Consider the following 72,089-nt stretch of genomic DNA (forward strand, 5'->3'; position numbering starts at 1 on the left):
TAGCAGTTTGGTTTTGAGGCTTCTTCAGCTGCTTGGCTCCTGCAGAACCCAAGGCAGGTACCCAAAGGGCCTCAGATGAAATTTGGCATAAGCACCTGCCACTGAAGGGCACCACTCAGACAACCACAGGTGCTCATTTTCTGGCTGAATAGTCCTGTTAGTCAAGGCATCCCCATCCTGGCTCGGGTGAGAGTTAGACTGCAGATAGGCTTCTAAGGCTTCTGTTACCTTGCAGCTGTTTGGAGGGGAAAGCAATGCAGACCACTCATAAGCCTGCTGAGGACGAGCTTGTCTTTTATCTCTTTGGGAAAGATGGGAATCACTTTTAAAGAAGAGAAGTGTACATAATTTATGCAGGCAAGTGTAATACCAATGTCATTGGTTTTGTGAGATATATATATATATGTATATGTATATGCTTTTACATATATATGTATATTTTCAAGCATATATATGGTATATATATATACCATATATATGCTTGAAAATAAAGATATAAGACTTTAGTGTTGTTTTTTTAAGTGGGGGGTTTGAGAAGGAAGGAATGTATATTATGGACTTAACTTAGGCTTTAAGTTTTAGGTTGGCAAAGGAAATGTTTCTCATTGGTTTGGAGGTTCAGTTTACTACAAACTTGAGCATTACACCAGGATGGTGTACGCGTTGTTCACCTGGAGCTCCTGAACACGACAGCTTCTGAACTAGGTCTGACAGAAAAGATAAACATTGCTCTTGAAAATGTTATACAGTTTATGTAATTCCTTTGGTAACTTTTTTTGTATTTGAATCTGTGCTTCTGTTTTTGGTTGTTGTTACCTAAATACTGTTAAAGTTAGTAATTTTGTAAGAGCAAAGAAATGAATTTGATGAGGAAATTCAAGCACCTGGTGGAGGATTGGTCTTGAAGACCTTAAATGTCCTTTTCAACTCACTTCTGTGAAATGTGATACTTTTTTCTTCCAAAAGCAACTGAGTGAGAGCTTGGAAAGTCTCTGTATGCAACACAATTGTATTTTGTCTCCTCACCTTGACTTTCTTAGACTTACAGTTTGATAGGGTGATTAATAACTGTTTAAACCCAAAGGAAATTTTTAAGAAAATTACTGCATTACTACATTACTCGTTTAAAATAAGACTTGTTGGAAATCTTAGTCCATCAAGTAATTTGAAAATACTGTTTTTGATGTCAGTTGGTAGCCACAGCTGTCACACCTCATCCCCAAAAGAAGAACTGATCAACAAGATGAATTGAAATATTGATTCCAAATGTAATTTAATGACAACATATCATAATTTCATAAAACAATGGCCTGTTTAGATGGAATTTTATGTGTGTATAGGGGGGTATGTGTGTATGGCATGTGTTTTTGAAATGATGTTTCTTTGAATATCCAAAAATACTGTACATAAAAGTAGAAATGCTCTTTGAAACGTCTTCAACTGACCTTGATCAATCTAGCATGTGTGTGTTCAGTGGGCTGGCCTTGGTCCTCAGGGACAGTGTGTGACTCCAGTGTCTACCTAACTAGTCTCTTGCTTGGGACCTCTACTAAAAACTCAAACGGTGTGTTTTAGGGGCAATGTTAAGTCGAGGTTATATTTCCTTTGTTACTTGATTTTCCTACTAAACGTAGCATTTCAATTAGAGCCAACCTCTTGCGTTTTGAGAAAATTGTAAAAAGAATGAAATTATGCAGAAATGGCCAATATCTTTTATTAATCTGTTCTTTTGGAAACTGTCATGCACTATAAATTGTGTACAGTTAAATATATATATATATATTCTTACATGAGTAAAAAGCAACCTCTCCAGCAATCGTATGTCATTGGTATTTGAAGAGAATTCTTAAATAACCCACTGCTGCTGCTGCTGCTGCTGCTGTTTTTTGGTTTGTATGGGTTTTTTGTTTTGTTTTTGTGTGGTAAATTGCTATTTAAAAAAGGAAAGGAGAAAAACACGACTACTGTTTACAGACTGAAAAATTACTGCTTTTTATACTACTGAGAATCCTAAGTTAAAACTCTCCAAAGCAAACATTTGGTTTAAATCATTTATCTGATGTGGATTAAAGGTAGATAAATTTTTAGTGTTCTCCAAACAATGAAAAATGTACAAATGCCTAGCTGTGTTGCCCATCAATTTTGTATATTTTCATAATTTTAATTGTTCAAATTGCATTATATTTTGCAATCACAATGTTCAATCTGGATTTGTCTTTCATTTTAACTTTTAATATAAAAAGGGGTTTCAATGTATCTATGGCCTTGTTATTGAAACTTCCTACTTATTTGATGTGATTTATTAAAATGGGAAGTATATTCTTCCTTTTTCAGAATTAAGCATAGGAAAACTACTTTAAACTGGATGGGTTAATTTATATAAACAACTTTAAGTTGGCATTTCTGCCTCGTTCATTTTTGTTCAGATTCCTAGAAGCTACCTTTTATTATTTTTGTCTACCTTTTAAATGGTATTAATTCACCTCAATTTTGTACTTAGTGTTACGTTCCTCAGCAACATTGTAATACTTGTGAATTTAAAATTTATTTTCCAAGGCCATTAGTCTTTTTCTTTAAAAGTAGTGCGTTGCATGCTAGCATTCAATAATTCAATATATGTATATTGAGCACTTATTTTACTACATGCTACATTCCATTTTAGGCTCTGCTGATATAATAGTGAGACCGTATATCAGTGATGGCGAACCTATAACATGCGTGTCAAAGGTGACACGCGGACTCATCTTTTTGGTTGATTTTTCTTTGTTAAATGGCATTTAAATATTTAAATAAATATCAAAAATATAAATCTTTGTTTTACTATGGTTGCAAATATCAAAAAATGTCTATATGTGACATGGCACCAGAGTTAAGTTAGGGTTTTTCAAAATGCTGACACGCCGAGCTCAAAAGGTTCGCCATCACTGCCGTATATCCTAGTTAGTGGCCAAAGTGGGAAAAATAACAAGAAATATTAGCTTATAATTAAGTTCTGTTTAATAAAATAAATCAGGGTATGTGATAAACTGGGTCTGAGAGGATGTTTTGAGTGCCACCATCTGATTTGAATGAGGAAGAGTCAGCCATGGAAAAAGGAATGCAAGTGCAAAGGCCCCAAGGCAGCAAACAGCTAAGCATGTTCCAGTGACTGGAAAAAAAAAAGGGCTCAAGTAGCTGGGACTTAATGGAAAGAGAGAGGTAGGGTTTGAGTAGAGTGGGGATCAGAGCAATAAGGACTTTGAGGCCAGGGGAAGGAATGTGATTCCAAATTTGGTGGGAAGTTAACTGGAGGCTTGCAGACACGTTGATGACATGACATCCAAGAGGACGTGAATCCACAGGTGAAGACCTTGTTTATTCTGCCGCACTGACACAGTGGAAATGAGCTGTTTGTTTTTCCTCAAGTTTCCTTTTTGTCTGTTCTGTGATTATTAAGTGCTCTTATTTGAGCACTGAGAAGTCAGGTTTTGTTTTTTTTTTAATATATTTTATTGATTTTTTTACAGAGAAGAAGGGAGAGGGATAGAGAGCCAGAAACATCAATGAGAGAGATCCATCAGCTGCCTCCTGCACGCCCCCCAGTGGGGATGTGCCCGCAACCAAGGTACATGCCCCTTACCGGAATCGAACCTGGGACCCGAGTCCGCAGGCCAGCACTCTATCCACTGAGCCAAACCGGTTCGGCATGAGAAGTCAGTTTTTGCCTGCTTCCATCCCACTGTTATTTTCCTTTAGCAAAAGGTGAGGACTTGGATATACTTTAATGCCATTTTTAACTTTTCCCAAAAGGTGGGCTCAGGGTTATTTTTTTCATGTTCCCTGTTTTTTAGATGCTATCACTGTTTAATGCAGACATGTACCAGTATGTCATACAAGTGGAGGTAAGCAACTGTGAGCCAAATACTTATAAAAATTATTTGTGGGATGTCTAACGTACTTTAGGAGTTTATGCTTCAGGAACACAGCTTTTTTGTAACTTCCAGCTTCCACATATCCTAGTTAAAGTGGGTCCCAGGTAAGGTATAATGAGAGAAGTAGTTATTGCATATAAGATTACTACTTAAGACCACCCAGTGGGGTAAGGGTTGAATAAGATTCAAAATCTGAAGCTTGGATGAAATTAGCTAAAATCAAGACACACACACTCTCTCTCTCTCTCTCTCAACACACACACACACCATCTCACATTCTTAGTCTTGATGGCCATGTTCAAATTCCCATTCTTAGTTCTCTACTGAATAACCAATCTTTCCTAATATGATTCTAATGCAGTGTTTTGTGGCATCAAATGCCAAGTACTATTTGTAAATTTAAAATATTCTTAGCAATAATTGAGATAACTTGCAAGTTCCCTAGGATGGGATTGTTCGTGTTGGGTTCAAGGACTCATTTGCTTCAGGTAATCTGGGAATTCCCTAAAAGTTATATATACTTGTTTGATTCTGGGAAACCAGTCCATAGCCTTCATTACAGATGAGCAGCATTTGAGCCACATATTATTTAATGAGATGCTAAGAAGTAAAAGGAAGGAATCCATATTATTTAATTAAATGCTAAGTAGAAGGAAGTACCAGGGAAGATTGGATTTTATGTGGCATATGCAAATCAGTTCAAATTCTAAGCTAGAAACAGCCCATCTTTAGTGAAAAAGATTTGATACAAAGAGCCTCTGATATATGATAGTCTAGTCCTGTCCAACAGTCCATGTTGCTTCAACTCATGGCTTATAATGATATCCATTGGACCCATCCAATGAAGTACCCTGGATGTGTTGCCACCTTTATTCCTCACACATTGAGATGAAACCACATTCAGGGATGTTGGAAAACTTTAGTTTTAGAGTTCTTTCCCTACCAGTCATTTGTCATACTCTTATTTCCATAAGACAGTGAGTACTTAGTTCTTTGGGAACGACTGTTTTAGGTAGATTAAAAAAGAAATTAGAATAAGCTAAAGTAAGTTTACCAGTGAGAAGCATCCAAAAACATCTCCCAAAGTTTTCATTTAGAATTGAAGGAAGGGAAATAACTGAAAATTCTTTTGTCAATGTTGAGAGTATCTATGCTGGCTATGGGCAGGCATTTAGGTTGAGCATCTTTTACTTAATGGAGTTGTTAGCCTAAGCTACCACAACTGTTTTTGTTCCATCAACTTCAACACACAGGTTTTCCTGCATTTTTTGTTTCCAGTGAGTTTAAATACCAATGTGGCTAAAATGAAGGAACAATTTTATTTGCCTACTTTGGTTCAGCTTAAATTTATTTGGGTGCAATTTCAGGAGCTGTATTCTGCTAATTTTCAAACAGTAAATATAAAAATGAGGAGGTTATGAAGTTTACCATTGCAGATACTAATCCAGAGAACAAATTTCAAAGTTAGAATAATGCTCCTCCGTGTTTTAAAAAAATTTTTTGATTTGAAAGAGAGATACATAGATTTGTTGTTCCACTTATTTATGCATTCTTTGGTAGATTCTTGTATGTGCCCTGACCAGGGATCAAATCCACAACCTTGGCATATTGGGACACTCTAACCAGCTGAGTGACTGGCCAGGGCTCCCTCTGCTTTTTAAAAAGAGTTGGTATATACTGAGTAACTGAGAGTGAGAAAGTAACTTAGGTGGCAAACAACCCCTTTTCCTTTTAAACTCCCACATTGGACTGAATCGTATTATTTAGCTGTCTAAAATCGAACCAGGAAAAAAACCTCTATCAGATTATATCAGCAAAACTAAGAATTTCCTACACATATCTTATGAAGTATGGGAAATAATTACACTGAGGTTTATTAATGTTGCCATTCAGTTTTAGAGACAAGAAAATGTGGACAACACAATTTACCACCCAGAACCAGTCCCCTTGAGTCTGAAAACTAGAGGAAAGTAATCTAGACAGGCTTTGAACTGGGACAAACCAGCTTCTACAGTGTTACCAGGATAGTCTGTTACCCTGGTAGTGGAATCCATACTAACTTGGATTAAAAAATAAAGTCAAAGGGGAAAGCAGGTCATAGTCCAAAGTATCATTTGTGAAAGAAACTGAATGGCTTAAGGTCCACTTAACCAAAACATGGAAACTTTAATTGGATTAGAATTACACCATTCAAGAATGTGGGCAGTACATTCTTTATAGCACCAGTTCCTTCTGAGGAAATTCATAAGCCATTTGAGTAAGTGTTCTAGCTGTACCTTCACTAACTATAGAGATGTCCCAAGCATAGTCATATCAGCATCAATGTCTGGGCATGCTCAGATTTCTTACATCTCAGAAAGGTCTCACAGCCAGCAGGAAACTCTCCCCACCCACACCAAACTCTGGAAAACTCTGGAGTCCCTTTTTACAGCTCTTCCTTCTCGGCCTCCTTCTTCTGGAAGGCAGTCAAGATGTTTAAGCTCTTCTGGAGTTCCTCCTTCTTCCCGTCGCTCATCTTGTTCTTCTCAATCAGCTTGGTGATCCGCGTCATCTCTGATGCTGGGAAGTCCTCACCTTGGTCTAAGACCTTCCCCATGATCTTCAGGTACTGCTCGGCCCACTTCTTCTCAGTCTCCTTCACATTTGCCAGGTTGTCCTGCCCTCGTTTCAAGAGGGCCTGGCGGGCCTCCATGCCAGAGGCCCTGATGAACTCTCCAGCAAGAGCATCGTATGTAGGTAGGCAACCAGGCATACCTAGGTAGATCCCTTGCCCCTTTAGCCAGCGCTGGATGGCTCCAACCTTAACCGCCCCATTGTATAGGATGGGGTTCTCAAAGTCCCCGTCCCGGAAGAGGTAGAAGACTGGGTAGTTATCTTTGTCCAGCTTGTATTTCTCACTTAGCTCCATATTCAGCTTGTCACCATAATCTGTGAACAGAAACCAGACATCAGGAGCAAGACCATGAGGAATGCGGGGCAGAAGATTGTTAGGAGGCCTATCCGAGCTGAGAGGAAGAAGCATGTTGTTGATTGTGTCTGAATTCCTCCTTGCTACTTCCTAGCCATGTGGCATTAGTCAAGCCACATTTAACTTCTCTGGACTGCATTTTCCTCATCTGAAAATGCTACTTGTGAGTATTTGAGATGCCCACTATGTGCCAGGTACTGTTCTAAATGCTGGATATCTAGTTGTGATTAAGAGTATAAAGCTCTTTGACCTCAAGGAGCTCATATTTTTCTAAGAGTGAGAAGAAAGATGTTAAACAAGTGTACATAAAATGATTAGTGCCATGATGAAAATAAAACGGAGGTGTGAGCTTAGTGGGGGCTGAGGCATTCCAGCTGGGAGGAAACAGAGAGGGAAGAACCCACTGCATTTGGGAATAAATACTTAGGTTGAGTTCTGGATGAGCCACTTCCTCCCCCACAGCCTGGAGCTTCAGTATAACAGGTAGAAAATATGTCTTGCTTTTCAAGTTGGGATTCAACAGAAGCTTTAAAATGCAATGTCTATATATCTTTACAGACTATAAACTGCTAATTGGTGGCCACTATTATTATCAAAGCTGTCACTGTGGTTGACAGCTGCCCTTGGTTTAGTGGCAACTCTGGTGGATTTGAGCTGAAGCCAAAACTCAATAGTTTTGGTACAAAAGAGCTGAAATGAGGATGGAAGAATGGACTATGCTGTCCCTTAGGAGGCATGGTACCCCCTCTGACCACAGTCCCCTGCAAGAGCTCCAAGTTCTCATAGTAAATTTAATGTCAGTGGAGGTTGGAGGGTGAAGAATGGTGGATTCCCTTCCCTCAGGCACCCATGAGGCTGAGCAGAGGTTTTGTGGTCACAGAATCTGCTCAAGAGAAGCTTGCCATGATTTCTTGAGAGGTCATGACCCCATTTTTACTTAGTGTGTGACTCAGACAGAGGTGCTGGGTATTCCCTCTACAAGTAGGGAAATAATTCTTAGCTTCCTCCCCCTTTGCCCTTCCCAGTCGCCTGGACTTGTTCGTACCTGAAATTCCCACCTCTGCCACCAAGAGATCATCACTGGAGGCTGAATTTTCAGCCAGACGCTTGAACTCATCCTGCTTCTCACCGTAGGGGTACTGGGTGTCGAACTTCACCAAGACGAACTTGCTTTTGGGAATGACCTGAAGGTATATAGAATTGAGTGGGTAGGGGGTTCCAGGAATTGTTGGGGCTAATTGCCTTTCCCAATGGACCCCTGGTTAAGAAACAGAGTGGAAACCAAGCCCACAAAGGGGACAAGATCTCAATTACTAATATTCATTCATTCACCTATTGATTCATTTAATAATTTATATGCTGGGTACCCCATTAGATGCTTATTCACACAAATCGAAGACAAATACAACCCTGTCTAGAAAAAGCAAAGCTATAGAGGTACTAAGACCTTCTCCAGTGGCCCTTTGGTAAGGCCAAGGATACCCTTAGCACACAATACTTTAGCCCCTGTCATGTCTGTCATCCCAGGGAGGTGGATTTCTCAGGAAACATTCAACCAAAAAATCTGACCAAAAAAAAAAAAAAGCCAACTAACCATCTATAAAGGAGTTGGCACCATGGGGGGCACTTAGGCTAGGGCACCCACAGTTTGAACTCTGCAATTTCAGGGCTCAAGAGAAGTTGCTGAGAGTCCAGGGTGGGGACAATATCCCTTCCCTAGACCACAGTTCCCTCTGATTGGATCTCTAGGTACTAAACTGGCAGGGCTAAGATTTTTAATTGTAAAATTCGCTTTACTGGGATATTGTAAAATTCAGTGGGATTTTTAGTACATTAACACCATTGTGCAATCCTGCCGACTACGCAAACACAAACAAAAACAACAAAACAATCCCACAACAATGTGCGATCATCACTAATATCTAGTTCCAGAACATTTTCAACCTGAAAAGGAACCGTGTACCCATTAAGCAGCCATTCCCCAGTCCTCCTTTCCCCCAATCCCTATCATCCACTAATCTACTTTGTCTCTATGGATTTGTCTACTCTGATGGAATTATACAAAATGTGGCCTTTTGTGACTTCCCTCTTTCACTTAGCATGTTTTCAAAGTCCATCCATGCTGTAGCATGCATTAATATTTCATTTATTTTTGTGGCCAAATAAATATTCTATTGTATAAATAGACCAATTTGCTTAGCCATTCATCAGTTGATGGACATTTGGGATGTTTCAACCTTTTTGGGTATTTGTGAATATCTGTTAGGAACATTCATGTACAAATTTTTGTTTTTATACTTGTCTTCATTTCTTTGGGGTATATACCTAGGAGTGGAACTGAGGGGTCATGTGTTAATTCTACATTTGACGTATGGAGGGATCCCAAGGACTTTTTTTTTTTTTTTAAATATATTTATTTTTATTGATTTCTTACAGAGAGGAAGAGAGAGGGATAGAGAGTTAGAAACATCGATGCGAGAGAAACATCGATCAGCTGCCTCCTGCACACCTCCTAGTGGGGATGTGCCCGCAACCAAGGTACATGCCCTTGACCGGAATCGAACCTGGGACCCTTCAGTCCACAGGCTGACGCTCTATCCACTGAGCCAAACCGGTCAGAGCCCAAGGACTTTTTTTGATGGTTTCTTCCAATGCATAGATTTGATCTAACAAATTGTCTTTGATCAGTAATAGTGCCTTTTCTTTCTCCAACAAATTTTTTTTTCTAATCAAAGTGATCATTTCCAGTCAGTATTTCATCACAGGCAATTACTGTCCTAGTTAGGTCAAGCTGACATCATTCCAGTTTTTGTTAGTCCTTGTTCTTTATTGTGTGTTGGTGTCTGTTTTAGGGTTTTAAAAAAATTTCACACTGCCTAGGGGTACAAGGGAAGAGGGAGAAGCCACCAGAACAGGTCATCTTTAAGTGGTCACTGACCCCCAAAATTCTGAGCTCTGGAGGCCTAAAAGCAAGGAAGACTTAAAATGTAAATCAGATCACATCCCTCTGGCCCAGCTAGCCTTATTTCAATTCAATACACCAAACTCATTCCCACTTAGGGCCTTTTCATTTTCTGTCTCTGGCTGGATTGCCCTTTCCCTAGTTCTTTCCATGGCTATCTATCATTCAAAGTTCAGTTCATATATCCCCTCCTAATGGAGGCCTCCTCCACTCATACCACACTCTCTTACCCTGCTCTACTTTCTTTGCTGCATTTAATCACTCTGAAATCCTTATTTGCTTGTCTATCTGTCCTCTTCACTAGAATATACACTTATGAGAATAAGGACCTTGTCTGACCTGTTTTCTGCTGTATCCCTATTGCCCAACAGTACCTGTATGTAGCAGATGATCTGAAAATATGTGCTAAATGAACAAAACTAGGACAGACTTTGGTAGCAGATGCTACATGTTCAGTGGGAAAACAATTTAAAAAGCACAACACATGATCTCTATCTGAAAGGGGCCTACATTTGTATTATGGAATAACAATAACAATATTATTAATATGGAATAAATTAACACAGTGCTCTAATGTTTAAAGAGAATTGAGAGGCCTCCATCTACTTTCACCTTCTGATAGAATGGTTTTGAATGGCAAGCATTTGCACAGTAAATTTTTTCTTATTTTTTTGACCCAGTCTGTACCTCTTAATTGCTTTAGGTATCTCTCTCTTTTCTTTATCCTTGAGGAATTGGCTCCACCATAACTTAGATTTAGGCAACTTCTTCAGTGTATACATGAATTCATTCATTCATTCATTCATTGAATAAAACGGTACTGAGAGTCTATCACAGGGGTGGGCAAACTTTTTGACTTGAGGGCCACAATGGGTTCTTAAACTGGACCGGAGGGCCGGAACAAAAGCATGGATGGAGTGTTTGTGTGAACTAATATAAATTCAAAGTAAACATCATTACATAAAAGGGTATGGTCTTTTTTTTTTTTAGTTTTATTCATTTCAAACGGGCCGGATCCGGCCCGCAGGCCGTAGTTTGCCCACGGCTGGTCTATCATGTGTCAGGCACTGTTTTAAGTAAACAAGAAAATGGACAGTAGAGAAAAAGGACAGGCATCTGGCCAGCATGGCTCAGGGGTTGAACACTGACCTATGAACCAAGAGGTCACGGTTCAGTTCCTGGCCAGGCACATGCCCAGGTTGCAGGCTCCATCCCCATTGTGGGGCATGCAGGAGGCAGCCGATCCATGATTCTCTCTCACCATTGCTGTTTCTATTGCTCCCTCTCCCTCTCTGAGATCAATAAAAATATATTTAAAAACAATTAAAAAAAGAAGAAAAAAAAAGGACGGTCTCATCACTCTTGATGGCAAAGGGCAAGAAACAAAGACACTGGAAATCACTTAAAGGCAGAGTATGGGCCAAGGCCCTGGACATAACATTAGGAAGCCCCCCTTTTGTTCAAGAATAATGAAAAGAGTGAGATTTAGAAAGGGACCAGACAAAACATTTATTCATTCAATAGATTATTGCTGAACATCTTCTACGTGACATGTAACCTGCTAGGTTGTGCAGGTGATCAATGAACAAATAGGCAAGGTAGTTCTTCCCAAGCATACAATATTCTAGTGAGGGAAATGATAAAATAGACAATTAAAGAAATCGGTGATGAGTGAGCTCTACACAGAAATCAAACCGGGTAATATGACTGGCACTTCAGGCTAGGGGATGGGGAAATCAAGGAAGGACTTTAAGAACGTAATATTTGCCCTAGCCGGTTTAGTTCAGTAGAGCATCGGCTTGCGGACTGAAGGGTTCCCGGTTCAATTCCAGCCAAGGACTCAGGCCCGGGTTGAGGGCTCGATCCCCAGTTGGGGGCGTGCAAGAGGCAACCTGTCAATGATTCTCTCACATCATTGATGTTTCTATCTCCTCTCTTCCTCTCTGAAATCAATAAAAAAATAAAGAAGATAATATTTAACCTAAGCCTAATGAGAAGCAACCAGCCTTCAAAGAATGTTGTAGTCACAAGTGCAAAGGCCCTAATGCAGTAATGAGCTAGGAATATTTAAACAGCAAAAAATGTGTGGCTGGAGCAGAGGGGACAAAAAGAATGGTTAGGAGATTAAAGGAGAGAGAAGCAGCTTGGACTGAGAGGTGGCTCTTGTAATAATAGCATTGACCAGGGTGGTGGCAGTAAAGATGGTGAGGCATCAACTGATTAGGAAATGCTGTTAACTTTACAGTGCAAAGCCTCCCTCTAAGTCACACTTGGTCTGTGATGTTATCCCAGTCCCATGTTTGGGGGTAGAGGTGTCACTTTGCCAATAAATGCCCCCAAAGCATAGGGTGTTGTGGGGTGACCACCCATCAGCCATACCTACACTTTTAAATTCTTGAAACTGCCTTGAATGGGCCACACGTGCCAAACCCACGATAAGAAACCCTTCTGAAAATAGGAAGGGTTCAGGCACTTGAGATGGACTCTGAACTCCACTTGTAGGTTTCACTTCCCCAGCAATGGGTACAAATTAAGAAAACAACGGGCTCTCTTTCTCTCAAACCCTTAGTTTGCCCATCTTGTAAGCAAATTTGAAGGTTGCCAGTGGGTGAAGACCGGTGAAAGAGGAGGGGTTGAGGCTGCATTCAGCCTTCAACGTTTCCAACGGCCATTTATCCAGGCCAGAACCCCAAATTCTGAAAACTTGGGTGTGGGGGTAGTGGCAATCCTTCTATGCCTTGATCCTTGTCCCCAGGCCCAATATTTCCTGTAGGGTGGTAGAACCGAAGCTTATTCTTAACGCTTGCACTTTCTAAGGAGACGCAGGCTCTCTGGACATTATTTGCATATTGCAAAGCTGGCTGCAATCCACGCCAAGGGAAGAGGGGCGCAGAAATGCAAGCTAACATGACCGGTTTCTACCTCGCCGCCCAACCACAGCCTGAGCTGTGGCGTCCGCCTGGCACCGCCCGGGTCTCCCACTTGGGACTCCAGGATTGGATCTCGCCTGACACCGCCCCCTCCCGATAGGTGAAGGAAAGCGGCACCCAGTTCCCTGAGCTGCATCTTCCACAAAAGGGGAAGCAAGTAAAAATACTGCTAAGGCGAGGGTGCGCAGGGGCCCTGGAGCTTGCAGACCCCATGGTCATGCTAAGGCGTCGGCCCAGAGTCCACCAGCCCGATAGGATGGTGGGGAGCCCCGAGACCGTAGTTGCAGACCACCTCTAGCCAGCCCTCTGTCCCTTGCGCGCTCCCCTGGGCGCGATGTCCTCCACCCCCGTTACCTTGTAGAAAGTGACTGTATCCAGGGGAAGGGCTCCCTTGGTGTGCAGGCCGCTGCTGCCCTGCGGAGCGGAGAGAAGCTGGAGGAACAAGAAAAAGGGAAACAGCGGGGAGAGGGAAGAGGCGCGGGATACAGCGGCAGCCATCACGCCGGGTTCTGGCAGTGGGAGCTAGTAAGGCTGTAGCGGAGAAAGCGCAGAGCGGGAGCACGTGACCAGGAGGCCCCGCCCCGGAGGCTCACGCCCGCCTAGGACGAGAGGGAGGGGCCACGTGAGGGGCGGGGAAAGAGGGCTGCCGTGTGCGCGCGCACTCAGCGAGGCTCACGCCCTCCTAGGATGAGAGGGAGGAGCGACGTGTGGGGTGGAGCAAGGAAGAGAGGGAGGGAGGGGCTGAGGGGCACGCGCACGCGGACGCGCACGCGCTGAGGCGCGCAACTGGCCATGCCTTTTCCCGTCCTCCTCCGCGTGAGGAAAGGCTGAGGCGCGTGTTTCGGCGTCTTTGCAGCCCTTGGTTCGCTGTCTTTCCTTGTCTCTGAAGAGGACGACGCCACAGCCCTATTTTTTCCTGCCTTCGACCCAACAGGCGGGCGGCTGGGATTGACTCCTACCCTCGGTTAGTCTGTCAGTCACTCCGACTTGAGTTACTACCCTTAGTCGGCGCAGTGTTCCCCTCAGTCAGTCACCCTCGGCCGCCTCCCTTAGCCCGCCCGACTTGGTCGCCGGACTTGGCTCTTCATCCGGGCCACGCCTGCCCTCCGCCCAGTCAGGCTGTCGGGCCTACTCTGAGGCGCCAGGCCTTATTGGAAGCCGAGTACCCCACCCATCGAGGCCCCAAACAGTTCTATAGGGCAGCTGTGTGTTCAGGGTGTGGTGGGTTTACACCGGGTCCTGTTTGCCTGTGGGAATACAGAGACGGCCGAGACAGCGCTGTCCCGAAGGAAGTCCGTGTGCGGGGAGGAGACAGCGGCATAATGTGACACGTACGATGTCATTGGTAGATAATACGACTGTGACACAGTCTTGTGAAAATACGTATGCAGATTCAGTCAGTCCTGTTCTGGGATGTCAGGGAAAGTTAAAGGCAGGAAATGACTTTTAAGATGGATCTTGAAAGGAGGCATGTACAAGCCAAACACCAAAGGATATTTCTAGCAAGGGGAAAAGCCTGATAGTGAAAGGGCACGTTGTAGAGCAGGGGTCCTCAAACTTTTTAAACAGGGGGCCAGTTCACTGTCCCTCAGACCGTTGGAGGGCTGGACTGTAGTTTTTAAAAAAACTATGAACAAATTCGTATGCACACTGCACATATCTTATTTTGAAGTAAAAAAACAAAACGGGAAAAAATACAATATTTGTATTTGCATGTGGCCTGCGGGTCCTAGTTTGAGGACCCCTGTTGTAGAGGGTCTTATTAAGCTAAAAGATTTGGAGCCATCAACGTTTGTGTGTGTGTTTGTGTGTGTGTGTGTGTGTGTTTAATATATATATCCTATACTAGTGGCCTGGTGCACAAATTTGTGCACATTGAAAGAAAATTAGAAGAAATATTTTAATATCACTATTCAACTTTTCTCTATAATACAAGTGTCAACCAAATTCACAATCAACAATGACAGATCAAAACACACATGTGTGATTGGCGCCAGTGAGAGCTTTATATGTATCGTGCATGTGTGAGTCAACTTAGCCTTTTATATATAGACTAGGGGCCCGGTGCATGAAATTCGTGCACTGGGTGTGGGGGGTGGGGGGAGAGTGTCCCTCAGCCCAGCCTGCCCCCTCTCACATACTTGGAGCCCTCAGGCGTTGACCCCCATCACCCTCCGATCGCCTGATCGGCCCCTTGCCCAGGCCTGACGCCTCCGCCAGAGGTGTCAGGCTTTGACAGGGGACCCTCATCTCCCCCCGATCACTGGCTCCGGCCCCCGCCCAGGCCTGAGGCCTCTGGCCCAGGCTTCAGGCCTGGGCAAGGGGACCATCATATCCCCACAATCCCCGGCTCCGCCCCCCACCCAGGCCTGATGCCTCAGCCAGAGGAGTTGACCCTCATCACCCTCCGATCACCAATCACCGGATCGGCCCCTTGACCAGGCCTGAGGCCTCCGGCAGAGGTGTCAGGCCTGGGTAGGGGACCCCCAGCTCCCCACGGTTGCAGGCTCCACCCCTGCCCAGGCCTAACGCCTCTGGCCTAGGCGTCCGGCCCAGGCAGCGGGGACCTGCAGTGGCAGCGGGGGGCGCCGCGATCGTGGGCTTCGCTTTAGGCCGAGGCAAGGGACCCCTAGCTCCCGGGACTGCCAGCTTCGACCGTGCCCAGCTCCCATCGCTGGCTCCACCCCTACTTCCTGCTATCACTGGCCAGGGCGGCAAAGGCGCCTGATTCTCTGATCATGGCTGGGGGGCAGGGCAAAGGCGGCCCCAGGGCCGCCTTTGCCCTGCCCCCCAGCGCTTAGCTCCCCCCTGGGTTTCAGATCACTGTCAGTGGCAGGGGGCTTCTTCCTGCTTTCCCTTTCACCTCCCTGCATTGTGCCTACATATGCAAATTAGCCGCCATCTTGTTGGCAGTTAACTGCCAATCTTAGTTGGCAGTTAACTGCCAATCTTAGTTGGCAGTTAATTTGCATATAGCCCTGATTAGCCAATGAAAAAGGTATCGCCGTACGCCAATTACCATTTTTCTCTTTTATTAGTGTAGATAATAAAAGGCTAATATGCAAATTGTCCTCTCCAGAGTTCGACTGGGAGACCAGGAGTTCGATCGCTTGCTATGATGTGCTCTGACCACCAGGGGGCGGCAGCGGGGAGCTGAGGGAGCAAGGGAAGGAGGAGGTGGGGAGGCCGGGACCCTGATTGGCCCTGATTGCTGGCCAGGCTTAGGGACCCTACCTCTGCACAAATTTCATGCACCAGGCCTCTATTATCGTTTATTGATGTCAGAGAGGAAGGGATAGAATGTGCATGAGAGAGATGGAAACATCAATGATGAAGAATCATGGATCGGCTGTCTCCTCCACACCCCACACTGGGGATTGAGCCCGAAACCCAGGCATTTGCCCTTGATCAGACTCAAACCCGGGATCCTTCAGCCTGCAGGACAATGCTCTATCCACTGAGCCAAACCAGCTAGCGCTCTGTTATTTTTAATATTGTTTTATTCAAGAGTAATATTTTCAAACTCATATTTTAACATCCAGGCATCAAGTAATTTCAGCAGAAATTTTTTTTCTCCTTTTGTCCCACTTTATGTACTTTTCTAAGCCTCACAAACAAATAAACCAGAATTCTTGGAATTTCATAAATGTTCATCTGTGAGGTGTTGGGGTCCAGTCCCAGCAGGTCCAGGGGTTCCCAAAGGTGTGGACGGAGTCGGCAAAGAAGGAAGGCAGCGTTCAGATGATCAGTATAGTTGGGTTCTCCATCCAGGTTCTCTCTTTATTCTCCTATTACATCTGTATTTATACCATTTGATTTTAATCCTATCCGTTCTATTCCAAAGGTTAGGGCGTGCGTTATCTCCATTCCAAGGTCTCTACTCTACTGTTCTGTCAAGCTTCAAGGAAGTAACTGAAGGAGATTATCCTAAGTAAAGATTATGTAGCTTAGGCATGATTGTGCATAGTTAAGGTGATTAACTACCCGACTGGCACTTAGTTAAGGGGTTTTACTGATTTATTCCCTTCCTTAGTCCTGTTAATCCCTGACTCCAGGGAAAAATCCCCACCTGGGGAAACAACCTTTCTTGAGGAAGGGGAAGTGGTCCTGGTTAAAACACATAGCGCTAAGAAGGGGAGCAAGCATATTAAGAACAGTATGCCATATACACCAGGTCCCTTGAAACATATGCTGTGCAGATGTTTCTTCCCTGCAGCGACTGTGTCAAGCAGCAAGGATGGACCGGCTTCTGGCAGTGAGGTGGTGATATTTGAGCTGATAATAGAAGGATGAGGAGCCGAAACTGGTTTGGCTCAGTGGATAGAGCATCGGCCTGCAGACTGAGATGTCCCAGGTTCGATTCCGGTCAAGGGCATGTACCTGGGTTGCGGGCATATCCCCAGTGGGAGATGTGCAGGAGGCAGCTGATCGATGATTCTCTCTCATCAATGTTTCTAACTATCTCTCTCCCTTCCTCTCTGTAAAAAATCAATAAAATATATTTTAAAAAAAATAGAAGGATGAGGAGCCAGTCATGTGATTATCTGGAGGAAGAGCATTCCAGAGAGAGGGAACAGCTATTGCAAATGATCTGATTTGGAAAAGTACTTGACATGTTAGAGTTCACATGGTGGGAAGACATTAAGATGGCCCCTGCCTCTTGATATTCACACTCTTGTAATCCTTTCCTTTTGAGTGTTGACAAAACCTACAATCAATAGAATACAGAAGAGATAATGGAATGTCAGTCCAGTGATTTGGTTCCATAAGATTGTGACTTCCATCTTGCTAGGAGGACATCTTAGCAGGACAAGTCCACAGGGCAAGCAAGGAATTGAGTGTAGCATTTGGCCAACAGTTAGTAGGGAACAGGCCCTCAGACCAATAACCCCCAAGGAACAGAATTAGGCCAACAACTACATGAACTTGGAAGCAGGTCCTTCCCCATTTGAGTATTCAGATGAGAATCAGTCAACATCTTTTTTTTTTTTTTTTTTTTTTTGTTTTTTTTTTAAATATATTTTATTGATGTTTTTACAGAGAGAAAGGGAGAGAGATAGAGAGTTAGAAACATCGATGAGAGAGAAACATCGATCAGTCGCCTCCTGCACATCTCCCACTGGGGATGTGCCCGCAACCCAGGCACATGCCCTCGACCGGAATCGAACCTGGGACCCCTCAGTCCGCAGGCCGACGCTCCATCCACTGAGCCAAACCGGTTTCGGCTTTTTTTTTTTTTTTTTTGTTTTTTTTTTAAATTCAACATCTTGATTATAACCTTACTAGAGGCCCGATGCATGAAATCTGTGCAAGAGTAGGCCTTCCTTCCCCCCCGCCCCCTCACCCGCTGCTGGCACCGGTTTCTCTCCGGCCGCCTGCAGGCACTTGGAACCTGGGCTTCCCTCGCAGCTCCAGCTTTGTCAGAAGGTCATCCAGAAGGCCGTCTGGTCTAATTAGCATATTATACTTTTATTATAGATGAGAGACACTGAAGCAGAGGACCCAACTAAGCTAACCCTGGACACCTGATCCATAGAATATGTGAGATTATGTGTTTTAAGCCACTAAATTTGTGGAAATTTGTTACGTAGCAGTAGATAAGTGACACACACAACTTCATACATATGCTTACTATATTTTCTTTCAAGTCATTGATGAAAGTGTTTTATAGAACAGTGCCAAGTCAGAATGCTGGTTCACTCCACTAGAACGTATTTCTAAATTGATATCCATCAATGAATTAGCATTCCCTTAGGTTTACTTAAGAAATGTCCTTAATTGTGCTTCTATTTGGTCTATATTTATTTTTACATCACCAAATTTCTTATCAAATGTTTTGTCAAAATACCATATATACTACGTGTAGTAATTCTATCCAAAAAGAGAATGAAGTTAATCAGACATGATTATTTATAAGTCCATGCTGACATAATTATTATATTTTTCTGTTTATTTAAAAACATCTTTTGGATAGTTCATTCTACAATCTTGTCTGGGATCAATGCTATAATCTTTTCACTTATGATTTGCAGATTTTACTATTTTTAAAAATAAAAATTTTTAGTGGTAACCAGTTTTCTATAATTTCTAACAGTTTTCCCATTTTTAATATATTTTGATTGATTTCAGAGAGGAAGGGAGAGGAAGAGAAAGATAGAAACATCAATGATGAGAGAGAATCATTGATTGGCTCCCTCCTGCATGCCTGCTTCTAGGGATTGAGCCCGCAACCTGGCCATGTGCCCTTGACTGGAATCAAACCTAGGACCCATTAGTCCTGTAGGCTGACGCACTGAGCCAAACTAGCTAGGGCAGCAGTTTTTCCATTTTTACATGAACCCTCAGATTTCATTCAATGGTTTATTGGGTTGACCTGCAAGTTTTATCAAAGTGCTGGAGTATAATTTGTTCAGGCCAGGAGTGGTGGATTCATTTAGAGCAGTCAGGTGCTTTCTCAAAATCTTTCTCTTCAGTTCCCTCTTGCAATGTTTATTTTACACTTTTTAATCTCAATATTATTCTTTTCAGTAGTAAAGACAGAAACATGTTATCCATTAATCATTACACCATGAATTTCAGCAATGGGACATTTCCTTCCTTGTTTTTGTCCCAAACTTCATTTTTTGGCAACAGCTTTATTGAGATACTAGAGGCCCAGTGCACAGATTCGTGCACTTGTGGGGTCTCTCAGCCTGACCTGTGGGGATCAGGCTGAAACTGGCTCTCCAACATCCCCTGAAGGGTCCCAGATTGCAAGAAGGTGGTTCTCAGGTGATGCACCCCAGAATTGGGCTCCCTCCTCTCTGGTTCCAGCTGCATCACCCGAGAACTGCAGCTGCCAGGTCACTGTAGCTCAGCAGCTCCTGTGTTGAGTGTCTGCCCCCTGGTGGTCAGTGTGTGTCATGCTACCAGTCGGAAGATCGCTTGGGTATATATATAATATATATATAATATATATGTGTGTGTGTGTATATATATATATATATATATATATATATATATTTCACCTATGATATAATTCACCTTCTTAAAGTGTACATTTCAAGAATTTTTAGTATATTCATAGAGTTGTATAGCCATCACCACTATATGATTTTAGAATATTTTTGTTGTCCTAAAAAGACACCCTCTGACTGTAAAAAAATAAAGAAAGAAAGAAACCCTGTGCACATTAGCAGTCACTCCCCAAACTATCTTCCTAGCCCTAACTAATCTATTTGACTATATAAATTTGTCTATTTTAGACATTTTGTATGAATGCAGTCATACAATATGTGGTCTTTTGTGACTGGTCTCTTTGACTTACATAATGTTTGTTTGTTTTTTAAAATCCTTACCGGGGAATATTTTCTCATTGATTTTTTTAGAGAGAGTGGAAGGGAGGGGGAGAGATGGAGAGAGAAACATCGATGTGAGAGAGAAGCATTGATTGGTTGCCTCCTACATGCACCCTAATCTGGGGCCAGTATTGAGCCTGAAACTGAGGTACATGCCCTTCACCAGAATTAACCCGGGACCCTTGAGTCTGTGGGCAGATGCTCTATCCACCGAGCCAAAATCAGCTAGGGCAGCGTACTGTTTTCAAGGTTTACCCATGTTGTATCATGTTATCAGTATTTCTTTCCTTTTAATTGCTGAATAATATTCCATTGCATGAGTAAACCATATTTTATTCCTTCATCAGTTGATGAACATTAATATTGTTTCTACTTTTTGTCTCTTATGAATAACACTGTTATGAACATTTGTATCTAAATATACCTCTAGGAGTAGAGCTGGGTTTATATCTAGAAGCTGAGTCATGTAGTATATGTTTAACTATTTTGAGAAACTGACAAAGTGGCTACAAATATGATATTCCCACTAGCAATGTATGAGGGTTCAACCTTTTTCTCCACATCTTCATCAACACTTGCTATTGTCTATCTTTTTAATTATAGCCATCTTAATACTCGTGAAATAGCACCTCTTTGTGATTTTAATTTTTACTTTCCTGACACCTTATCATGTTGATCATCTTTCAGGGGCTTATTAGTGATTCGTATTTTTTTAAAAATCCTCACCTGAGGATATTTTTCCCCACTGATTACTAGAAAGAGTGGAAGGGAAGGAGGAGGGAAAGCGAGGGAGAAACATCTGCAGGAGAGCGACACATCAATAGGTTGCCTCTCACATGCGCCCCTACCAGGGTCGAGGAACCTGCAACCTATGTACCTGTGCTTGACCAGGAATCGAACCCGAGACCCTTTGGTTCGAGGGCCAATGCTCTAACTACTGAGCAAAACTGGCCAGGTCTGATTTGTGTATTTTTGGGAGAAATTTCTAAAACATTTGCCTATTTTAAAGTTAGGTTGTATTTTTATTATTGAGTTGTTGGAATTCCTTGTATATTCTATATACAAGTCCCTTATCAAATAGATGGTTTACAGATATTTTCTCTCGTTCTGTTAGGTTGCCTTTTCTTTCTTTTTTTTGAGGGTGTCCTTTGAAGCACAAAGTTTTTAATTTTGAAGACCAATATATCTATTTTTTCTTTTGTTGCCTATGCTTTTGTTGTCATATCTAAGAAGTAATTGCTTAATAAAAGAGCTCTCTTGATGTCATGTTACTTTTTAAAATTATCTTTCCCTTTCCTCCCATTAATCAATTTCCTGTTAGAATACTGTAGGTGTTAAGAGTGAGATGTCAGACTGACTGAATTTGAATTACTACTTGATAACTCTGTAACCACAGGAAAGTGACTTAACTTTTTTAAGCCTTGGTTTCTTTATCTATAAAATGGGGATAATACTGCTTATCTCAAAGGTTGTGATGAGGATTAAAATGCTTAGTATAGAGCCTTACACATAGAAAGCAATCAATAATTGGTAGTTATTATTACTAAAAAAAAATCTTCCTTGTGTTGAGTATTTTTACTGAAATAAAAATATTTTACTAGGTAGGTGTTTTCTTGACTTTTTAACCACTGCATTAACTTGCTCATGGTAGAAGTTTAATGAATATCTGTTAAATTGATATGTAATATAGAGTGGCCCATTACGTTGAGAACTGGGGTGTGCTTGAGCTCGCTAAAGAAGTAAAAACAGAAGAGTCCTGGCCTGTGTGGCTCAGTTGGGTGGAGCATCATCTGTACCCCTACTTTACCCCGTAGTAGGTTCCATTCCTGGTCAGGACATATGCCCAGGTTGTAGGTTCAATCCCAAGTTGAGGCATCTACGGATGTTTCTCATATTGATGTTTCTCTCTCTCTCTCTCCCCCCTCTCCCTCCCCCCTCTCTCCTTCCTTACCTCTCTACTTCTTGCCCTCCTTCCATCCCTCTCTCCCTTCCCCCTTCCTCTCTCAAGTAAAATGTTAAAAAAGGAGGAGAAAAGAAAACTGAAAATAAATATTACTCACTTTATCATTTGGGCTTGATTAACCCTTGTAGAAAAAGAAGATGGGAAGATTATTTTTCCAGAGACATTTCAAAGGAAGATAGTGCTGAATATACAGAAGGCAGAGGACTAATTTAGAGAGAAAAATGGAAAAGTAAATCCCCACATGTTGGCTGGTGACATAGGCATTTTAGAAGAGATGCCAAAAGAGAAAGTCCTATCGAGAGCAGCAGACTAATTTCGCATGGCTGTTCTCGGAACAATCTGAGATTTGTTCTTGACTGAGACAAGAGTCCTTTGTTCAAAAGCATTCCTTTATCACTTGGTGAGACTGTCATTAGTCCCCTCGCCCTTATTACATAGATATGTGATTAGAAGCCGCAAAACACTCCCTAAAACCTATACTAGGGATTTCTGACCCAGAAATTTACTGGTATTTTTATTTATTTAATAATTTATTTATCTAATTTATTTATCTAATAATAATAAACAAAGTGATTACAGCCTACCTCCACTTAACAATGTCTCGTCTTCTACTCCACACTATATTCTTAACCTCATATGAATACATGTCATATATTTAAATTACTGAAGCCAAGCAAATGATCTAATTTATGTTATCAGTAAATATTCATAGAATGTATAAAAGTATGGTTCCTTCTTCCTCCAATTTTTGTCCAAATTTTACCAGTTCTTACAAATACTGCTCATATGCCAATCAGTATATATGATTTTGTGTGCAGATAATTTAAGGTTTTTGGTATTCAAGCTGTTTTTCCTACTATATTATAAACTTCTGCAAGTATGGGTCTGTATCTTGTCTTTGTATCGTCCATAACACAATGCTTTACACAAAGTTGATAAACGTAAGTATATTAAATGAATCATGTAATTTAATGATATAATGATATTTCTGGTGGGGATTTTTGGTATAGAATATTGAAGGTGTTAGTATTAAATAAATATGAGATATTAATAACCTCTTCTTTTCACAGCTTTTTCTTGGTATTACTAAAACTTTATTAATTGAGTGAATATCCAGTCCAGTGTATATTTCTCATCACAGGCTTCTATTTTTATTTTTATTTTTTAATTGTTTTATTCCTTAAAGTCCAATGGTATTTATTTATTTTATTTTTTTAATTGTTTTATTGTCATCACAGGCTTCTGTATATAAAAAGGGGCAAGTTTTAAGCAAACCTCCCTTCCCTATTTTTTTCTCCCTTTTTCTGTTCCATTTCTTGCAGCTCTGTTTACCTTTTCACTATGACTCGTTCTTTCTACTTTTATTACTCCTGCCTCACCCGTTCTTACAATTTTAATGCTTTTTTAGAACTTTGTTTCCTTGTCACCTGCTTTTCCTATTTTTGTCTTTCTACTTGGCTTTCTCCTCCACTTGTTGCCACCTCTCCTTGCCCTCAAGGTACAGGGCAGGATTGGATAGGGAGGAGCCCAGCTGGGATAGGGGCGGAGCCACCTGTTCACCACTTGGGTATTCAGAACCTGACGCAGAGGGATCTGGCTGTTTAAGCATAGCTGGGGCTAAAGTCCCTATGGCATTCCTGCTGGAGGCTAGAATTCTGACAGACAATCTGGACTTGGTGAGATTAGTAGCTGTGGGGAAGCTCTCTTCTTTTTTGCTCCCCCTTTCTTCCTCCTTGTTCTGTATTTTTCACTCAAGTATCTTTCTCCATATTGTTTCTTTTTTCTATTTCTCTTTTGCTTAGTATTCTGTTTTCCTCCGTCTGTCTAGCTGTCACTCAACTCTAGCATTTGTTTGCCTTTCTTTTTACCCATTTTCCCCATATATCTGTCCTGTCTCACAATTTAACTTTTCCTACCTCTTCTCCATTTTATTCTTCCCTTTATTAATTTTCTCATTTAACTCTGTGTTTGTTTGTTTCCACTCAGTCACTTTCTACCTCTCTATTATCTTACTGTTTCCCAGAGTGTAGCAGTAAGGGAGGAAGAAAGAAGCTGCCCTGCCTTTCCATGGTTCTAGTCAGACTTTCTACTCATTCTCAGATTTATAGTGTGTTTTGATTAGGTACTGAAAAATAGTTTGTGCTCTGCACAGATAGTTAATAAACAGTGAAACTGGAATGAGGTTGAACATTAAATGTACAAGGCTTCGTTTTATTCTTATTTTCTCATTTTGTTTAGGTTTATTCTGCAATACAGTGGATACAATTTGTTATGGCTACTCTGAGGTACGTTTACATAATCTCATGTGATATGACTATTTAAACTAGTATAAGAAAAACTTGAGCCCTAACCGGTTTGGGTCAGTGGATAGAGCGTCGGCCTGCGGACTCAAGGGTCCCAGGTTCGATTCTGGTCAAGGGCATGTACCTTGGTTGTGGGCACAACCCCGGTGGGGAGTGTGCAGGAGGCAGCTGATCGATGTATATCTCTCATCGATGTTTCTAACTCTCTATCCCTCTCCCTTCCTCTCTGTAAAAAATCAATAAAATATATTTTTTTTTAAAAAAAGGAAAAACTTGAGAATTCTGAAAGTTTCTACATTTTCCACCCTGGGGATTTATTTGCTTTTATTCTTTAGTTAGAGAGAAGTGTTGTTCTTTACCAAGTTGATATTTTCAGATTAATAAAATGTACCAGTATCAACAACAATAAGACCAAAAAATACAGATTGAGGGCTAACTTCTGAAAATCAAAGGACAACTTGATCAATAGGATTTACTTAAAAAATCAATAGTTTTGGTAGTACATATACTAAAAACTGGAATGAAATAGAGAAGATTAATGTGGGCCTTGCACAAGGATGACACACAAATTCATGAAGCAGTCTATATATTTTTTTAAACATGTGCAGGTAATTTTACATCAATTATATGTCAATAAAGCTGTAAAAATCAATAGCATAAATGAAGGAACCCCAATTGTCCTGTTTTATTGATCTTTTATCTATGTTAGTATTATAGGTTCAAGTTCACTTATTGCTTATGCTGTATTCCAGAATATACAGAAATCTCCAGAGGTGAGCAATCTCTTTTTGTGTTGGATTTGAAATTTTAGTGACTTAGCTTTTGATATAATTAAGAGAGGTGTCACCTATAAATGATGGAATAATTCTATGAGTCACTTATAAATTTGTCATGATCTGTTGAGATATTTTAGACAGTGTCAATAGGTCTCCCTTTTCTTCTAGGTAATTATTTTAACTATAACTTTGAACACAGAGATTGACTACTAAATATGGATTTATTTTTTTGTATGTATTATTAAGGTTAAGGAAACAGTGTAGTTTGGAACCTAAGTTCACTCTAAGTTTGGTAGGGTCCTGCTTAGAGGTGAGTTTTCTGATGTTACTATGTTGGTTAAGTTGCTAGAGGGGCTAGGAAATAGTTCAAAGACTTTGCTATACAAAATGTACTATTTTTGCTGTTCTGGCCTTCTATACAATTACAATTTAATGGTGAAAACAGCAAAAATACATCCTATGTAAAACTATTCATACCAAAAAGTTCAAGGTAAGAACCTTCCTTTTATTGAGGTATAGTTGACAAATATTTATGTATGTATTTTCTCTGTATGTATGTATCTCTCTGTATGTATTTAAGGTGTAATAAAACAAAAAACCTTCCTGATTCAGAGAGGACTAAGAAGAGTGATGAATTTTCTAGCTCAGAAAAGATTTTATGAGAAATGTAACAACTGTTTCTTTAATGAGGCCAAATGGCACAAAACTAGGCAAAATGTAGTTTAGAACATATATGGGAGAACATATATGTGGAAAATGTCATTGGGTTTTGTTGGGCCCACTTTAATAACAAAAATAGTTCTGTATGTGGAACACTTACTGTGTTCCAACTATGCTGAGTGCCTTATGGTCCTCATTACTCTTCTGTGAGAAGGATGGTGTAGACCTATTTCACAGATGAGAAAATTGAGACCTTTAATTTCTCTGGCTTCAATTCTGACACCTTTCACATAACCAGAACTTAAAAGATCTTAGCAATCACTAGTTCAGTGGTTCCCACATATTCAGTTTTCTTGGCCTAGGAAAAATTCTAATTTTTCCAGGTTAAACATTTAAGCCATACTTGGCTGTTTTCCTTTATTTCTTCCAGCAAAAACACATGGAAGGCATATCTAAAAAAGACAAAGTAGTCTATTAAATTAAAAATAATTATAGTGCCCTATCCGGTTTGGCTCAGTGGATAGAGCATCGGCCTGCGGACCAATGGGTTCCAGGTTTGATTTTGGTCAGGGGCACGTAGTTTGCAGGCTCCTCCCCTGCCCAGGCCCTGGCTGGGGAATGTGCAGAAGGCAACCAATCAGTGATGTTTCTCTCTGTCTTTCCCTCTGTCTTCCACTCTCTTTAAAAGATTAATGGAAAAATATCCTTGGTGAGGATTAACAATAACTGCAAAATAATTATAGTAAATTGGAAAAATCCATGGGAAATCTAAAGGGGACAAGCTGATTAGACAGTGACTCAGAGACAACTTGAAACAGGAAGAAAGTGTCCCAGGCCAGCCAATGTTAAAAAAATACTCAGGGCAGATAGAGTTCACTGCATGGCGTGTGACTTAATTTCCTCATAAAGATCACATTTGATGCTTTGGATATTCTTTATTTTACTTGAATAGAAATATTGGGAAGCAGAGTTTTAGCAGAGTATTCGTACGAGTTGTTTTAGGTCTTTCACCTCACCAGGATAGACCTGGACCCAGACCGCGCTAGGGAAAGTCACACAGTGCTTAATCCTACCCCATCCTCATTCTGCTTTTAATTTTCATTTCCTTGATTATTGGTGTGGTCAGGTATATTTTCATGTGTTTATGGCCATTTGGATTTCCTCTCTTCTTAAGTACCTGTTCAAATCTTTTGTCCATTTTTTTTGGTTGGGTTTCCTTATTGCTTTGTAAGTTCTTTGTTTGTTTTTAATATGGTTTGGATATTGGTCCTTTGTCAGTTATATGTGTTGCAAATATCTTCTCCCACTTTGTGGCATGTCTTTATACTTCATGGTGTATTTTAACACATGCTTTTTTTTTTTTTTTCATTTTAATGGGGTCACATTTTCCAATTACTTCATTTTGAGCTTTTTGTGTTTTGTTTAGGAAAACTCTCCATAACCAGAAGTCGAAGACAATTTGATCTTTTAAACTAGTTGGAACTGATTTTTGAGTGTGAGATAAAAATCATGGGACCCTTTGGTCTACAGGCTGATGCTCTATCCACTTTTATTCAATAGATACCTGATATTACTTTTATCCAATAGATATCCAATTGTTATAGTACCATATTTTGAGAAGACTATCTTTTTTTCCATTGATCTAAAAAGCCACCTCAACCATATGTCAAAAGTCTGTATACATGCTTGGGGTTGTTTGGGGCTCTCTATTCTGTTTCATTGGTCTGTTTGTTCATCCCTGTGCTTAGGACCACAGTATCTGTGCTCTAGCTTTACATTAAGTTTTGATATGTGTAGGACAAGTCCTTCTCCTTTTTCTTTGAGTGTTGCTTGTTTTTCTTCAAGAGTTTACCTTGATATTTTGTATCTGTCAGTTAGATTTAGAGCCAGCTTGCTAAATTTCACAAGAAAATATGTTGAGATGTAATTGAGATTGCATTTAACCTATATATCAATTTAGGGAGAACTGACATTTCGATAACATTGGGTCTTATAATCCATGAGCATGGTATATTTTTCACTATAGATCTTCCTTTGGTATCTCTCAATAAATATTTTATAGTTTTCTCTATAGGAGGACCAAAACTGTTTTTAGAAAAGTGGGAGTAGGGAGATAAAAAAGAGAGGAGGGCCTTGACCGGTTTGGCTCAGTGGATAGAGCATCAGCCTGGGGACTGAAGGGTCCCAGGTTCGATTCCGGTCAAAGGCATGTACCTGGGTTGTGGGCACATCCCCAGTAGGGGGTGTGCAAGAGACAGCTGATCGATGCTTCTCTCTCATCAATGTTTCTGACTCTCTGTCCTTCTCCCTTCCTCTCTGTAAAAAAATCAATAAAATATATTTTAAAAAAAGAGAGAGAGGAGGAGGATACTAGAAAGTAAGAAAGGCAAACTTTACCAATGTGGTTAGAAATTCATAGTCAACATATACAATTTATTCTGATATTTTCATTGATATGGAAACTTATAAACTAGAGGCCCGGTGCACGGATTTGTGATTCTATGTTTGATTCTGTGTTTGAGGAAGGAGTGTCTATGCGGAACAAGGGCCAATGTTAATCCGTAAGTACTCTGATTCCGGGACAGTTAGGATAGTTGTGATAACAGATTCCCTCCTACCTGGTGTATTCCTTTACATTCCTCACAGTCAACCAGTGGGACAGGCTCCAGAAAAACGATGCCCAGTTTCTACTAAAAAGGTAAAACATAAAAATAATTCCTTGTTAACATCATTTATGAAATGAGGCTTTTGTTGCTTTGACAGATGAGGCCACTCTTTTATCTGAGCTTCTCTGACCTCCTCCTGGGGATATGCTGGCTCATTGAAGCACTTCTCTATGGAACTTCAGCAGCCAATAAGGACATTGTCTGCTATAACCTGCAAGCAGTGGGACAGGTGAGTACTGCTAGATTGTGACTGTACATTACAAGAAAGGCACACTCAGATAAATAGGAAGCAAAAAAATAATACAATCTGGGAAGTGGGACCCTTTTGTTTATTGTCACACTTTGACACAATAGCTTTTATTGTTTTTCATAGTAAAAAAATTATTTGTTTATTATAGAAAATTTGAAAAATCCAGAGAAGCAAAATGATAATTAAAATCACCCAGATAGTCTGGCGGGCGTGGCTCAGTTGGTTGAGCGTCATCCCGTGCACTGAGAGTTTGCTGGTTCCATTCCCACTCAGGGCACATCCCTGGGTTGTGGCTTTGATCCCCAGCTGGGGAGCCTATGGAAGATAACTGATGCATGTTTCTCTCTCTTTCTCTCTTTCTCACTCTCTCACTCTCTCTCTCCATCCCTCTTTCTTTTCCCACCCTCCCCCCCCCCTTCCTGTCTCTAAGCATGTCCTCCAGTTAGGATTAAAAAAATAATATTTTTAAAAGAAATTGCACAACTTTAAAAAATGTATTTTTATTGATTTCAGAGAGGAAGGGAAAGGTAGAGAGAGAAACATCAATGATGAGAGAGAATTATTATTTTACATTTTTATTGATTTCAGAGAGGAAGGGAGAGGGAGAGAGAGATAGAAACATCAATGATGAGAGAGAATCATTTTTTTATTTTTTTATTTATTGCTTAAAGTATTACAAAGGGTATTACATATGTGGAGAGAATCATTGATTGGCTGCCTCCTGCACGCCCCATACTGGGGATCGAGCCCGCATCCAGGGCATGTGCCCTTGACTAAAATTGTAGGCTGACACTCTATCTGCTGAGCCAAAATGGCTAGGGCGTGAGAGAGAATTATTGATTGGCTGCCTCCTGCATGCCCCTGATCAGGAATCAAACTGTGACCTCCTGGTTCATGTATGGAAGCTCAGCCACTAAGTCATACCAGTTGGGCATGGGCTCCATGCTGTAAATATCTGTGTGTAACTTTTGTGTGCATATAAGTTTTTAAATCGTTTAGGGGGAAAGGCATGATTTCTGGATTCTATGGTAAACTTCTGTTTAGATTTGTAAAAAACTGCCCAACTATCTTCCAAAATGTCTGTAGTCATGCTTCTTATAATGGTGTTCGGGCAACAAAGGACTGCATATATGACGTTGTTCCCTACGATTATAATGGAGCTGAAATATTCCTATTGCTTAGTGACATCGTAGTTCATGATTTCAAAGGATTTTTCAAGGAATAGGAGGTTGTTGAGATCAGCAAGGCTATGGCCGAGATGGCTAACAACTTTAACCTGGGTGTGGATGAGGATGACATTGATGAGCTCCTGGAAGTGGCTTCTAAGGAATTGACTAATGAGTTATTGGAACTGGAACAGGAATGCATAGCTGAAGGAGAGTCAAGAGAAAAGTAACTATAAGAGAAAGAAAAGAAGACTCCTCCCAAGAAAATTCACATGAAGGGGTTAGCAGAAGCTTTTGCAGACCTCAACAAGCTCCTTAAGAGTTTGAAAACATAGACCTCAACACTGAAAGGTTTTTATTAATACCGAGGAATATTCATGGTACATTATCTGTTTACAAGCAAATCTATAATGAGAAAAGAAACCTAGCAAACCACCGTGGATGTATATATGAAAAGAATGACACCTCCTCAAGAAGAACCTCAGACAGCTCCTTCAGTGTTCCAGAAGAAGGCACTGTTGTCCTGGGAGAGGACAGCTTCATGAATGGCCCTGAAGACCTTCAGTGGGACAAGATGTGGAGGTGGAAGGCAGTGATGTTGATGATCCTGACCCTGTGTAGGCCTAGGCTAATGTATGTAATGTGTCTTAAATGTTTAAAACATTAAAAAATAAAACCATTAACAATAGAAAACACTTTATAGAATGAGAATATAAAGAAAAGGGTTTGTACAGCTTTATAATGTGTTTGTGTTTTAAGCTGTTATTATAAAGAGTCAAAAAGTTAAGAAAAATTTTGAAGTTTATAAAGTAAAATGTACAGTAAGCTAAGTTTAGTTTATTGAAGAAAGAAAATATTTTTTATAAATTTAGTGTAATGTAAGTGGTAAAGTATTTATAAAGTAGTGTACAGTAATGTCATAGTTCTCCACATTCATTCACCACTCACTCACTCATCCAGAGCAACTTTCAGTCCTGCAAGCTCCATTCATGATAAATGGCCTATGCAGGTACACCGTTTTTAAAATCTTCTATATTTTTACTGTATCTTTTTAATGTTTAGATACACAAGTACTTATCATTGTGTTACAGTTGCCTGCACGATTCAGTACAGTCACATGCTGTACACATTTGCAGCCTAGGGGTAATAGCTATACCATATAGCCTAGGTGTGTAGGAGGCTAGACCAGTGGTCAGTCGATAGAGCCAAATATCAATAGTACAACGATTGAAATTTCTTTTGAGAGCCAGATTTTTTAAACTTAAACTATATAGGTAGGTACATTGTTATTAACTTAATCAGGGTACTCCTAAGCTGGCCTTTGCTAAAAACGTCCTCAATCTGTTTGAGGTACGTTCGCTGAGGTCGACCCCTTCCAACTCTCCCATCCACACTCATCTTGTATACTTGTTTCGTCTATCTCCTTTTGTTCATCCTCTCTATATGTCCAAACCATCTCAACATACCTTTCTCAATCCTCGACACTACATTTTCTTTCACTCCACAATGTTCCCTAAAATTAACTTAATAAACTTTACTTAAAGTTTTAAATCTTAGTTAAACTATAGGTATGTTGAATAAAACTTGATATCATACTTAATAACAATATTATTTATTGATAAAATTAAATTCCTTACAATTTACCTTACAATATCCTTAAAATTAAATCATGATAATGACTGACAAACACTAATGTGAACGATGGCCTTGCATCTTCTTGGAAAGTTTGGGTAAATCAGGTTTGTATGTTGTTGTTTTTAATTTTAGGCACGATTCCAGGTTCTCATCAATAAGACGACTTCTCAATTTACTCTTGATAAGATTCATGCTTGAAAATGATTGTTTGCATAAATATGTAGACCCGAATAAGGAAAGAACAGCAAATGCTAGTTTTTTCAGTTGATTATGAGTCAGGAATACTACTCCAGGTGTTAAAAATCAACATATCTTCCTTCTCCAGGTCTTTCAAAGCAGACCACTTGTGCTGTGAACTAAGTTCACGTTTGTTTTTCTCCAATATTTCTATATCAGCACAAAGACGTTCAAATTTCGAGAGTTCTTTGTTTTTTAAATCCAGCAATTGCATTTCAAAGTTGCCAATGTCAATATTAAAGGGAGAAAAATTAAATTCTGTTACAGTAGCATTGAGAGGTTTTTTAACAAAGGCTAATGTCACTTTGCTGTTTCTGAATTCCTGGAACCTGTTGAGAAAAGCTTCCCTCATATTTAAAATACTGCACGTGGTATTTTGTGGAAGAGCTACTCTCAAAGGGCCAAAGAGCCGCATGTGGCTCGCGAGCCGCGGTTTGCCGACCACTGGGCTAGACCATCTGGGTTTGTGTAAGTGCACTCTATGTTTGCACAATGGTGAGGTTGCCTAATGACACATTTCTCAAAACATATTCCCATCATTAAGCAACACATGACTGTATACAATTTGCAATCTCACCAATTTGCAATAAATAACAGTCACTGTTGCTTAGCATCCTCACCAGCCATTGGTGTCCGTGCTTTAGATTCTAATAAGGATATAGTGGTATCTTGTTGTTTTAATTTGCAGTTCCCTAATAACTTAAGATGTTGAGCATCATTTTATTATGCTCATTTGCTGTCTGTATTGTATTAAAATTTGATATGTATAAATTGTAAAACTAATATATATTCTCAACAAACAGGTAAAAAGAAAAGAGGGTTATACAATTGAAAAGTAAAAGTTCACCTCTCTTCTTTTACCTCTCACTTTCATAATTTGATCAGTTTAGATTAAATGTCTCTGCTTTTCAAAATTCTCTTCTAACTGGTTCTTGAGAAAAGCAGGGCATTCCTTGTTTGCACAAGCAGATGAAGAGGTTCTAGATTTTCCAAGCATCATAGTAAAGAAAGAGAACCAGTCACCTGGTCTAAACAAACAAGATATCCCAGTTTCTGAATCTAGATTTTCAGTTTCATTCTTTGAGTAGGAAGACCCTTTTTGAAAAGAACCTTTTTGAAAACTGGTGCTGAGATTGTTAGAAAATAGTAGTTATTAATAATTTCCATTGAAGCAGAATGAAACAAGAATGGGCTGAAGCAGTAGCAGGAAGGAATTTAATTTGGTAAGAAACCGTGAGGGTTGCCAGGAATACGTCATCATAGTCTCTTCGCTGTTTCCCTATCAGATATGTCTATAATTTTTATCTGTGTGAAATGGATCTTCTATTTTTACATGAAAGTCAAGTGATCCCTAGATAAGTGGTTCAGTGCTTCCTAGACGTTAGGATTTTACAAATGAGTAAAACTAAAAAAAAAAAAAAAAGTGGAAGTTGCTAATTTTGTATTCTGCTAAATTAAGAACACTTAAAAACAGCTACCACTGAATTCCTAAAAGGAATAACAATTGATACTAAAAAAACCTAGGCAAAGTGCTAGTATAATCTCAGAATAAAAGGTGGTTTCTTTTTAAAAAATATATATATTTTATTGATTTTTTTACAGAGAGGAAGGGAGAGGGATAGAGAGTTAGAAACATCGATGAGAGAGAAACATCGATCACCTGCCTCCTGCACACCTCCTACTGGGGACGTGCCTGCAACCAAGGTACATGCCCTTGACCAGAATCGAACCTGGGACCCTTCAGTCCGCAGGCTGACGCTCCATCCACTGAGCCAAACCGGTTAGGGCAAAGGTGGTTTCTTTAAAGTAGTAAATAAATATAGCTTTATGAAATACTTATTACATTGACTATATTTTTCTCAATATTTCTTAGACCAGTGACTATTTTGTCAGGGATCAGCACTAAATTCTTAACCAGCATTTGGAAATTATTCCACTAAATGGCCTTTCACAGTCCTTTTCAGATTTAGGATGCTAAAGCTTCAGGACATGTGAATATTTTTTTCTTTTGAGCTTTTCCTCCTCTCTTGGGGTGGATGTGAGATACAAATTAGAATCAGGCTTTTCCACCTATCCTATATAATAAAAGGCTAATATGCAAATTGACCAAATGGCAGAATGACTGGTCGCTGTGATGTGCACTGACCACCAGGGGCCATATGCTCAAGGCAGGAGCTGTCCCCTGGTGGTCAGTGCATTCCCACCAGGGAGCACTGCTCAGCCAGAAGCCGGGCTCACGGCTGGTGAGCACAGCGGTGGTGGCGGGAGCCTCTCCCGCCTCCGCGGCAATGCTAAGGATGTCCCACTGATGGCTTAGGCAGGAGCAGGCCTAAGCCGTCAGTTGGACATCCCCTGAGAGCTCCTGGATTGCAAGAGGACACAGGCCAGGCTGAGGGATCCTCCCCCCCCCCAAGTGCACTAATTTCATGCACCAGGCTTCTAGTTATATTATAACTTCATTATGTGCCTGTTGAGTTTCTGTCTGATTTAGATGAAAAGAGTTTTGTAGGAAATCCAGAGATGGTTGGGGGTGGGGAAGAACTGGCTCTGTACCCTTGTGCCACTTCACTGAACTGAAACAGAAGAAATCAATCATTTACCAAAAGCTAGTCTTTTTGTTCTGAAACGTAGCTGAGAAGCAAAGTGAGTTTGAGAACCAAGCCATCAGAAATAATTTCAGTATTTGATTAACAAGTTGAGATGTGATGTTTTTCAGGTGCTACTTTTTTGTGAACTTAGCCAATCAGTAAACAGATGTTAAAGTGACATAATATTTGGCTCAAAAGGCTTTGTCTAGACTAGGGGTGGGGAATGTCCAGCCCTGTGACCTTATAAGACCTGAAAAATCATTTGGTCCAGCCCTGCTAAGACATTAGGGGTGAGTTAATTAAATGTTTGACCAAATATAGCAGGCTAATTTTTAACTTGATAATTTTGTATGGCCCTCGAATGATGTTCTAAATATCCAAATGGCCCTTGGCAGAAAAAAGTTCACCAACCCTGGTCTAGACCAGCTCTGAAAGATGGAATCTAATCCATAGTCTAAGATGCTGAGATTTTTAATTTATTAGATGACAAGTTCTGCACTGAGAAAATTGCTTTGGTTATATGTAATTATCCCCCATATTTGGTTATTTGTAATTGTCCCCATACCAATCTTGGGATCAAAAACAAATTCAATGCTTTTCCCAAAAGGGTCTAGGAGTATCGTTGTACTAATATTTCTCTTTACCAGAGATAACTGCTATGGAGAAACAAGATAATGACAGTACCAGACACTGTCCTAGTCAGCTTCTCTGTTTACTCTTGGGGTATTCTAGTGTTTATTTGGAAACAGGTTGACATGTCAGCAATCATCTTTTCTTAGTGAACGAGCCCAACTTCATTTTATGGAAGATGTTCATCAGGTACTTTAGAGATAGCAGTTGGGATTGCAGATGATGTGAAGTGCACAGCTTGGAGTGAAAGCATAGAGTTTGGAGTCAAACATACGTGAGTTGAAATCCCAGCTCTAGCACTTGTTTGCTGTGTGATTTTTTTTTTTTAACAAGTTAACTTCTCTGTCTTAGTTTCCCTATGTAAAATAGGGACAATGATAAGGTTTTTAGGGTTGTTGTGAAGATTAAATTAGATAACAAATGCAAAATGCTTGCCCTTAGTGTAAACTATCGTTATTTTTATTATCATTATTTTTGAAGGTAAAATAGTATCTCTGTGTATTTCCTTAAGAACAGAATTCACCTGTAGGGCTTTTATTTTCTCCACATTCTTACTGATCCATTTCTTTTTGAATGCCTGGCAATAGAAAGCGGGATCTATTAAAAATATTCCCGCCCTAACCGGTTTGGCTCAATGGATAGGGCGTTGGCCTGCGGACTCAAGGGTTCGATTCCAGTCAAGGGCATATACCTTGGTTGCGGACACATACCCTGTGGGGAGTGTGCAGGAGGCTGCTGATCGATGTTTCTCTCATCGATGTTTCTCTCTATCCCTCTCCCTTCCTCTCTGTAAAAAAAATCAATAAAATATATTTAAAAAATAAAAATAAATAAATAAATAAAAATATTCCCTCAGCTAGAATTGGATTTCACTATCTTAACTTGTAAATGTGTTCTCATTGCCTTTCTGACCTCTTAGACTTAGCCTAAGTCAAAGGCATAAATTCTACAGTGGCTGTGGGTCTATATAAAATTATTGTGATTTTTTTAGAGTCTTCAAATGGTTTTAATATAATAGGAATTCAAATAAACTTTTGCTAATTGATAGTTGATTTTCCTGGATTTAATCCCATATTTAGAGGCACTAGGCCCTTCTGTCTGAGTAGATTTCTGATATTAGCCCCCTGTGGCTAGCTTTTACAACTCTTTTAGCCACAAACTAACAAACGTCTGATTATTGCAGTGGCACTGTGTTTGATCTGTGACAGAACAGATTTGTATCATGACCAATCCTCTTTGTTAGGGATAAGTACTCCTTTTAAAAATATATATTTTTTATTGATTTCAGAGAGGAAGTGAGAGGGAGAGAGCTATAGAAACATCAATGATGAGAGCGAGTCATTGATTGGCTGCCTCCTGCATGTTCCCCATTGGATTGAGCCGGCAACCTGAACAGTATGTGCTCCGGCCAGAATTTGAACAGTGACTTCCTGATTCATAGGTAGTGCTCAACCACTGAGCCATGCTGGCTGGGCAGGAGTAAGTACTCTTAACAGCAAGAAAAAAATCCCTTGTACCCTTGACCCATGTAATAGAAATAGCTTTATCTGTCATCCTAAGTGTTTTGGGACATTTAAAGTCTAGAGTGAAACTCTCTTATATTATTTTCTGTCACTTCTGATGGCATAGAATCAGAAATTTGTTTTAAAAATTTCATCCTCAAGTATCTTTATACTTGATTGTACTCTATCTCTATTTTCTATGATAAGTTTGAGCTGCCATCTTTGAAGACAATTTTACAAAGAAGTAGAAAAACCACATGTTTGATATAGTTTTAAGTATCTTCATCTTGTAAAAGAGTGAACCAAAGTCATTGAGGCTTCATTTAGTCTCAGGATTCAATTTATTAAAAAAAAGACCTGATTGAAAATCAGGACTCTGGAGTTACCTTGTTGGATCTGCTTTAGGCTGGTGAGATTTTGGGTGAATAACTTCTTACATTACTTTTTCATTACTTTAATAGTAGAAGCAAAATAGTTTCTGCCATATAACAGACCTTAAATAAGTCACTTTATTTTATTTTATTTTTTAATATATTTTATTGATTTTTTTACAGAGAGGAAGGGAGAGGGATAGAGAGTTAGAAACATCAATGAGAGAGAAACATCTATCAGCTGCCTCCTACACACCCCCAACTGGGGATGTGCCCGCAACCAAGGTACATGCCCTTTACCGGAATCGAACCTGGGACTCTTTAGTCTGCAGGCCAATGCTCTATTACTGAGCCAAACCAGCCAGGGCTATATAAGTCACTTTAAAAACAAATTCACTGCCCTAACTGGTTTGGCTCAGTGGATAGAGCGTCGACCTGCAGACTGAAGGGTCCCAGGTTTGATTCCGGTCAAGGGCATGTACCTTGGTTGCGGGCACATCCCCGGTGGGGGGGTGTGCAGGAGGTGGCTGATCGATGTTTCTCATCGATGTTTCTAACTCTCTACCCTTCTCCCTCCTCTGTAAAAAATCAATAAAATATATTAAAACAAACAAACAAATTCACTTATCAGCTTGGGTTTCTTATGACAAAAATAGGATGAAATGTCAGCCTTATGTAAAAATACTTTTAAGTTATAAAATTTATACCAATATAAGCTTGAATAGAAGGTTCTTGTTTGTCTTTCCTATTATAGATTCTTCTTTACACATGTTAGTAATTCAGTAACTATTTGCTTCGCTGGTATTTTAAGAGAGTAAAGATGATAGAGTTGAGTTTCTCAAAAGAATACAAAGTAAGGTGATAAATTTATAGTCAACTATAAATTGAAGAATGTTAACATTAATCACAATGTTCAAGGTTATTAACAACAATATCTCTCAGGCTTGAATAGTTTTTTTTCTAAATACAGTGGGGCCATGACTTATGAGTGTCCCGACTAACGAGTTTTTCGAGATATGAGCCATCTCTCGGCCGATTTTTTGCTTTGAGTTGCGAGCTAAAATTCGGGTTATGAGCCAGCTTCAGATACCCCACTGCTAGTTGGCGCAGCGAACGTCACAGTGAATGCCACAATATCAGCCCCGCATCATGTGTCTCACTCGTTCACTTTTTGATTTGACATACGAGTAATTTGAGTTGCAAGCTCCGTCACGGAACGAATTAAACTCGTAAGTCAAGGCCCCACTGTAGAGTTTTTTCTAAACTGTAAGAAAGGCCAAGTTTAGAATTTTCTGTGTCTGGTATGAGGGTGGAGGGAATCTATCTGATATAATGACATCCTGGTTCCCCCTACTGGGCTTAAATGAAATTGCCTTTTAAAAAATTTCTATTACAGATGTCTCCCATTTTCTCCCCTTTTTGACCACCTCCACCCAGCTATTGCTTCCTCAGACTTCTGTTTCCTCATCATAGAATGGCCATTCTCTTTAAATCTCAAGAGGAGAGAGAAAGACAAGGAAATCAAATCACATATCAAATTTTACTGTCATGATTGGAGAGACATGTAATTTACTTCCTGCTATAAACCATCACTTATTTTAAATGTTCACTTTAGTAATGATGGAAACATTTTAGAAATCCTTTTGCTACAGATTTTTTCTTAAGAAACTAAACTTACATCTGCCTGTGGCCTCAGATAAAGGACCTCAAAGTTATTAGATAACTATTTATTGTTTACAATGTTCTAGTCATTATACTACATTCTGGAGTACACATGGATGAACAAGATAGATAAATTTCTTATTCTCAGGAGTTTACAATTCTAGTGATAATTCACCTCGAGCTGTGAGTGCCGGCTGTGCATAAAGTTCTGTGTTGAGTTGCTAGAAAGTGAGGTTGGTTATGTTATGGTGGTATAAATATAGAAACAAATATGATTCTTCACCTCAGAGATTAAAATCTAATGGGAGACTAGACATATGTTCTTTATCTAAATCATTACAGTACAAAGCAAATTATATCCTATATAATAAAAGCCCAGTGACCAAATGGTAGAATGACCAGAACGACCACTCGACCAGTCACTATGACGTGCACTGACTACCAGGGGGCAGACGCTCAATGTAGGAGCTGCCTCCTGGTGGTCAGTGTGCTCCCACAGTGAGAGCGCCACTCCACTGACTGGGATGAGTGGCACTGCCACAGTGGGCTGATCCCCGCAGGCAATGCCCCCCACCAGTGCGCGAATCCTGTGCACCGCCTCTCTAGTTCTTTAATAAAAGTATAAACTAGGAATGTGAAAGAAGTGATTGGTTCTTTTTAAAAAAATTATTTTAATTAATCAGTTAATTTATTTTTTAAATTTATTTTTTATTGTTGACTAGAGGCCCGGTGCACGAAATTCATGCATGAGGGGGTGTGTGTCCCTCAGCCGAGCCTACACCCTCTTCAATCTGGGATCCCTTGAGTGAAATCCGACTACCCGTTTAGGCCCGATCAGGATTGGGCCTAAATGGGCAGTCAAACATCCCTCTCACAATCCAGGACTGCTGGCTCCCAACCACTCACCTGCCTGCCTGCCTGATTGCCCCTAACTGCTTCTGCCTGCCAGCCTGATCACCCCTTAACCACTCCCCTGCCAGCCTGATTGACGCCTAACTGCTCCCCTGCCAACCCGATTGCCCCTAACTGCCCTCCCCTGCCGGCCTGGTCACCCCTAACTGCCCTCCCCCTGCCAGCCTGGTCGCCCCTAACTGCCCTCCCCTGCAGGCCTTGTCCCTCCCAACTACCCTCCCCTGCTGGCCTGATCGCCCACAACTGCCCTCCCCTGCTGGCCATCTTGTGTCCACATGGATGCGGCCATCTTGTGTGTTGGAGTGATGGTTAGTTTGCATATTACCTCTTTATTAGATAGGATAGTATTATAGATATTTCCTGTTCCCCTCCTCCCTTCCCCCCCATCCTCCCAGCCCCTACCCATCACCCAAGTGATTGGTTCTAACTGGGGAGATTCAGAAAAGTATCATTGAATGGGTAACCAAACCAAAATTTCACCTAACCAAAAATTTCAGTCTCTCCTTATTATATCTTTTAGGAGCCAAATGTATTGATCTGAGATTTCTTTCTTTTATTTTTTCCTGATAAACTTGAGGAATAAAATGGTCTAAAGTCAGGCAGTGTAAGGAGGGAGGTAAAGTCATGTCTCAAGATCAGGGGGGATGGAAATATTCTCTGTCTGTGCTATCCAAAGTGTTAACCAGTAATCACACTTAGGTATTGAGTACTTAAAATAGGGCTGGTGTGACTGAGGAACTGTATTTTAAATTGTATTTAATATTTATTAGTTTGTAAATATATTTTATTTATTTTTTACAGAGAGGAAGGGAGAGGGATAGAGAGTTAGAAACATCAATGAGAGAGAAACATAGACCAGCTGCCTCCTGCACACCCCCTACTGGGGATGTGCCCGCAACCAAGGTACATGCCATTGCCCGGAATCGAACCCGGGACCTTTCAGTCTGCAGGCTGACGCTCTATCCACTAAGCCAAACCGGTTAGGGCTAATATTTATTAGTTTAAATTTGAATAGTCATGTGTCTAGTTACCTACTGTATTGGACAATGCAGGTCTGGATAATACATGATATTTTGGTTACTCACTGAAAATATGGAGACCTGGCATTTTATGTAGTGAGCTTGTTCAGGATCTTGTACCTGAGCTATTGTGTTGTTCAGCCAAATTCTTGCCACTAAACTACTTTCTCACACTGAGACTATGCCCCTTATCTATGTGACTTACTGACATCCATTGTCTTCTCTGTTGTTACTACTTTCAAAATATATTTTTATTGATTTCAGCGAGGAAGGAAGAGGGAGAGAGAGATAGAACCATCAATGTTTAGAGAGAACCACCAATCGGCTGCCTTTTGCATGCCCCCTACTGGGGTTCGAGCCTGCAACCTGGGCATGTGTCCTTGACTGGAATAGAAGCCAAGACCTTTCAGTCCACAGGCCGACGCTCTATCCACTGAGTCAAACCAGCTAAGGCGTCTTCTGTTATTATTTATTTATGTATGTATGTATTTATTTATTTATTTTTCTGCAAAAAGCTTTATTGTTTCATTTGGTCCAATGCATGGGAGAGGGCTTCAGGGTGATTAAAAGAATGACTAGTAGTTTTGGGAAGAGGCTCAAGTACCAGGGGAATGCAGAGGGGCCTCTGAAAGGCCTCTGGTCTCCAAAGTCTCATAGTCCTGCTTGAGGGTGAGCCTTTTGAAGAGATATTCACCCAACCCAGCCTGAGGGCCAGTTAGCCTGTGGATGTTAGTCAGGTGGTTGCCCGTCTTCTTGATCGGTTTCACCTCATCCAGGAAGTGGTTCACCAGAAAGTCACAGAGATGAGGGTCTGCACGGGTAGAACCAGGGCCTGCAGCTCCAAAAGGGCCTGCTTCAGGTTCTTCTCCAAGGGCAGGGCAGCTTCCATGATGTCCTGAGTTTTGCTCCATTCATCTTGGGAAGGTTTCAGCATGTCCTGAAAGAGAATGCGGCCACCACGCTTGTTTTGCAACAAAGAGATGCTCAGTGCCCTCACGTTTCTTCTCCACCAACTTGCGGAAGAAGTGGCCCATGCCCTCGAGAGCCACATCATTACTGTCGAAATAGTAGCCCAGAGAGAGGTAGTTATAGGAGGCCTCACAGATGCAGGTCAGGTGATTGACTGCAGCCTCCACCTCAGTGGAATAATTCTGACAACTTTGAGAGCTCATGGTTATTCGGCAACAAGGAGTTAAGGTAGAACTGGTGTGTTGGTTGGTCCCAGAGGTGATTCTGAAGGTGGTAACTGGATAAGACACAGGAGGGTGGTCGAAGGTGTTCCTGGCTCTGTTCCATCCAAACACTGTTGAAGCAAGAGACAGATCCAGGACTGCTCAGGGCACTGACTTCTCTGTTATTTATTTATTTATTTATTTATTTATTTATTATTATTATTATTTTTAAAATACATTTTTATTGATTTCAGAGAGGAAGGGAGAGGGAGAGAGAGATGGAAACATCAATGATGAGAGAGAATTATTGACTGGCTGCCTCCTGCATGCTCCCTACTGGGGATTGAGCCCGTAACCCAGGCATGTGCCCTTGACCGGAATCAAACCTGGGACCTTTCAGTCCACAGGCCGACACTCTATCCACAGAGCCAAACCGGCTAGGATGTCTCTGTTATTTTTCAAAACAACTTTCCTGTTAGTTTTTTCCTCTTTTAAAATGGAATTTATTGGGGTGCCATTGGTTAGTAAAATTTTATAGGTTTCAGGTATAAAATTCTATAATACATCAGAATATTATAGTGTGTGTTCACCACCCCAAGTCAAGTCTCTGTCCATCACTTTTCCCCACCTTTACCTCCCCCACCCCCAATTTCTTCTGGTAATCACCCTAATGTCTGCATTTATGAGTTTTTCTTGCTAAATTTCTTCACCCTTTTCATCCAGCCCCCCTAGACACAGACAGCAGTATGGTGATTACCAGAGGGAAAGGGGTGGGGTGGGGGTAGTAAATGGTAAAGGCTGTCATATATATAGTGATGGAAGATGATATGACTTTGGGTGGTGGGCACACAATGCAATATACAGTTCATGTATCATAGAGGTGTACACTTCAAACCTATATAATCTTATTAACCAATGTCACCCCAGTAAACTTAATAAAAAATATAAATTGAAATCCTTATGGCATTTTCAATAAAAAAATAAAATAGAAAAAGATTCTATGATTTTTTTTAATTGTTGACAGTATTAAAGATGTCCCCCATCCCCCACCCCCCTGTCCTTCCCCACCCAGGCTTTCTCTACACTATTGTTTGTGTCCATGGTCTATGCATATATGTTCTTTGGTTAATCTCTTATCATCATCCCTTTTACTTCCCTCCCCTCTGAATTCTGTCATTCTGTTTCATACACTCATGATTCTGGACCTATTTTGTGCATAAAAGTGGACCAGTTAGGTGAGAGGAATTGGATAATACTGTGGTTCCTCTGCAAAGGATAAAATAAGGCCCTGGTTAGTGTGGTTGAGCTTAGTTGGCTTAGTTTGTTGAGCGTCAATCCATGCATGGAGAGGTCACCATTCAAATTCCTGGTCAGGGCACGTGCCCGGGTTTCCGGCTTGATCCCCAGTAGGGAGTGTGCAAGAGGCAGGCAGTCAATGTTTCTGGCAGGTCTCTCTCTCTTTCCCTCTCCATTCTTCTCTCTCTAAAATCAATAAAAACTTCTTTTTTAAAAAGGAAGCTGGCCCCTGCCAGTGTGGCTCATGGTTGAGCATTGACCTATGAACGAGGAGGTCACAGTTTGATTCCCGGTCAGAGCACATGCCTGGGTTGCTGGCTCAATCCCGAGGAGGGGACATACAGAAGGCAGCCAATCAATGATTCTCTCTTACTGATGTTTCTCTCCTTCTCCCTTCCTCTCTGATATCAATAAAAATATAGTCCTAGTCAGTTTTGCTCAGTGGATAGAGCATTGGCCTGCGGATCGAAGGGTGCTAGGTTAGATTCCGGTCAGGGGTACGTACCTCGGTTGCAGGTTCCTCCTCAGGCTGGGGCCCTGGTCAGGATGCATGCAGAAGGCAACCAATCGATGTGTTTCTCTCACATTAATATTTCTCTCTGTCTTTCCCTCTCTCTTCTGCTCTTTTTAAAAATCAATGGAAAAACATCCTCTGGTGAGGATTAAAAAATTAAAAAATATATATTTTAAAAAAAAGCTGAGGCATGTTTTAGGTAGGCTGGATAGAATTCCCATATTTTACATGGTATAGATACTAGACAGTAAGTTACTAATAGAATAGTAGGTAGAACTCCTATAATAGAAAATAATGGAATAAATCAAAGGAAATCAGAGTGGGGCAGTTATGATGGGTTGTTCTGCTTTTTTACCTAGATATTCTACATTTCTTCATTTCTCTACACCGTCAATTACGTCTGGTATCTGTACAAAGAACTAAGGATGAAACACACCCAGAGTGGACAGAGCACATTTTCCTTGGTAAGTTTTATTCAAAGTTAATAGTTAAGAACAGTATGCTAAAACAAACCCATGTATCCTTGATCAATATTGTAAACACTCAGCACAGACTAGGTGAATTAATTGAGATTAATAAAAGGAAAACATGTTCTCACTGAGTTTCTATCCTGTTAACATGATTTCCTCATATCTCATACCACCAAAAAAAAAAAAGACTCATGGGAAACATTATGCATAGTACTGCCATTCCTGCCTGGTTCTATTCAGTAAAAGAAATAATCCTGGCTCTATGCCAGTATATCATTGTTGCTAAAGATCTTGGCGAAGAGTCAGGGAAAGTGTTCAGCTTGGAAACCTGGGATTTGAACTATAGGTATGGAAAGGGCGAGTGTTCTGCTCTGCTGTATTTTTTCAGTATGAGTAGATAAAAAATATTGGTTTGCAGAAGAGCAGGGGAATTAATGTATGGTAATCAGAAAATAAGATAAACCCAGGGAGAAGTTAGTTGTCTTTCCCCCTTTGGTTCACAGAGTTTTGGCATTGTCTAGCATTATAATTATTCACTAAGTCAGTACATCTGGACTCTTTGTGTGCATGTATGTATTTTACATATCATATAATTCACCTATTTTAAATATACAATTCAATGGTTTTTAAAGTAAACTTATCAGGTTGTATAGTCATCATCATATGACAGTTTCAGAATATTTTCTTCACCCCAATAAAATCTTCCATGCCCATTTACTGTTAATCCCCTTCCCACCTTCTGCACTAGACAAGCACTAATCTACTTTCTGTCTATAGATTGTCCTTTTCTGGACATTTTATATAGATGGAATCATACAGTATATAATTTCTTTTGTCTGTTTTATTTAATTTAGCATAATGCTTTTGAAGTTTATCCATTATAGTATTATATAAGTAATTCATTACTTTTCATTGGTGAATAGTATTACATTGTATAGTATATTTCCTTTCTTATTTCTGACTCTTTCAGTATATCACTAAGTGATCTTGGCAGAATACATTTTTATGATATGAGCAATTTTCATTTATTTAAATGTCTTTATATGTTTTATAAACTATAAAACACTAATAAAAGAAAAAGAAGCAAATTAACTGTACCTCTACGATGCCCACCAGCCCATCAGAAGTGAGTATGCAAATTAACCCAACAAGGATGGCAGGTTAATTTGCATACGCAGGCACCTAGCGGCTGTGTCGTACCAATGGCGACAATGCTGGCGTTCCACACCACCCCAGCCGCTCTGGGCCTCTGGGCAGCGTGGGAAGGCGGAGGAACGAAGCAGAAAGGCAGCTCTGGGCCTCTGGGCAGTGTGGGAGGGTGGAAAGGTGGCTCCAGACCTGGACTAAGGCAGAAAGGCAGCTCCGGCCAGAGTGAAGGTGGTGCCTGCAGCCAGGGGAAGGAAGGCCCATTCTTGCACAATCTTCGTGCATTGGGCCTCTAGTTATACATATTTTTCAAAATATTTTTATCGATTTCAGAGAGAGGAGAGGAGAGGAGAGGGAGAAGGAGATAGAAACATCAATGATGAGAGAGAATCATTGATTGCCTGCCTGCTGCACACCCCTTACTGAGGATTGTGCCCACAACCCAAGCATGTGACCTGACTGGGAATCAAACTGGTGACCTCTTGGTGCGTGGGTCAAGGCTCAACCACTGAGCTCCGCCAGCCGGGCAGAACAAACTAATTTTTGAAGAAAAGGGAGAAAGAGACAAAGATTAACTGTCATATATGGTATTCTATTGCTTTATAGTCATACAAATGCACATATTGTGCTTTTCTTTATGTAACACATGCTATAACACTAATATTCCAAGAAGATAAACTTTAGCCAAAAAATTTAACTCCACTGTCTATTATTCTGTCATTTTAGCTTTATTCCTAAAGCCTTGACATGTTTTTTTTTCATGTTTGAGTTCTCTTTTAAATACCCTAGCAAGACTTATGCCCTAAACTTTTACTAATAAACTTTTTTATCAGAGACTCATTGATATCCAGTTAAGAATAAGAATTAAACACAGGCTAGCCACCTGCTGGATAGAGGATATAATAAAAAGAGAAAAAGGGACATGAGTGGGAGAAGTCACCAAAGACTAATTTTACTTATTTCCCATTTTACCTAAAGTCAGCAATTTCTATCCAACTTGAAATAATTTGCTATTCTTGATTCAAAGTTCTTAAGGCAAGTCAGTTAGTCATCTCTGGTTATTAATTAATTGCTCACTTAATGCTTATTGATCCCTAACAATGCCATCCCATATGGTCTCTACCGTAAAATAGAAAAAAACAACAACACTTGTTTTCTCTTCTGTTATCTCTTTAAGGTGTTATGTTCAATATCTTTCGCCATAAATTCCTACTTGGTAGGGACCATTCTTCTGTAGTTTGTTTTACAGTGTCTAACACAACTGGAGATTTTTGAAATGTTCTTTCTTCTAGAATCTAACAAGTATTGAAGGGCTTATAATCCAAAGGGTTTATTTGACCTTGCCCTTATTATACTAACCCTGGCCTGTTATACTTTCTGCTGGTCATCTTTCTTAAATTTATTTTTTATTATCTTTATTAATTTTTTTAAATCCTCACCCGAGGCTATTTTTCCATTGATTTTTAGAGAGAATGGAAGAGAGAGGGAAAGACAGAGAAATATTGATGTGAGAGAAACACATCAATTGGTTGCCTCCTGCATGAGCCCCAACCAGGGCCCGGGCTGGAGAGGAGCCTGCAACTGAGGTATATGCCCTTGACTGGAATCGAAATCGGGACTCTTCAGCCCACAGGCCAACGCTCTATCCACTGAGCCAAATCAGCTAGGTTCTGCTGGTCATCTTTTTTTTTTTTTTTTTAAATATATTTTATTGATTTTTTACAGAGAAGAAGGGAGAGGGACAGAGAGTAAGAAATATCGATGAGAGAGATCGATCAGCTGCCTCCTGCACACCCCCCACCGGGGATGTGCCCACAACCAAGGTACATGCCCTTGACCGGAATCGAACCCGGGACCCTTGCGTCCGCAGGCCGACGCTCTATCCACTGAGCCAAACCGGTTCGGCTGCTGGTCATCTTATACATAGACTTTCACTCCATTCATAAGGAGTGAAAATCCCACACCTCCCTGGATATAAAAGAAGAGGATTGAACTGTTATTAGAAGATGGAACATTGTGTAATTTAACATTTGCCTTTTTTTAAAGAGAATTTGTTCTGGCAGTCAAATCTTATATTAAGCTACTTCCTACAGGTTCTTTTTGTGACTATTGTACTATTTAGAATATAGTAACACAGATAAAATTCTCTTATCTCCTATGCTAAGGAACTATTTCACTGAATTTTATAGCAAATATTTCTTAACGAAGCAAGCTGACTCTTGGGAATTTTTATTCTGTCAAGTGACACATAATAACCTGGTATTTATTATAACATGATTGGCAATATCCTAAGACATTGCTCACATTTATCCTTTTCATAGGTTATAGATAATACTTGTCAAGTTGGTCAGATAGCCATCATTTCGTCAAGGTAAGATATTTTGCTTTCTTTCCTAGCAAGGTGTGGACTCTCATTATTCTGGGGTCTAGGTGGGAGCAAATAGGAGAACAATGTCCTTTATATCTATTGAGTCTGTCATGCCTATGTCCTCTTGGAGCCTTACTGAGTAGGAAGCAACAAATATGTGATCTTTGGTTCCATTTTCTCAAATAGGCAAACAGTTTGAAGTTACAGATTTGGGTTTTAGCCTCAATTCTGCCATCATGTCTAAGTGCCTGTCAGGTATTTCCCTTTAAGTCTTTGGACTTTTAATTCCTTTCTACATCTCTTAAAGAGTTGTAATAGGGGCTTTCAAGATCTCATCTACCTTTATAACATTGGGTGAGATTCTTAAAATTATTAAGCCCAGAAAGGGTCTGGATTTCATTTAAGTGGTCATTACAGAGTTGGTTTTAGATTTTGTAACTTTTACTCTTGGATCTTTTCCTCTGGATAATAATTGGTTATTTAAAGGTCTATTTTAGAAAAGCTCCCAGGAAAGGACATATGAGAATGAAGTTATTTCTGGTCACCATGGAAAGTGAAACAGACTGAGCAAGCAGAGAGCTCCTTGTAAAATATTTCCTTTCATTTTGACCCACTTGGATTTTATCAGATCACACAACTCCCAGAGACTCTTTATGAAACTCTGTTAGTGTTCATATCCCTATGCATTCCTCACTTCTCTTCCCCAGGTATTGAAAAAGACAGTATAGTTAAGGTTTTTGAACGATTTTTCTTAGAGAATTTAAATGTGTATGTATTAGTGGAAAGTGGTGGGATGATAGAGGAGGGAAAAGAACAGGATAATATTTTGCAAATGGAAGAGGGCATAAAACAGTCTGAATATTAGGGTGATAAGTTTTTTTTCCTCCTAGCCTGATACCTCTACTATTGATGATACCTGTATTCTGTCTGGGCAATGCCAGTGAATGTTTTCGCAACTTTAGCCAGAACCACAGGTAAGTAAGGACCAAATCTATCATTTTCATGGTCGCCTACACATACTCTGTTCTATAAATGGAGATAGAAGAGGACTTTCTACATACATTCTGGCTAAGGTGTTGTATTTAAATGAGCTATATGAATAATGAGAATAATGTGCAGTCAAGGCTGTAAATACATACATAGAATATAACAAGGTGACTAGAAAATAATGTGTCTATGAGAAGGAACAAAGTGTTAGCAAAATGATAAGTAAAATTTTATACTCATGAACTTTTGTTGCACTAATAGGTATCTCTATAGTTTTATATCTGTAGCAGTGCTCTTGTCCATTGATTCTCTTCCTAGGTGTATCCTGATGCACTCACCACCATCAGCCATGGCTGAACTCCTGCCTTCTGCCAACACATCAGTCTGTAGAACACTTTATTTTTATGGGCTCATCATTTTCCTGGCCAGCTTTCTACTCAGCCTCTTCACCATTGTGGTATGGTGCCACCTTATCTGCCTTTATGGAAAGAAGTGGGGATAGGGAGGGATTGGGTAGTACTCCAAGGCCTGGGAAAGATGAGGTGGAGAATTACTTTTGATAGTCCCAGACTTAACAAAGTGGCTAGGTGATATTGACAATTTAATTATTACCTTAGTTTTTTGGACTTCCCAAGATCAAATGATGAGTGGGAAAAAGAACCTGTATTCATTCTGTAGGAATTATCCTCATTCTAGAAGTAATATGTGTTCTGTGGATCCCCATGGAGGATCAGAGCAGAAAACTACAATGTGTCAAGTATATCCTTTATATAAAATGACTAGAGGCCCAGTGCACAAAATTTGTGCACTTGGGTCAGGGTTGGGAGGGGGGTCCTTCAGCCTGGCCTGCGCCCTCTTGCAGTCCAGGAGCCCAACTGATGGCTTAGGCCCACTCCTGCCTAAGCCATCAGTTGGACATCCTTAGTGCTGCCATGGAGGTGGGAGAGGCTCCCGCCACCACTGCTGCGCTCATCAGCCACGAGCCCAGCTTCTGGATGAGCAGTGCTCCCCTTGTGGTCAGTGTGCATCATGGCGACTGGTTATTCCACTGTTTGGTCAATTTGCATATTAGCCTTTTATTATATAGGACTAGGGGCCCAGTGCATGAACTTGTGCAACTTTAAAGGAACTGTAGGCCATGAGGCTGCCATGGGCACAGGGGCAGGTTCAGCCCATCCTCTGCGCCCCTACCCAGCCCCTCCTGCCGCAACCTCCAGTCCCCTGTCTGCCAGCAGCCCTGTTCCCGCTGCTGCTGTTCCCACACGCTGACAGCGCAGAGCAATTGGGGCTGGCACCAGCAGCAGGTACAAGCGAGCCCGGTGCCATCAGTGGATGTGAGCAGTGGTTGCTGCCCGATTGCCCCTCAGGAGCAGGGGGAGGTGGAGAAGCCCTCAGGGGTGATTGGGACTGGTGCCAGGCGCTGGCAGCGGGTGCGAGCGGGGCCGTTGCTGGCAGCAGGTGTGAGAGGCAGCTGCCAGCTCTGATTGCTCCTTAGGAGCAGGGGGAGGTGGAGAGGCCCTGAGGGGCGATTTGTGCCAGCAGCTGCCGCTCGCACCCCCTTACGGTGCCGAGAGATAGGGGCCAGTGTCAGGCACTGGCAGTGGGTGGAAGTGGCAGCTCCGGTGCCAACTGTGGGTACTAGTGCTGGGTGGGATCACAGTGCATGGAAGCTAAGAATTTTTAGCAACCACCAGAGGCTCACCCCAGTGACAGTGACCGGCGCCCTGCCTTGGTCTGGTGCCCCCTCTCACCTGCTCCACCATCCCACCATGGCCAATGCCCACCATGTTTCACACTGCCGTCTGCTGCTGATGCCTGCTATGTTCCGCGCATGCCCCTTGGTAGTCAGTGCATGTCATAGTGACTGGTTGTTCAGTTGTTTGGTTGTCCTGCTGTTCAGTCTATTTGCATATTAGAGTTTTATACTAGTATATATAGATACTTTGGAATGTGTGGGGTGAGCTTTGGTTTAATTTTCAAAATAATGAAAGAGTTTTCTTTTCTCAATTCTTTATTGGCTATAAATTTGTGATTATGATATGTCTAACTGGGTTAAGGTGCTAAGTGACTCAGGCAGTTATTAAATACTCACCCGACATCATCAGAATTATGTACAATTAAAATAATCAGCTATGGGACAATACATTATCTATAATAATAAGAGCATAATATGCTAATTAGACCGAAGGTCCTTCCAGATGAAGCCGAGGCTGTGAGGGAAGCCAGGGTTCCTGGTGCCTGCCGACGGCTGGAGGAAAGCCCAGGTCCTGGGTGTCAGAGGGAAGCTGGTGCCAGCAGCCGGGGGAAGGAAGGCCTACTCTTGCACGAATTTCATGCATCGGGCCTCTAGTTCATATATAACTGCCTAGTACAAAATCAGTAAGCAAGCAATATGCCTTCTGATTTGCCATATCTATTTTTCAGTATCATTTTCTCCTCTCTTTATATGTTAGTTCAGGGATTACAGACTATCTACCTGCAGACCAAATTTATCCCCCAAATATGTTTTGTTTCCTAGTACAGGTAGTACACATGAACCAAATATAATTGTGGAGAATTTCCTTTGATAATTCAAATATAAGTTATGGAGATAACTTAGCTCAAATCAGCAAGTGTGTAAAGATTGCACAATGACTAATTTACATTAAAATGGCTTTAATGGTTTATATTTAGAACTGATTGACAAGAGAGACAGGTAGCCTGGCACCGTGGGGATTCCTGTATGCTTCTTCAGAATAACCCAGGCTTCAGTGGGCATTCAGAATTATCATTCTGATTCCTTTTTTAAAAATATATTTGTATTGATTTCAGAGAGGAATGTGAGAGGGAAAGAGAGATAGAAACATGAAAGAGACTCATTAATTGGCTGCTTCTTGCATGCCCCACACTGGGGATCGAACCCACAACCCAGGTATGTGCCCTAACCAGGAATCGAACCATGACCTCCTGGTTCATAGGTCAATGTTCGACCAGCTGGGCGCATTCTGATTCTTTTTTAAACAACAGATGATGAACTGATTCTACTAGCCATAAATATTCTCAAATAAGTTCAAGCCTCCTTTTGATTCCTATTTCTGTGGGGAAAAAAGAAACTTAAATGGCCAAACCTTTAGTTCATTGGTTGTTAATTTAGAGTATGGATCTGGATTATTAGGGAAAAGTTTCAAATTTGGTCAAAGTTGTTACCAAGATTATTACATAATTCACTCCACACAAAAATCATGTTGGACTTCTGAACTGATTTATATTTCTTTCAATTAGCTAAAGGGCAAGAAAAGACCCCCTCCCCCTTTTTTTTTGCTTACAGTTGAGAATTTAAGCTCAGTTACAGTGCTAAAATACTTATTTTAAGGATATTAAGTATAGAGTACTTTAACTTCTAATAAAGGGTTTTTAAAGAGGGTTTGGTTAGATTTTTTTTTTTTAATCCTCACCTGAGGATATTTTTCCATTGATTTTTAGGGAAAGGGAAAGACAGAGAGAAATATTGGATGTGAGAGAATTGATTGGTTGCCTCCTGCACACACCCTGACCAGGCCTGAGCCAGGAAGGAGCCAGCAACCAAGGTATGTGCCCTAGACCAGAACCGAGCCTAGGAACCTTTGATCTCTAGGCCAATGCTCTATCCACTGAGCCAAACTGGCTAGGGCATAGATCTTACTAGTAATTTTATTTCTCATGCATATTATGATCAGTCTCAGTGAGAAAATGTCCTGAGCATTATTGTTAAGGTTCGTGTTTTGAACATGGTAACCACAAGTTTGGCTAATATCTGTCTATTTCTCTAGCCAAGCAAAAGTTGATTCTGAAGATAATTTTCTCTCAGAAAAAGCCTGGTTTCAGATAGTAAAGACAGAGGAATGGGCTTTTTCTGCTATTAGATCCTAAGAGAACGTTCCTTCTAAAATTATAGGAGGATAGACCTGGAAAGTTACTAAGTCTTGGGCAAACTATTCACTGCTGTACCCCTGTCTAGGTCTTACTCATCCAAGCCCAGACGCTGTATAAGAAGTTTGTGAAATCAACTGGCTTTTTGGGAAGTGAACAGTGGGCAGCGATTCACATCGTAGAGCAGCGAGTACGCTTCTACCCAGTGGCCTTCTTGTGCTGCTGGGGCCCAGGTGGGTATCTTACTGGAAAGAGCTGGGCAATGAAGAGGGCATTATGAGGTTCTGATCAAGCAAAGAGGTCTCACCAAGAAGGATTACTGCAAATTCCTGTCCAGCTTGTAAAATTTAAGTTGTTCCCACTCATATTTCCCAGTTTTTCCCAACCTCCTTAAATTCTTCTTATGTTTTGCAAGTTAAGATAATTAGACATGTGATGCAACCTGATATGAGAGGAAATGTCCTGACAGAACTCAGAGATACTAATACCTGTCCATCCTGCTACATAAAGTTGTAGCAAGGATCAGATTGGATAATGTTTATGAAAGAGCTTGATAAACTCGAAAATGTTAAAAAGTGTGACTGTCTTCCTGTAGTATGTCTTACCACCATTGCTGCACTAATAATCTGTAAAGTTTAATCACTGAGGAATAAACATTGGAGACCCAAGGCCCAGTGGTTTACATAATTGCTTAATCTTACTGCTGGTTTTCATTCTGTCGGTAGCTTCCATTCTAAAAATGCTTAAGCATGTATACTGAAGAATTTTATGCTCAGGTAGCCATAAGATTTATACTTTGTGTTTTCATAGCTGTCATTTTGATGATCATAAAGCTGATTGAGCCACAGGACACCAAGATTCACATGGCCCTCTATGTACTTCAGGTAACATCTTCAACATCTAGCATCGATATTCTCATGCCCTCTTTTCCTGTTCTCTTATACTGCCATACATCTCTAAGCAAAAATTTTTCCCTTCAGGGTATTTCTACATTGCAAAAGAGAAAATATATTTAGTTATGAAGAATGTGAAATTTTCCTCACAGATGTGGTAGATACTTTGTGAAAGTGCTCCCATGCATTTCAGAGCATATTTATGTGTGGTCAACTTCATCTTATTGATGTATGTTTAAGGGATGAGTAACAAAAAAACAAATGTTCTTATGAAGCACTAATAATGACATGATTCTCTCCCATTCAGAGTGAATTGAATGGGATAAATGAGCTATTCTAGGTGAACAGGGAGACAGTAATAAAGAAATGGGACAGGATGTGAGGGCGATCTGGCTGCGACATCTGTCACCCCATTGATCGCCAGGGTTGATTCGGCTGATCTGGCTGGCTAGGCGGGTGTCCCTCTCCTCCCTCACCGATCCATGTGCGTCCCTCCCGAAGAAATGGGACAATTCTCTTTCTTCTTCCTTTATCAAATTTAAGAAGACTTTTGGAGCTGACTAAGCTGATAGGGAAGTTTTCTCAATCCTGACCTGGGAAATGGGGCATTAAGGAGGGGCACTGAAATCACTTCATTGTCCTTATGTAAACACTAAAAAATATGACCAACTCTCTTTCAATCATTCATGACAAGGTACAGTGTAAAGAGTGAGTTCAGGAGAGCTAGAAAATATTAAAAACTGATGCCAGATCTTGAGGTATGGGTTAGAAGAAATATAACAATTCTTTATAAATAAGGGGAATGGGAACTAGTCCCTGGATCTCTGAAAACCTGAAGGATGGGCTCCATCACCCCTTCATCTCCTCCAGGCTCTAACAGCATCATCCCAGGGTCTGCTCAACTGTGGAGTATATGGATGGACACAGTACAAGTTCTTTCAACTAAAGCAAGAATCTCGGCGTGATGCAGACACCCAGACACCATTATTATGCTCACAGAAGAGATTCTATAGCAGGGGCCTAGATCCATTGGACTCTACCCTTGCTTTTGCTACCAGCACCTCTACTACTCTTTGAAACTAGTACTGGGATACAGGAACTGCAGTTATTCCATACTAAAGGATTGGGAAAAGTGTTGGGGAACATCTTTAGTCTTTTGGAAATTAAAGGGAATATAGTGCTATGGTTTAGTAGCCATTCTAGGTGAATTGGGCAGGATCTTTTTATTATTTTCAGATTCACTAGTGATTCTTAAAGTCTTTGTTCAAGGAGATGAAGCCACTTTTCATCTAAGAGAAGGACTTATTACCTTGGTGAATATTAGACTTGTCTAAGTCTTTTCTTAGAAAAATTAATTATAGTTTATTATTTATACATGCCACTTCCAGGTTCTCTATTCCATGGTTTCAAGTGAAGTAGGGTGGCATGCAACAGTTTTCTCAGCTGTCATTGCTATGTCTGCCTCTGAGGTTGGACAAAGAAAGTTTCTGTTCTTTGAAGAGGTTTGGAAACTCAGAATAAGCAAGGACAACTATCAAAAAAGTGACAGTGAGATACTCAGATGCACCATAGTCTAGTCTCATATGTTCAGTGCCATTCTAAGTCTTGACAGGGACCATCCTACTCTAAAAAATTAGGGCCAATCTTTTGAAGTTACAGGGAATAATAAGATTTAAGAGAAATCATGACTAGAGGAAACTCTAGGAATCAAAAACTCTAAAATGTCCTTTACAAGCAGAAGTCCTAAGAAGGTTTAATAGTGCTGAAAATTGAATTAGGTTTAACCATTTGAACTTGCCATTTTTGTAGGTGAAAATGGTCTAATATCAATTTTACATGGTTCAACTTAACAGAGCTAAATATGTTTATAGAATAAATGAATAAATGAATGAATGACTAGTAAGTAGAATTTGAACCTTTTGGGGGGCAAAAAGATTCCTAGACTAGAGCCTCATTTATGGGTTGGAATACCTAATCTGTTTCTTCTTGAATCACATAACAAATAATGTTTGATCTTTCTAGTTAGGTTATGAACAAGTCCAATCTGAGGCTTGTTCTATGATGCCAAAACAAAGGGAAAAGCCAGGTGCACAAAACTGACTGGAATGATAAAATATTTGGAACTCATAATCATATGATTCTCACCTGATAAATTCCTTGGTCTGTCCAATGCAAAATCCTTAAGATTAAAGAAAATCGACACGGGAGGTTACAATGGGGGATTTGATAGGATACTCTGAAAAGGAAGTTCCAGAGAGTTTTCCGAAGGAGCTCTCCATAGAAATTTTAGGGAGCTCAATAATAGCTCTTTAGATTTTAGGCCATGAGTTTCAGCCTTACTATGGAGGATAACATGTCCTTGTTCTGTCAACATTACATCTTGCGTCTTCTCATTGCCCCAAAGCTCTGGAGAGCTGATTTCTGGGTAGCACAGAACAAGAAAGACTGCCTCATTCAGGGAGCTACTTTACCTTTTTTTAATTTGAAAACTAACAAGCATTTGGGATATAGAAAGACAGATGGAAGCAAGAAAGTATTCCCATCTCCATAGGCCTTGAGGAACACCAGAACTAAGGAGTCAATTCCTTAAAACATCCTTTTAATATTACTTCATATGTGGATTAATTATCAGAAAGATGGCAATTACCAAATATTTGTCAGATTTGTTCATTTTGCTTCTGCAAGATGAATCTTTTGCATTGACACTGGTCTTAAATCTTCTATGGATGTAGGCAAACAAAAGAATAGTGGAAATGAGTAGTAATAAAAGGCTAAGAAAGACCTAGGTTAGGCTAATCAGTATTTTGTCCTACTGAGAGTCAGAGGGGACACATGAACCTGGGCCACTATTTAAACTGTACCCCATAACCCTTGAATTCATAAGGCACTTAGACATAGACACAGTGGCAGTTTTTAAAATTGTTGCAAATACCTCTCCCATGACACGAGGTCAGGTTGCAGTCATAGTGAAATATAGTGGTATCTTAGCAGGTTTGATTTATACAGATCTTCTGTGGTGTCAGGGCCAGCCTGACAGGTTGAGCCGGGCTGAGGTAGGGAGGTGGGAATTGAGAAAAGAAAGAAAGACAGGAAAGCGGGATCAGGAGGACTGCAGCTCAGTCGAGGAACTGCAGCAAGTTTATTAACCACACAATGCTATTTATACACGAGACACTGAATAGAAGGTCTGTCAAGAGGAATGTATTCTTTGTTCCTCTTAATCTCTAAGGGAGGGATAGAGCAGAAGGACAAGTTCTCGGTACAGCAAATCTCAGTAAATAGTTACAGACTTCTTGGTAAGCCATGAAAGGCTGTTCTCATTCTACAGAGGTTGCTCTCATTCTGATAACCGCCATCCAAACAAGTCTGGGAAAACTGTGGGTAAGGGTCCCAGCCTTGCTAGCCTCTTCAGGTGCAAGGACCTTGTTAGCTTACATCTGGCCCCCAACACTGTGGACCAACTAGGCTACCATCCTTCAACAACTTCTCATTAGCCCTGTCTGTGGCTTAAAAAAAACACATCTTTGCACTCCAACACCATGTGACTTGCATGAGGAACTGAATGTTTGATGTTTTTCAATGTATGGGAACTTTTAGATGTTTTCACATAGCAGCCTACCACATTTTATATCACACTTGCGGAGGACCTTAAAAATCCCTTTAGATTTACTGCCACAGTTTCTAGACCTGTCCTGTCTCTCTTGGTATTCATGTGATAATACTAACTTTCATGAGCAACCTCTGTGCCCTTTCCAGAGATTTTTAACACACTGATTCTCTAGGCTTTGCCACCAGCCCTGATAACAATAACCTTGTTATTTGCCAGGAGCGCCATCTTGCTTGTAGGTATTTATCTGCACTATGTCTGCACCTTGCTTGTAGGAATTTGTCTGTAATGGAGGTACCATTACAGTATTCTTGGAGCTCTGAAGCGGCAAGGTGTAGTTGCCTTTAGAAGTCAGTAGTTCTTGCAGCAGGATCCAAATGTACAAACTGAACCCTTCAGCCAGCATGAGGCCAGACAACAGTGATTCTTTTGATAATCAAGGACACTGCCATAATCACATTCTTCTTCTTTTTCCACTCTTTTATTCCCACTATATGAGTTTCCAAAGGAACTTTGGAACTAAGATTTATGAAATAGGCACTCCCTTCTGTGCTTATGTAACAGCTGGTGGAAGTAGTGGAAGCTGTTACATAAACCTAAAAAATGCAGTTGCTGAGGCCCATATTTACAGTAATAAGTTTATGTATAAAATGTCTGGCCATGACATTTGCAGGCCACATGATCATGCTTCATTCTCAAGTTGTGGCTACGCTCGTGAGCCATGAGAGTTGCGTAATGTGGCATATCTTCATGAGAGAAAGATTCAAAACTTGTTGCATTCTAAGTAGTGCAGATATCTCTGAGAAATGAATGGCCTTGGTACTTCCCAAGACTTTGGCCAATAATCATCATCATGCTTCAGTCTTTTCAAAATATGCTAGTCTCTCCAGAAATGAAAAATTTGAAGTACTCCCTGAACAGTCAGGGAGGTGTTCATTAGGTTTTTCTCTGTCCATATGTCTACTCTAATAAATACTGCTTTCACATTTAGCTCCTTCATGTACCTGTTGACCAGGGCATGGGTATCCGTTATATCCTATTGTCTTGGTAACACTATTCTTTTGAATCGCTTATTGTCAGCAACAATGACTTTTTAACATATTTGGGAAATGTCCACATTTGGGTATAGTATCTGAGGAGGGTTCTATTCTGCTCTGAAATTGTGAAGTGGTTAAGAGCTCATCCTTTTTATCTTCACAAGACCTGATTTTAAAGATAGGCTATAAATCATATGCTCAAAATTCTTTGAAGTATAGGCTAGATGCGAAAGAATGCCATGTAAAGTCAAGATTCCCTTTAGCCCTGAACAAGTGCCGAGAGTTGCAAGAGAATCCAGATCACCCTCTGAATACCCAGTCATCCTGAATAAAAGGCATGTCCAAGACCAGTTTCCTAGTTTGAAGTGTATTAATAGGAAGGTTCTTGACAAATAATCCTTTATTTTGCTTCAAATTAATAATATACCATTTTTATTGTATGAGCAGATAGGTCATAGGCCACATCTGCTTTTTCTTCCAATTGTCTGAACATCATTAGATTCCTAGGGATGAGTATCTACTAATAAAGATGCAGCCCTTGAAGTATAGTTACTATTAGCAATAAGATGACATGTAGTTTAATATGGGAATGGCCCATTCTCAAGCATCCTACCTGGGAAGTTCTGAAAGAAAAATCAGTTCAAATCTTATCCCTGACCATTTGATTTCATAGAAGAAAGGGCAAGGAGGGAGGCAAAGTAAATAATTTGGATTATCATTGTCATGGCCCAAGTGAAATAGCTAGTGATCCCATACCTCTGTCTCTCATTTGCATTCCCTGGAACCCAAATCTTTGTCTGAGACACAGTCGTTTGGCCAGACCTCAAAGCTATGCCAGTTTGGACAGTGTTATATTTCTCCCCAGTAGAATAACTAACGCTGCCAGAAATTGGAAGGCATGCATACTAGAAGGACAGTTGTTCCCATCCCTGAGTATTATATGATGACAACTGCCGTTTGACTGCGTCTCTTCCTATTCCTGTTGTCGCTCTTCCTTTAGGAGTGTCCTTACTTTGCAACCTCCTGCAAAGAACAAGGTTTGGTGTTCCTTAGCTGTGCTCCTGCTATCTTTATAAAGGGGGTATACCAAGGGGAGGAAAATTTCAGAGGTCCAACCAGTACTGTGACCCAGAATCAAGCCCTTACAAAAGAAAAAACTACATAACTACCTTCCCTCAGTCCCTGTTCTCCTGGAACAGCTTTCTCCTGTCATGTTACTCTTTTGAGTCATTGAAGCTAAAGGTTCCAGAGCAGGGTTTTGTGGATCTTTGGGTAGGTCATAGACCTCTGCTGTCCAATGGCTTTTGCACCATTTCCTACTCTGCCGTACAGCCCATTTCAAACCTCTGATCCTTTTTCCTTTTTTCTCTATTGTTCACAATATATATACTTATTTGCTCAATAGAATATATATAAATTATTTTTAGAATAACTAACCCTGCCTCTGTAAAAAGCAAATATATGAACTAGAGAACAATGTTTGTGTTCAGTAATTTTTGTCTTTAGCCTTCCAGTATGAGGTCAAAATAATTTTCTTCAAAATTATTTAGGTTAGTATTTTTCCATCTAGAACTATACAGTGTGGTTATATTATTCATTTTTATTTTAGTAGGGCTCATATATTACTGCTTGTATTTCCTGTTGGTTTGTCAAATGTTATAGTACTAAAAGTACTATAGAAAAAAATGTACTCCAAGTATACCTCCTTGAGTCTTTAACCTGTCCCCATGTCCTCATTCTTTCCATCCAGATTCTACTCACCAATCTCAATAGTATTTAGTTTATTTTTTAAAATTTCTTTCTGAAAATTAGCAGATGCATGTATATTTTCTTTTATCCCTTCTTATGTAAATATAGCGTGACATTTTACACTTTCCTTTTTAAACTTACATATACATCTTATAAATCACTCCATATAAGTTTATAGAGATCTTTCTCATTCTTCTTTATTAGCTGCATAGTACTCCATTTTGTGGATATACCTTAATTTTTTCAATCATTCTCTTGTGTATGTGCTTTTAGTTGTTTACATTGTTTTGAAATTATACACATGCATCAACAAATAATCCTAGAAATGGGAAGGTAGTGCTAACTGTATTTGTAACTTTGCTTGATATTGCCAACCCCCTTTCAGAAGGGTTTTGCCAGTTTGCATTCTCACTAGCAATGCATCAGTGTCTGTTTCTGCACAGTCTAAGCAACAAAATATGTTGCTATGCCACACATTGTAATTTTCACCAAACTGATCAGTGACAAATGGCATCTCAGTGTTAATTTGTATTTTTCAAATCTGAATGAATTTGAACATGTTTTAATATGTTTAAGGGCCATTTTTATATTTTTACTTTTGGTCAAATAGGAGTTTAGTATTTATTAGTATTTGTGCACCTGAATAGAGGCCTGGTGCACAAATTTGTGCACGGGTGGGGTCTGGCCGGTCTGCCCCAATCGGGATGATCGGGCTGGGCCAGTCGGGGAGAGGGGCCATGGGAGGTTGGCTGGCCAGCTCCATCCCCCATCGGGATGAGGGGTGATTGGGGACTGGACTGGCCAGGGGGAGGAGCCATGGGCAGTTGGCCAGCCAGCCCTACCCCTGGTCAAACTCCCAGTCGAACTCCCGGTTGAGGGGACAATTTGCATATTAGCCTTTTATTACATAGTATAGTGATTTTAGTTTGTTTTCCTGTAACAATTGATTGGTGAAAGTGTGTTTTCAGGGAGGAAAAATTGATACACAAGAATCCTGGAATTGGACAGAATGTTTATGAATAGAGCTCTTCCTTTTGGTTTTTCTACCAGTAAACTTCTAGTGCCTGAACATTTATATGTTTTTAAATAATTGTCTGTTCATGTCTTTTCTTCTTTTTCTATCAAACTTTTGGTATTTTCTTTCCTCAGCTTCCCCTTCCCTCAGCTTCATTGGGGAATAATTCACAAATAAAATGTATGTATTTAAAGTGTACAATCTGATAATTTGATATATGTGTATATTGTGAAATATTTATTGTGAATATAAATTTTCCAAAAGGCAAGGAAATACAATAGTTAAAGTAATTTTGGAAAAGAATAATGTGGGAGGAACCACTCTATTCAATTTTAAGGCTGTGGTATTGGTGATAAGACACATAGATCAATGAAACAGAATTGAGGAACCAGAAATAGAGAATGCATACATGTATGGCCAATGGCTTTTTTACAAAAGGGCAAAAATTTGGGTGGAGAAAAGATAGTCTTTTTAACCAATGGTATTGGAAAGTTTGGTGTATATAGTAAAAAAAAAAAAAACCTCAACCTAAACTCCACACTTCATACAAAAATCATCTCAAAATAGATCATAAATTTAACTGTAAAATATAATATAAAACTATGAAACTCTTTTAGAAGAAAACATAGAACATTTTTTAGAAGCTAAGACTTGGTAAAAAATTCTTAAACATGACACCAAAAACATGATCCATAAAAGAAAACTCCATAAATTGGATTGCATCAAAAGTAAAAATCCTTGCTTTGTGAATGACTTTGTTAAAAGGATGAAAAGACAAGCTATGGAGGGGGAGAAAATATTTGCAAACCACTTATCTGATTTAAAAAAATTATTCTTAGAATACATAAAGAACTCTTACTACTCACCAATATCAAAGCAAATAATCCAATTAGAAAATGATCATAAAGAGACATTTCGCTGAAGAGGATATATAAAAGTTATATAACTATGTGAAAAGATGCACTGTTTATAACACTGTCAAAAATGTGAATGGGAGATATCAGCAGAGAAGCCACTTCTTATGTGTGATTTTCATGGGTACATTGGCTGGTAACTCCAGGCCCACACTCTTCTCTGGATGGCCTGGACATATTGGTATCCTAAATTTTTTTTTTTTTTAAATATGGAACGCTTCACGAATTTGCGTGTCGTCCTTGTGCAGGGGCCATGCTAATCTTCTCTGTATCGTTCCAATTTTAGTATATGTGCTGCCGAAGTGAGCACGGTATCCTAAAATTATGCCAGTTAAAGACTAGGTATCCTAAAAGTCTCCTCTGTGTTAGAAAATGACTTACATGTGTCCAGTGCCCACTTCTGTTCGTTCATTCTCATATGCCCAGGTTCAAGAGTAGATGAACTAGAATTGTTGAATGAATAAGTGACTCCCAGATAAGGATCTATCTCATAGTATTTAACTCCTTTTCTCCCCAATAGACTCTAGAAGTAGAACATTTTCCATAATAGTACATAAGGTGCCTATTTGTGGGAAGTGTTATGGAAGACTCATCTTCCCATTGCAAAGTATTCTCTTGGAGCCATGATCTGTATATATAAAAGTCTAATATGCTAAGTGTCCAACTGAGCGGTTGACTGACTGGTCGCTATGACGTGAACTGACCATCACAGAACAGATGCTCTGACTGGTAGGTTAGCTTGCTGCTGGGGTCCGGCCGATCAGGACTGAGTGGAATGGGGCCAGACACTCCCTGGAGCCTGCCTGCGGTCCCTCCTGTGATCCCTCCCCGGCCACCAGCCTCAGTTGGCCCTGATCAGCCCTGATCGCCGGCCAGGCGGAGGGACCCCACCCATGCACGAATTCATGCACTGGGCCTCTAGTACATATATAATGGGAGGGGGTGTAATAAAGGAGCTCAAAAAGGTTGACAGCTTTATGTCTAGAAGCAGGGTGAAAATTACTTTTAAAGTTGTTCAGCACTTTGATTGATGAAGGAAAATAATTGATTTTTTTTTTTTCTTCAAGAAAACACTGCAGTCCTGGCTGGGTGGCTTGGTTAGTGGAACATCATCCTATGTACCAAAAGGTTGCGGGTTTGATTCCTGGTCAGGACATATACCTAGATTGTGTTCTATCCCCAGTCAGGGTACATGTGGGAGGCAACGGATCAATGTTTCTCTCTCATATTGATGTTTCTCTCTCACTCTTTCTCTGTCTCTCCCTTCCGCTCTCTCTCTCAAATCAATGAAAACATGTTGTCCAGTGAGGATTAAGAAAAAACAACAAACACTTCAGTGAGATTACACCCCACTCAAAATGACAAAATTCTACTCAAAAATGAAGTTTTGAGCTCACAACTAACTTCATACTCATTAGTGAAAAACTGAAAGTTTTTCCTCTAACATCAGGAACAAGACAAAGATGCCTACTGTTACCACTTTTATGTAATATAGTATTGGAAGTCCTAGCCAGAGCAATTAGGCAAGATAAAAGGCATCTAATTTGGAAAGGAACAAGTAAAACTGTCACTACTTCAGGTGGCATGATATTATATATAAAAAATCCTGAAGATTCCAGCAGAAACTGTTATAATGAATAACTTTAAACTGATAAATTCAGTTAAGTTGCAGGATACAAATTAATATAAAGATGCTGCATTTCTATACACTAATAACAAACTATCAGAAAGAAATTAAGAAAACAATCCCATTTACAATTGCATCAAAAAGAATAAAATAGAGAAACTAAGATGGCGGCATAGATAAACACCGGGAAATAGTCGCCTCCCACAGCAATTGAAAATTATCCCAAAGGACGGAGCAAACATCGTACAGAAAAACAGGAAGGCTGGCTGAGTGTAATTTCTACAACTAGAAGAAAAGAAAAGCACGCTGAGAGCCAGAGGAGCTGCAGAGGCTGAGTGCAGAGGTACGGCGGCGGCTCGCGCGCGTGGAAAGGGGGTGGCACCTGAGGACGCGGCTGTCTTTTTGAATCACAAGCTCCCGACTGCTCTGATCTCCGGTTCTGGGAAGTCTCTGGGGACCCAGGACACATACGAGGAGAGGCTGCTCTCTCAGGCGGCAGCGGGCGAACTTGAGGGCGGATTTCCCTCAGAGGTGCTTGCAGCCATTACCGGGACACTGAGACGCGCGACTCCGGGCGCGGAGAATCAGCCATTGCTTCTTTCTCCGGCCTTTTGACTCCCTGAGACCCCGCCCCACACAGGCTGTGGCAGAGGCTTTTGCATGTGAATGCCCCGGCCCTTTGCAACCTGATAATTACCTAACTGCAGCCGGGCCAGCCAGACCCGGAACTTCCAAGAGAAGGCCCAAGGCCCCGCAGCGGCTTGCATTGCTTCACAGCTGAGCCTCTTCGTGGCCCGGCTGTGAGGCCTCAGGCAGGGGCTGAATTAGCACCTCCTTAGATCCAGGAGCCACTGTACCCAGTGGTCAGAGGGGGACCATTCTCCCACTTCAGACACAGCTGCTTCCCACAGCCAATTGGCCTGGAGGTCAATTCCTCCCAGTGATCCTACATCAACCAAGGCACCAAGAGTGCACCAAGAGTGTCCACCCCAGGTAACTGGGGAGGCTGAGCTACTGGGCCCTACAGGACACCTGGCGCGCAGGGCCACTCTATCAACACAGGGAAGCAGCCAAAATGCGGAGACAGAGAAACAGGTCACAATTGTCAGAAACGGAGGAGGACAGACGACTGGATATAGAGTTCAAGGCCACGTTTATAAGGTTTGTCAAGAATTTTATGGAAACTGCCGATAAATTTAATGAATCCCTCAAGGAGTATAGTGAGACCATGGAGGACATGAAAAAGGACCAACTAGAAATTAAGCATACACTGACTGAAATAAAGAATATTTTACAGAGATCCAACAGCAGACAAGAGGATCCCAAGAATCAAGTCAAAGATTTGAAATACAAAGAAACAAAAAATACCCAACTGAAAAAGAAAAGAGATTCAAAAAGTATGAAGATAGTGTAAGGAACCTCTGGGACAACTTCAAGCATACCAACATCAGAATTATAGGGGTACCAGAAGGAGAGAGAGGGCAAGATATTGAAAACCTTTTTGAAGAAATAATGACAGAAAACTTCCCCCACCTGGTGAAAGAAATGGACCTACAAGTCCAAGAAGCGCAGAGAACCCCAGACAAAAGGAATCCAAAGAGGACCACACCAAGACACATCATAATTAAAATGCCAAGAGCAAAAGATAAGGAGAGAATCTTAAAAGCAGCAAGAGAAAGACAGTCAGTTACCTACAAGGGAGTACCCATCCGACTGTCAGCTGATTTCTCAACAGAAACCATGCAGGCCAGAAGAGAGTGGCAAGAAATATTCAAAGTGATGAATACCAAGAACCTACAACCAAGATTACTTTATCCAGCAAAGTTATCATTCAGAATTGAAGGTCAGATAAAGAGCTTCACAGATAAGGAAAAGCTAAAGGAGTTCATCTCCACCAAACCAGCATTATATGAAATGCTGAAAGGTATTCTTTAAGAAGAGGAAGAAGAAAAAGGAACTCTTACCATTTGCCACAGCATCGATGGAACTAGAGAGCGGATAAATACCACAAGGTCTCACTTATTTGTGGAATATAATGAACAACATAAACTGATGAACAAGGACTGATCCAGAGACGGAGAGGCTTTGATTGGACTGGCGGGCCTTGGAGGGAAGGTAGGGGAGGGTGGGGGCAAGGGGGAAGGATCAACCAAAGGACTTATATGCAAGCATATAGGACTAACCAATGGACACGGACAACGGGGGGGTGAGGGGATGAGCGGGGGGGGGGGGGGTAGAGGGTACACATATGTAATATCTTAATCAATAAAAAAAAAAGAATAAAATAACTAGGAATAAATTTAATCAAGGAAGTGAAAGACTGTACACTGAAAACCGTAAGACATTATAGAAAGAAATTGAAGAAGACATAGTAAATGAAAAGATATTTTATGCTCATGGGTTGGAAGAATTAATATTGTTACAATGTTCATATTACAATAAGAAATCTACAGATTCAGTATAAACTCTAAAAAAATTCTAGTAATATTTTCACATAAAACAACAAACAATCCTGAAATATGTGTGGAACCACAAAAGACACCAAGTAGCCGAAGCAATCTTGAGAAAGAGCAAAGCTGGAAGCATCACACTTCCTGATTTCTATATTACAAAGCTATATAATCAAAACAGTATGGGCCCTGGCTGGGTAGCTCAATTGGTTAAAGCATGTCCTGATATGCCAAGGTTGTAGATTTGTTCCCCTATCAGCACATAGATGAATCAATCAGTGAATCCATAAATACATAGAACAACAAATTGATGTTTTACCCCTCTCCTTTCTCTCTCAAAAAATAATTTAAAAAACCAATATGGTGTTGGCATAAAAAGAAACTCATAAATCAATGGAACAGAATAGAGAGCCCAAAAATAAATCCGCACATGTATAGACAGTTAATTTACAACAGAAGAGCTAAGAATACAATGGGAAAGGGACAGTATCTTCAATAAATTGTGTTGGGAAAATTGGACAGCCACATGAAAAAGAATGAAGCTGGACCACTATCTTACACCATACACAAAAATTAACTCAAAATAAATTAAAGATTTGAATGTAAGATTGCAAACCATAAAACTTTTAGAGGAAAACGTTGGTGGCAAACTCCTTGACATGAGCCTTGGCAATGATTTTTTGGATATGACACCAAACACAAAGGCAACAAAAGAAAAATAAATGAGTGGAGCTATGTCAAATTAAGAAGTTGCTGTACAGCAAAAGTGAAAAGGCAACCTATTTGTCAATCATATATCTGATAAGGGATTAATACCATATGTCTATATATGCTATGTCATCATTGTGGGCATGATTTCATCCATGTGTGGTTATGATGATGTGATCTGGATTCTCAGTATATGTCATTTAAAAAAAATTTTTCCTTTCACTGAGTCCCAGAGAATGGAGCCTGATTCCTGCTATGAGGATATTCCTAAAAGCATTTCTGCAGGAACAAAAGTTGTCAGATCAATTCAAAGGAGAGACATAGCCTACCCAAGTTCCACAGCGGAGCATGTCACATCCCTGGACTCCGGAAATATTAATATTGGCAAAACCCAAATGTGTTCTTTTCCACATTGTAATTTTTCTCACATCTGGATAAAAATCTAGAGCCTGGACTTGGCTGTGCTTTGAGGAACTAGGGAAGGGCCTGGGTCTCTGCTGGCCTGAGGCAGCACAAAAAGGATAATAACCACCCAGGGAAGCAGGTAAAGGGTAGCAATAAATCACTACCAGAGTGTTTTTTGGGAGCAGCTGACTGGGACACAAGTGACTACCTACAGGTTATTAGAATGTGTCAGCATTCTTCAGAATCCCCCAAATACAATGGGGGAGAGAAATCAGGTGAAATGCTATTAATTCCTAGAGACAGTCACACACAATGCAGAATGAACCATTGTCACTTGAGCTTTATAGAAAGTGCTGCCCACTGAACATGGAGATTTAACATGTTGAGTTACATCTGCTCAATCCCACCCACATTGAAACTGGTCCCTCCCTTACCATAGTCTGTCAAAAAAATTTTTTTTACCATAGTCTATCTTAATGGGGTTCAACCTTCATTTGCTGGAATTTGAGGTTTTATAAACTTTTTATTACTTACTTGACTGTTTATAAATATTTAGCATTATTGCATCTGAGCAAGATTTTGGTTGTGCTAACAGTGGTTGGCAAACTCATTAGTCAGCAGAGCCAAATATCAATAGTACTTCTTCAAAATAGACTCACCCAGGCCGAAAACTGACTTCTGCCCATGGGCCACAGAGTTTCAGTCGCACTGTACCTGTGTGCCCGCACGTTGTATTTTGTGGAAGAGCCACACTCAAGGGGCCAGAGAGCCACATGTGGCTCGCGAGCCACAGTTTGCCGGCCACTGTGCTAGGAAGTAGCACCCTGCCCATGGAATGAATCTGGGCCTGTATTTCAAGGCTAGCTCTGGTTAAATCATTCACTTGGTAATATTTATTAAACATCTATAATGTGCTAGGCCCACAGTACAGAATAAGATGGCAACCTGCCACTCCATTATGTCAGTATGTAATAGGAGAGAATATATTTTTATCAATAATGACTACACAACATGAGGATTCATAATAGTGGTCAGTAAGAACACATTGCCTTCCTCATCACTTTTTACTGAAGGAAAAGGCCCATAAGGTAGTGGAGAATGTAGATTGAGTCATGCCTCGGGAGACATGCAGGTTCTACAACTTATTAGAATTCTCTTTGATCTATTTCCTCATATACACAATGGAGGTTTCGTATGTAGGTTAGTTGGCAAGACAATGACTATAAAGTGTTTAACACAGTTCCTGGCATAGAATGAATAATGTTAATTTTATACTTGCTTTGTGCTCTCATCACATAGAAGCATCTACAACCTCCAAAACTCTGTTACCTATAATTGGAGAGGTTCCTTCTGATATTAGTCAATAACTTATTAATTTCAATAAATAAAGAAAAATAGAAAAGACAAAATTATAGTTTTAGCTTCTATACTGTTATAAAATTAGTATAAACTTCATTTCCTAGCTCTGGCTGATGTTAATCAATCATGACTGAAATTTCATCCCAGGAAGATTAGTAAAGAGGAAGGGCTCTGAAAGCTGCTCTAAAAGGAAAAGAAATCTTTTAGGTATAAAGAGAGTAGGGCTATAGAAAGGGCCTGGAAATACTGGAAGTAATAACTTTAAATACACATAAACCATGTTACACATCTGTCATATTTGAAAAGGTGGATGACTTCAACACTGGCCTCTTGACTCTAGGGCAGGGGTGGGCAAACTTTTTGACTCGAGGGCCACAATGGGTTCTTAAACTGGACCGGAGGGCCGGAACAAAAGCATGGATGGAGTGTTTGTGTGAACTAATATAAATTCAAAGTAAACATCATTACATAAAAGGGTACGGTCTTTTTTTTTTTTAGTTTCATTCATTTCAAACGGGCCGGATCTGGCCCATGGGCCGTAGTTTGCCCACGGCTGCTCTAGGGCAATAAAGGTCTTCTGGGGGTATTTTTTGTGTGTGTTTTTAAAAATATATATTTTATTGATTTTTAACAGGAAGGGAGAGGGATAGAAAGTTAGAAACATTGATGAGAGTGAAACATTGATCAGCTGCTTCCTGCACACCCCCTACTGGGGAAGTGCCTGCATCCAAGGTACATGCCCTTGACTGGAATCGAACCTGGGATCCTTTAGTCCGCAGGCCGACGCTCTATCCACTGAGCCAAACCAGTCAGGGTAGGGGGTCTTCTGTTTTATCAGATATAGTTTCTCTCACTGAATCTAATAACAAAACAGACCTAATAACTATACCAATGGAATCTGAAGAGATGTCTAATCTGAATAGGGTTTTATTTATTTAAAAACTCATTTCATGAATGCACGTTAATAGGGTAAACTAGAACAGTCAATTGCATAAACAACTATCCTCACATAATAGTTGCTACTTGAAATAAAAACCCAAGTGACAGTAATAAGTGCAGGCACATACAGTAGCATATATCAAACAGCTTAGATAAAAGATGGCATGTTCTGAAAAAGTTTCTGGTGATTGCAAAAATTGGCCCAAGACAAAGACATTGATGTCAGAAGATGCATGTGAAGAGTTCAAATGAAATGTTAAGAAGCAAAAGTAGTAAAATATGTACTATATTAAGTAAATAAAACCTTAATTACTGAAATGAATAATGAAAGTGAGAGTAGCCCTCATATTAGTTTATTTTCAAACTAAAGACAAAATTTTAGTTTCAGCTTCTATACTGTTATAAAATTAGTATAAATTTTGTTTATACTATTATATAATCCTAGTTAGAGCCATGGAGTTATCAATTCCCATTTCACCTTTGTGTCATTGAACCTCTGGTTCCTGGTCAGTGTTTGAAGTGTTTCATATATTTGGCTTCTTCCTTCCACTACTTGTTTTATTCATTAGCTCCTTCCTCCTCCCCCTCCTCCTCCTCCTCCTCCTCCTCTTCTTCTGCCTCTTCCCCTCCTTCCTCTGGAGCAGCCTCTTCTGGAGGCTTCTCTTCTGGAGGCTTCTCTCCTGGAGGCTTTTCTCCTGTGGGCTCTTCTTTTGAAGCTTTACAAAGGATGCACGAGGCAATACTGACAACTGCTAATATTATGAGAAAAAGTATTAAGAATGATAAGATCATGTTGTCTAAGATCTTTTCATGTTTGGCAGGATGGCCAGTGGCAGAAGCTGCAGCATCTGTTGGCTGTTCATCAGGTGGCAAACCAGGGGGACCACTGTCCACACTACCCCCTGGTCCTAAGTTTTTGCAGTCAGGGGGTGCATAGCCATGCCTACAATGGCAGTGTTTCAAATTGTTGCAAACTCCTTTCCGATCACACATTGCTTCTACATCGCAGTCATACTTGAGCACAGCATCATCAATGCAGGATGCATTTGCGCACATTTTCCCTTTGGAACAAGTAGTGCCATATTTCACATTTCCTCCATCATCTTTATCTTTAGTGTCATAGAAATCCATGGACCAGCAGTAGTTTTCAGAAGAAGGAATCTGGATCACTGTATGAAAGGGTTTGATGATTGGCATCTGTCTAATACCTGAACATATAATTTTCCCACACCGTATATTCTCTGCTGTACACTTAACATACTCATTGTTAGCAGAAGTAGGAAGGCCACAGTTTCCAAACCGGTCCCCGTGCTTGTTTACCAATTCATAACAATTATCATCAGCAGAAGTTGAAAAGGTCCCAAAATATTCTTGGCATTGAAGATTAGGGTTCTTACACTCACCTTGTACACAGTAATATCCTATACATGGTGTACCATCTTGCATGTACAAGTTATCGGGACATTTTGCAGAGGTACCATCACAATACTCTGGGAGGTCACACTCTCCCGAAGCAGGACGACAATTGAAGCCCTTTTCTTGAAATTGGCACGTATCTTTACAACAAGGTCCTGGACTACACTTTGCATCAGCCTTCAGCACACATGTACTGTCACAGCACTTGTTTGTGTTACAGTCAGTACCACAGTCACACTGCTCACCATCATCCACCACACCGTTTCCACAATTGGCATCTCTACGAAAGCGGCCTTTGTGCCGCTGAGGGTTGTTAAACAGGCAGTCCCCTCTGTGTGCCTGGAGGAACTGGTAGAAGTCCTCAGAGCTACAGTTGCTGAAGCCACTTTCTTTAGTGATATTGTCACGCATGAGGCAGAGGGGTTTGTCTTTACAAATGCAGGCTGAGTGGTCGTGCCGAATACCCAAGTTGTGCCCAAGCTCATGGACCATGAGCGCTGCAAACAGCAGGACATCTTCGTGATGGAAGGATTCAACAGCTGCTTCAAACCCACTTGAGCAGGCACCATTGAGAAATGCCTGTCCCATACCCTGTGCAGGATGCTGTCCGACAATCATGTGGGCAACATCATGCTTCACACGATGGAGGAGCTTCTCTTGTCTCCAGCGGTTGAAATTCCCGAGTGTAACTTGCAGGTCCCCTGGGACCTCTATGAGGTCCCCCTCGGTCCAAATCTCCATTCCAGCCAGCACCACCTCTGTGTTTATTCCCCTGGTGAAGCTGTTGGCCAGGGCAATGATGTGCATCACCCTCTGGACCGTCTCATTGATGTTACTGCCCCACATTCGGAACCGCTGGTTGTTGACCACAACAAACATCTCCACATACTTGGTGAGTGACCACAAGTAGGACAGCTCCTGTAGACCGCCAGGCTTCCTGCTCCCTTGTTGTCGGCTGGTGGACACCACTGGGCTGTCTTTGGAAGTGACACTGCAGGAGACTGGTGCTTGATGGGCCATGGTGTACAACACATGTTCAAACCGTCTTGAGGAGTCCATGGGCTCAATGCCATAGGATTTTCCCTCCTTAATCAGGATGCCCCTGAGGCCTGAACAGGTGTTGACAGAAACGAAAGAACCCGGGAGTCCTTCTATGTAGCCTTCATAGTGACAGTCATGTGAGATGAAAGGCATTTCTTGTCCCAGGATGCCATTGTGGTAGCTGAAGACTGGAAAGTTCTTGATAAAATAGTCTGTCTTCACTTTCAGGTGAATCAGCTGTTTCTGGCCCTGCATAGATATCACATAAGATGCCTCTTCGCCTGGGTCTTGCCTTCCCTCAACTGTCAGAGCCTTGGGGATGACTATCTCATAGGATGAGTAATATGCTGATCCCAGGTCACTGCACAAACTTGGCAGGAAAGTCAGTACCCACACCAGCACAATCCCCAACCTGACACGTGAAGATCCTGGCACCAGTACCAGCACCAGGCCCTTCATCTGGGGAGCCCAAGTCTGAAGCACTCTGCTAGTCTCATACATAACCACTTGGTTCTTCTGTGGAGAAGGCAAGGAGGAGGCAGTCTCTCTCACAAAGGCAGCCACTGACATGGCCCCAGTGAATCAGTGGCTGATGCAGGGCCTCTGTCCTTGAGCAGCAGCACTCCTTGAGGTGCAGACC

At 40.7% G+C, this 72,089-nt stretch overlaps 3 protein-coding genes across 3 annotated transcripts; 1 reads left to right on the forward strand and 2 right to left on the reverse strand.

Annotated features, from left to right (window-relative positions):
* Positions 1–6,057: 6,057 nt before the first annotated feature.
* On the reverse strand, positions 6,058–13,339 carry ERP29 (endoplasmic reticulum protein 29). The gene is made up of 3 exons (XM_081113372.1): positions 13,126–13,339; positions 7,925–8,063; positions 6,058–6,839 (listed from the first exon to the last, which is right to left on the reverse strand). The coding sequence occupies exons 1-3, from the start codon at positions 13,267–13,269 to the stop codon at positions 6,337–6,339; spliced, it is 786 nt and encodes a 261-aa protein (XP_080969498.1). The 5' UTR covers positions 13,270–13,339; the 3' UTR covers positions 6,058–6,336.
* A 10,318-nt stretch (positions 13,340–23,657) lies between these two features.
* On the forward strand, positions 23,658–53,430 carry TMEM116 (transmembrane protein 116). The gene is made up of 10 exons (XM_081113368.1): positions 23,658–23,747; positions 24,310–24,356; positions 25,084–25,147; positions 28,574–28,705; positions 43,790–43,894; positions 47,368–47,417; positions 48,305–48,388; positions 48,720–48,858; positions 52,378–52,522; positions 53,100–53,430. The coding sequence occupies exons 1-10, from the start codon at positions 23,700–23,702 to the stop codon at positions 53,303–53,305; spliced, it is 1,020 nt and encodes a 339-aa protein (XP_080969494.1). The 5' UTR covers positions 23,658–23,699; the 3' UTR covers positions 53,306–53,430.
* A 16,120-nt stretch (positions 53,431–69,550) lies between these two features.
* Positions 69,551–72,019, reverse strand: LOC308535005 (disintegrin and metalloproteinase domain-containing protein 1a-like; the record flags this gene model as incomplete). Its single annotated transcript, XM_081113720.1, has 1 exon — positions 69,551–72,019. The coding sequence occupies one exon, from the start codon at positions 72,017–72,019 to the stop codon at positions 69,551–69,553; it is 2,469 nt and encodes an 822-aa protein (XP_080969846.1).
* Positions 72,020–72,089: the final 70 nt, after the last annotated feature.

Source organism: Myotis nattereri (assembly GCF_964212035.1).
Source record: "Myotis nattereri genome assembly, chromosome: 19".
NCBI lineage: Eukaryota > Metazoa > Chordata > Mammalia > Chiroptera > Vespertilionidae > Myotis > Myotis nattereri.

Excerpts from the sequence above, each read along its gene's own strand:
- TMEM116 (XM_081113368.1), top strand. The coding sequence starts at position 23,700 with ATGGCATTCCTGCTGGAGGCTAGAATTCTGACAGACAATCTGGACTTG. Across the intron at positions 24,357-25,083 it reads TTTGTTATGGCTACTCTGAG|TATTATAGGTTCAAGTTCAC; the intron begins GTACGTTTACAT and ends TATCTATGTTAG. Across the intron at positions 28,706-43,789 it reads ACCTGCAAGCAGTGGGACAG|ATATTCTACATTTCTTCATT; the intron begins GTGAGTACTGCT and ends TTTTTTACCTAG.
- ERP29 (XM_081113372.1), bottom strand. The coding sequence starts at position 13,269 with ATGGCTGCCGCTGTATCCCGCGCCTCTTCCCTCTCCCCGCTGTTTCCC. Across the intron at positions 8,064-13,125 it reads ATACAGTCACTTTCTACAAG|GTCATTCCCAAAAGCAAGTT; the intron begins GTAACGGGGGTG and ends ATATACCTTCAG. Across the intron at positions 6,840-7,924 it reads GGCAGAGGTGGGAATTTCAG|ATTATGGTGACAAGCTGAAT; the intron begins GTACGAACAAGT and ends TTCTGTTCACAG.